General features: G+C 49.7%; 20 protein-coding genes across 20 annotated transcripts; 9 read left to right on the forward strand and 11 right to left on the reverse strand.

The window, feature by feature from the left end:
• Positions 1-2111: 2111 nt before the first annotated feature.
• On the reverse strand, positions 2112-2824 carry EI90DRAFT_3291134 (uncharacterized protein; the record flags this gene model as incomplete). The annotated part of the gene is made up of 3 exons (XM_039067260.1): positions 2779-2824; positions 2687-2721; positions 2112-2630 (listed from the first exon to the last, which is right to left on the reverse strand). A coding segment is annotated over exon 3 (213 nt), but the record flags the coding sequence as incomplete, so codon positions are not given.
• EI90DRAFT_3127423 (Methylthioribulose-1-phosphate dehydratase) lies at positions 2547-3641 on the reverse strand (the record flags this gene model as incomplete). The annotated part of the gene is made up of 6 exons (XM_039064011.1): positions 2547-2630; positions 2687-2842; positions 2898-3017; positions 3069-3406; positions 3479-3545; positions 3597-3641. The coding sequence occupies 6 exons, from the start codon at positions 3639-3641 to the stop codon at positions 2547-2549; spliced, it is 810 nt and encodes a 269-aa protein (XP_038913242.1).
• A 229-nt stretch (positions 3642-3870) lies between these two features.
• Positions 3871-5406, forward strand: EI90DRAFT_3146392 (uncharacterized protein; the record flags this gene model as incomplete). Its single annotated transcript, XM_039065405.1, has 9 exons — positions 3871-3957; positions 4025-4120; positions 4178-4604; positions 4657-4694; positions 4742-4840; positions 4901-4957; positions 5008-5110; positions 5168-5227; positions 5282-5406. The coding sequence occupies 9 exons, from the start codon at positions 3871-3873 to the stop codon at positions 5404-5406; spliced, it is 1092 nt and encodes a 363-aa protein (XP_038913243.1).
• Positions 5407-6159: 753 nt separating this feature from the next.
• On the reverse strand, positions 6160-7461 carry EI90DRAFT_1853485 (uncharacterized protein). Its single transcript, XM_039052267.1, has 6 exons — positions 7313-7461; positions 7123-7247; positions 7052-7062; positions 6820-6932; positions 6683-6745; positions 6160-6615 (listed from the first exon to the last, which is right to left on the reverse strand). Exons 2-6 carry the CDS (start codon positions 7180-7182, stop codon positions 6338-6340), a joined length of 525 nt encoding a protein of 174 aa, XP_038913244.1. The 5' UTR covers positions 7183-7247; positions 7313-7461; the 3' UTR covers positions 6160-6337.
• A 3564-nt stretch (positions 7462-11025) lies between these two features.
• Positions 11026-12335, reverse strand: EI90DRAFT_1853332 (GPR1/FUN34/yaaH family-domain-containing protein). The gene is made up of 6 exons (XM_039052266.1): positions 11870-12335; positions 11731-11819; positions 11594-11675; positions 11453-11532; positions 11276-11399; positions 11026-11215 (listed from the first exon to the last, which is right to left on the reverse strand). The coding sequence occupies exons 1-6, from the start codon at positions 12141-12143 to the stop codon at positions 11067-11069; spliced, it is 798 nt and encodes a 265-aa protein (XP_038913245.1). The 5' UTR covers positions 12144-12335; the 3' UTR covers positions 11026-11066.
• A 1039-nt stretch (positions 12336-13374) lies between these two features.
• EI90DRAFT_2975353 (uncharacterized protein) lies at positions 13375-14896 on the reverse strand (the record flags this gene model as incomplete). Its single annotated transcript, XM_039055855.1, has 6 exons — positions 13375-13792; positions 13858-14058; positions 14118-14276; positions 14331-14486; positions 14509-14590; positions 14647-14896. 6 exons carry the CDS (start codon positions 14894-14896, stop codon positions 13582-13584), a joined length of 1059 nt encoding a protein of 352 aa, XP_038913246.1. The 3' UTR covers positions 13375-13581.
• A 14145-nt stretch (positions 14897-29041) lies between these two features.
• On the reverse strand, positions 29042-30590 carry EI90DRAFT_3127429 (uncharacterized protein; the record flags this gene model as incomplete). Its single annotated transcript, XM_039064012.1, has 4 exons — positions 29042-29513; positions 29570-29895; positions 29949-30053; positions 30117-30590. 4 exons carry the CDS (start codon positions 30588-30590, stop codon positions 29042-29044), a joined length of 1377 nt encoding a protein of 458 aa, XP_038913247.1.
• A 611-nt stretch (positions 30591-31201) lies between these two features.
• On the reverse strand, positions 31202-32731 carry EI90DRAFT_3127430 (uncharacterized protein; the record flags this gene model as incomplete). The annotated part of the gene is made up of 4 exons (XM_039064013.1): positions 31202-32037; positions 32097-32328; positions 32382-32605; positions 32662-32731. The coding sequence occupies 4 exons, from the start codon at positions 32729-32731 to the stop codon at positions 31202-31204; spliced, it is 1362 nt and encodes a 453-aa protein (XP_038913248.1).
• Positions 32732-32856: 125 nt separating this feature from the next.
• Positions 32857-34156, forward strand: EI90DRAFT_3146395 (eukaryotic rRNA processing protein EBP2-domain-containing protein; the record flags this gene model as incomplete). Its single annotated transcript, XM_039065406.1, has 4 exons — positions 32857-33193; positions 33224-33374; positions 33425-33714; positions 33774-34156. 4 exons carry the CDS (start codon positions 32857-32859, stop codon positions 34154-34156), a joined length of 1161 nt encoding a protein of 386 aa, XP_038913249.1.
• Positions 34157-34896: 740 nt separating this feature from the next.
• On the reverse strand, positions 34897-35191 carry EI90DRAFT_2929066 (zinc knuckle-domain-containing protein; the record flags this gene model as incomplete). The annotated part of the gene is made up of 2 exons (XM_039054978.1): positions 34897-35048; positions 35107-35191. 2 exons carry the CDS (start codon positions 35189-35191, stop codon positions 34897-34899), a joined length of 237 nt encoding a protein of 78 aa, XP_038913250.1.
• A 114-nt stretch (positions 35192-35305) lies between these two features.
• On the forward strand, positions 35306-35626 carry EI90DRAFT_2891704 (uncharacterized protein; the record flags this gene model as incomplete). The annotated part of the gene is made up of 2 exons (XM_039053992.1): positions 35306-35343; positions 35410-35626. Coding segments are annotated over 2 exons (255 nt in total), but the record flags the coding sequence as incomplete, so codon positions are not given.
• EI90DRAFT_3068761 (uncharacterized protein) lies at positions 35503-35952 on the reverse strand. The gene has a single exon (XM_039061112.1). The coding sequence runs from the start codon at positions 35936-35938 to the stop codon at positions 35699-35701; it is 240 nt and encodes a 79-aa protein (XP_038913252.1). The 5' UTR covers positions 35939-35952; the 3' UTR covers positions 35503-35698.
• Positions 35953-37360: 1408 nt separating this feature from the next.
• Positions 37361-39118, forward strand: EI90DRAFT_1855240 (uncharacterized protein). Its single transcript, XM_039052268.1, has 4 exons — positions 37361-37431; positions 37518-38646; positions 38700-38791; positions 38858-39118. The coding sequence occupies exons 2-4, from the start codon at positions 37530-37532 to the stop codon at positions 39005-39007; spliced, it is 1359 nt and encodes a 452-aa protein (XP_038913253.1). The 5' UTR covers positions 37361-37431; positions 37518-37529; the 3' UTR covers positions 39008-39118.
• Positions 39119-39342: 224 nt separating this feature from the next.
• On the forward strand, positions 39343-40475 carry EI90DRAFT_2929253 (calponin homology domain-containing protein; the record flags this gene model as incomplete). The annotated part of the gene is made up of 6 exons (XM_039054982.1): positions 39343-39463; positions 39569-39675; positions 39741-39778; positions 39887-40074; positions 40167-40285; positions 40344-40475. The coding sequence occupies 6 exons, from the start codon at positions 39343-39345 to the stop codon at positions 40473-40475; spliced, it is 705 nt and encodes a 234-aa protein (XP_038913254.1).
• Positions 40476-42479: 2004 nt separating this feature from the next.
• Positions 42480-43632, forward strand: EI90DRAFT_3068766 (uncharacterized protein). Its single transcript, XM_039061113.1, has 3 exons — positions 42480-42783; positions 42840-43469; positions 43556-43632. Exons 1-3 carry the CDS (start codon positions 42521-42523, stop codon positions 43560-43562), a joined length of 900 nt encoding a protein of 299 aa, XP_038913255.1. The 5' UTR covers positions 42480-42520; the 3' UTR covers positions 43563-43632.
• A 1027-nt stretch (positions 43633-44659) lies between these two features.
• EI90DRAFT_3068767 (uncharacterized protein) lies at positions 44660-45000 on the forward strand. The gene has a single exon (XM_039061114.1). It carries the CDS (start codon positions 44693-44695, stop codon positions 44918-44920), a length of 228 nt encoding a protein of 75 aa, XP_038913256.1. The 5' UTR covers positions 44660-44692; the 3' UTR covers positions 44921-45000.
• Positions 45001-46130: 1130 nt separating this feature from the next.
• Positions 46131-47187, reverse strand: EI90DRAFT_3127436 (uncharacterized protein; the record flags this gene model as incomplete). Its single annotated transcript, XM_039064014.1, has 3 exons — positions 46131-46769; positions 46824-46976; positions 47026-47187. The coding sequence occupies 3 exons, from the start codon at positions 47185-47187 to the stop codon at positions 46131-46133; spliced, it is 954 nt and encodes a 317-aa protein (XP_038913257.1).
• Positions 47188-49120: 1933 nt separating this feature from the next.
• Positions 49121-50467, forward strand: EI90DRAFT_2929093 (NUDIX hydrolase domain-like protein; the record flags this gene model as incomplete). Its single annotated transcript, XM_039054979.1, has 6 exons — positions 49121-49618; positions 49668-49738; positions 49791-49949; positions 50007-50121; positions 50173-50239; positions 50286-50467. The coding sequence occupies 6 exons, from the start codon at positions 49121-49123 to the stop codon at positions 50465-50467; spliced, it is 1092 nt and encodes a 363-aa protein (XP_038913258.1).
• On the reverse strand, positions 50309-52183 carry EI90DRAFT_3156366 (uncharacterized protein). The gene is made up of 8 exons (XM_039066048.1): positions 51820-52183; positions 51615-51766; positions 51480-51564; positions 51256-51423; positions 51188-51196; positions 51108-51122; positions 50853-51051; positions 50309-50767 (listed from the first exon to the last, which is right to left on the reverse strand). Exons 1-8 carry the CDS (start codon positions 52012-52014, stop codon positions 50574-50576), a joined length of 1017 nt encoding a protein of 338 aa, XP_038913259.1. The 5' UTR covers positions 52015-52183; the 3' UTR covers positions 50309-50573.
• On the forward strand, positions 52117-53016 carry EI90DRAFT_1855570 (uncharacterized protein). Its single transcript, XM_039052269.1, has one exon. It carries the CDS (start codon positions 52460-52462, stop codon positions 52982-52984), a length of 525 nt encoding a protein of 174 aa, XP_038913260.1. The 5' UTR covers positions 52117-52459; the 3' UTR covers positions 52985-53016.
• The last annotated feature ends 12704 nt before the right edge of the window (positions 53017-65720 follow it).

Here is a 65720-nt window from a genome sequence, read left to right on the forward strand (position 1 = left end):
GTTTACTTCGCTGACGCCCTCAGTTCTCATTGCGTTCACATCTGCAAGACTGAGGTCAGTATACCTTTTATCATGTTCACTCGTTTACTTGTTCTAAATCTTCACCTAGTATTATTCTATTCTAGGTAGATATCCAATTACAGTTCTCATTGCGTTCACATCCGCGAGACTGAGTATTATTCTATTCTAGTCCGCGTTATAATCAAACTAATTTCAAGATTTTCGAGAAAAATTGTCAGTGCACGTGTCAGTGCATGTTACCTTGCTTGCAAGGTCTCTTGCATGTCCACAATTCGTGGGAATTCTGCAAATATATTGGTGGGAATTCTGCAAATGTATTGACCGCTTTTCTGCACGTGTCCTTTCCTCCAATGGATCTTTCTGGCTCATTTGTCCCACAAACTCTGTAGCGCAAATTTAGGCCCCAAAGGTGCTGTGCACAAGATCCTCTGTAACCTAGGGTCACCATGACAATATGACATATAATTCGGACCACTTTCACTATAGTACCGCTCAGGCAGTAAGGCAAGCCACCTGGCCCCTCTGCAAACAATTGATTGTTATCTTGAGCGCTTGTAGCTAAAACTGTTACAACTATGTTAACTCAGACTTCAGACACCCAGTTGGCTCCTGTAAGTATGAGTTTGGCTCACTGTGCATTCATCTTCACTCATTATTCCAATCTCAGTTCAAAACTCACATGCATCTCTCCAGACACGATTGTACGCTCTAGAAACCTTTCCTACATGCAATCCACACGTGTGCGACTCTCAGATGCGTGCCTGTGCTGATTAAGCCGTTCTCACTCGAAATTCACACGCCCACGCGCACCTAGAAACGCGCGCTTGTACCCACTCCGCTTTCTTCTCTGTGTTCACGGCTCCCCAGGCTCAGACCCACGACTTTTGGGCCTTCCACACACATCTTCCACGTCCCCCACCTGCTTTTTTTGGCAACACACATGATATTTGCGCCTGCGCACGCTGAGAAACTCATGCCAGCACATCCTAGTCCAGCCACATGCGATATTCACGTGCTGATGGCACTCTACCTGTGTATTTGCCCTCCGACACTCTCTCTCGCGCACGGCTGTGGAAACTCGCCATGTACTGGCTTGATGGTAGGGATATGATTCTGCCTCGGGGTGGTGAGGAATACTGGGAGACACCTGAACGCGATGAGGTGATAGAGAAGGCTCACAATGCGATAGGAGTCCTTGCTGACAATCTCAAGGCTTCTGTTGTTTTGGGTGATCGCACGCGGTGGTGGATTTCTGCATGTGAATATATCGATGCTGTCATTGGGATCGTGCGTTGCGAGGCTTTGTGGAGTTATAGGGACGAGGGTGTCGGGTATAACACATGTAAGGATGTGTTTGAGTGGCTGGACACCATTTAGGCTGAGTGGACTTCTATTCCTATGGTCCGCTTGTATGAGCTCACACGCGAGCACTATCTGAAGTCCCTTCCAACGGATCTCATTGTCCCTCTAGCCTTTGCCACATTTTGCCCATCCCTTTCCCCTCTTCCCCTTGATCTTGTGGCCGACTCTGCACAAGCCAACAACGAGCCAGAATCGGATAAGAAAAACAAAGGTGGGAAAAGTACTTAGTGTGCTCTTGCCACCACAGGCGGCATCCACCAATCATACGCCAGTGTAAAGTGGGCATGAGACAACATGACACCAGTTGGTTTGATGGGGTATAGGAAGTGCAAAGTGCATTCGTTTAATCGGATAAAGCTAGGGGAATGAAGAGCATTGGCAAAGCTAACTGGTGGCAGGTAATGGTGAATGTAGCGTGCTCATGGCAGACAAAAAGAAAAGGGAAAAGAACACCCGTGTGCAGAAAGATATTACCAGTTTGAGGGAAAGATCGATGATGTTGGCAGAAAACATTCCTGTTCCGCTAACTTCACATGCAAAAGCCTTATCATAAGCAAGGTCAGGGCTGCACAGCAGCCATTTCTAGTGACTTTTGTCCGCTCCACTATGGGGCGTTACTAGGATTGCTGGTAATTGGTCATGTGGACAGTATGCTTGGTACGTCCCACATGCCATCCGACTGACTTTTTCCATTTTCATAGTGTCATTTCTCAGAACTCGATGTTGTGTAAGCGCTTCATCATGTATTTTGCCTTACCCAAATGAGGGGCTTGCCTCACACCCAGGGATGATGCTGGCTGGTCAGTGTGGACCGCTAGGTAACTATTTGTCACCCAGGCGATCCTCGGTGGGTGGCTCGCCATGGATTGCGTAGCTGACAATCGATCTTTAGGTCTGATTTCGTTACATTCACCGAGTATGGGTATGTTCTCATGTTTCATATCGGAGCTGATATTTGTGATGTACTGGAATACAGGGGATCAACCGACTGGATCGATCCTGCGTGCGTGAGCTCATGGTGGCTACAGTTCTATTGGGAAGTTTGGGGCAACGCATCCCTAGATTGGCGGACGCCCTAGACCCACATCCTGCTGGTATGTCAACAGCTGGCATACAATACACGGTTCATTTATACATTTCGTTTAAATTCTACATGCTAGGTGCTATGCCCCGTCTTGCTCTCCAAGAAGGGTGGGAAGTCCAACCAACTTCATCTTGACAGAAATCTCGAACAAGTAATCCAAACACTGCAAAAAGTTCTTCAGAAATTTTCAGTCTAGCTCGCTAATCCATGCATGGATACCTCAGTCTGTGTTTTCGCCTTCTCCCAATCGGCACCTGGATATACCAGACTTTGAGTTCCAATGTTGAAAGGAAGCCGAGTTCCCAGCTCACCCCAAACGTACACTCCGTGGCGACGGACCAACACGCCCGCAGCGTCAGGGTACTTTTTCATAGCCTGCATCGCGACACTTGAGATGATACTGCCGCATACCTTGGATTCACGACATCACCTGAGCCATACTGTCCTTTAAGTCTTCCTCGAAAGGTGTGTTTTCGATGATGGGAATAACCAGCGTGTCCAAATACGATAGAGCCTTCCCCATACCCCCGATCCTAATTCCTTTGATCATCTTTTCCATATCAAACATCGGTCATCGAAGATTATGACAATGTTAGCTCACTTCCTGATGGGAAATTTCGAACGTTTCTCCGGGCCAAAGTAGAGTGGCCATGACAGCGTGCTGAGAGTGCGTGTGAACGCAAGAACCAGCCCCCCTGAGATCGAAGGCATTCCAGAACAGAGGGGTACATGCAGACTCCTTTAGTTCCTTACGGGGTCGGCGAAGAAATACACGATCTGTATGCGGAGACGGTGTTTGAGGGGCGGGATATGGGAGTACGAAGATATCCGTGGGGACGATTCTCTCCTTCTGAACGCCGCTGGGTGCAATGTACCTAAGGCCGCCACCAGTAAAGGATATTTTGTCGTCCGTCTGAACGAAAGGCTTACGCTTTATCTCTGGTTAGAGAATGAATAGAATTAATGAGTCACAAGAGATTATCACTTGCCCGGCGCGAATGCAGATGCCACCGCCAGTGCCTGTGACCCATCCCAAGTGGTAGAATGATTGACAGAGCTCCGGAATGAGATTTGCGGGCTGTTAGACGATGAGCTTGTTAGCGTGAACACGTGTTGCAAGAAAACATACATGGAGAGGGTCAGACGAGATGACCAGTGAGTCTGCGTCGTCCATAGTTTGAAGGACAACGCATCGATTGCCGATTTCCTTCTTTGCTCACGTGGGAATGCTGGGAAGTCACCGTCACTATGTACAAAAGTGGATGCACCGTGGTTTCTTCCATTCTGTTTTACGATTCCCTTCTAAAAAGCATCCTAATCTAGTCTTACTTCCTGGGCGATTCATGTCATCAGGCTCTTATAGGCTTTCTCAGAGTTTCAGAGAAATAATTCAATCACGCGGTATGGAAACGAGTAAAGGTTCTCCAGAAGTCTTGGCCGCATTGGAAACCATCTCGTCGTTTGAACTCTCCACTCCTGAAGAGTTAAAGGTTTGTGCGGTATTGTATCGCAGATCGTGCATCGTGAACTTCTCATCCATCTGCTTGTCGATATCAGGAGTTGGATACGACACTTTCATCTAAAACCTATTTTGTTGGGAACGAATCTTCAGCGGCGGACGTCGCTCTCTATGTTGCTCTTCACCCTGTCATCGTAAGCACCCCTATACCTCTTCATCAGGTCGAAATTTATTTGACACATCACTCAAAGTTAGCTCTCCTGCCCAACGAGATCTACGCGTACCCTTCGATCCTCCGATACGTTGACCATATTCAGCAGATTCCGTCCATTCATAGAGCATCCATTTTCCCCTTACTAAAGTTCGATCTTGAAAATGCGCCTAAACCTACTCGTGTTGTCGAACCGCGAAAGGAGAAGAAGAAGGGGAAGGAACCCCAACCTATTACAGCAAGTGTTCCTCCCGCACCAACGCCACCGGCGGCGGAGGGTACTACATCTGCTTCTCCTCAACCCGTCTCTGCAGGGAAAAAAGAGAAAAAGAAGACTGCACCCGGAGGAGCTCAGAATCCTCCCGCAGGTAAGAAAGAGAAAGTGCCCCCTCAGCCTGCTGCCGGAAGCGATGCAGGAGAGCCAGTGCCTTCGATGATCGACTTGAGAGTAGGAAAAATTGTACAAGGTTCGTTTTACTGTCAGGCCGTGCCCTCCATGCTCATGTTTATCACCTGCAGTCGAAAGACATCCTGATGCCGATGGGTTATACGTCGAAGTAAGTACCTAATTCATACAGTCCTAAATTTACCAATGTTTGCGCAGCAAATTGATATCGGAGAAGAGGCACCGAGAACCGTAGTCTCCGGGCTTGTTCATTACATCCCAATCGAGCAAATGCGAGATCGGACCATCATCGTCGTGGTATAGACCCTTGGTTAATTCCTCCCAAGATTCATCGTGGGCTTACCCTTCGCTCCCTAGGCTAATCTCAAGCCTGCAAACATGCGAGGAATCAAAAGCTTCGCGATGGTACTATGTGTAGGTTTTGTTCTTCGAAGAGTGATTGTCGGTACTGAACATTACTTCAGGCTTCTTCGAAGGGAGGAAAAGAGGGAGGCATTGAATTTGTGGAGCCACCACCTGGGTCGAAGCCCGGTGAGCGAGTGTACTTTGAAGGAGAGAAATACGAAGGTAAAAGGATCGAGCCTTTGTCACGATGTGGTTGCACCAACTGATTGCATTGTCTAGATGCCCTTCCAGTGTCACAGATGAATCCCAAGAAAAAGATATTTGAGACAATTCAGCCTGGTACGATCAGTTTTCCTTCCTGAACCGAGCAGCTCTACTGATGTCCAATGGTAGGCTTCGTAACGCTAGAAGATCGGACAGCAGCATGGATCGATCCAGTGACAAAGTCTGTTCATAAAATACGAACCAAAGGGGGATACTGTGCGCCGAAGACGCTAATTGGAGCGAGTCTGTCATAAATGCCATATATAGAACTCAGATTGTCAATCTGTACATGATGAAAGGGAGAGAACACGCCAAATCTTAAACTCTTCAAGGTAGATTTATGAGGAAGGAGGTCGGCTCGGGCACCATAACCAAAGGGTCACTCACAGCTCATCCCCTACTACTTTCGTCGCATCCGAAGAAGCAGACCCAGTACTCGACGCCGTATGGGAGGGGCCACCATGTTGGAAGGACTGTTGCAACGCATTTACATCTTCCCTAAGATTCGTCAAGCCTTCCCAGAAATCCCCATGGGAATCCGGCAAGACACTCCCGTCCGTAATATCGCTCTCCTTTACACATGCTCCGTCAGGTTCGGCGCCCAGGAGTGATCCAAATCCTGTGGCCCCGTCTAGGGCAGAGACCACCTTTTGTCCGATCATGACAACCACACTAAGAATGGCCAGAAGCGACCCAATAGAGGAAACTACAACTTTGGCGATAATTGCCGCGTGTCCATGAAGAATCACATCAAGGATAGGGTTGATGGATGCTAAGAGCGCTGATAGCGCGACCAAAGATTGCATAGTTGCACCCGCTTCGCGGAGGAAGTCTTTCACATGACGTTGAGCCACACCCAGAGGGGACTTGGAATCTTCGAGACTGCATAAACGGTGAGGTTGGGGGGGGAAAGAAAAAAGATAGGCGAAGGTGATTTAATGTGCAACATCGAGGCGTGAGCTTGTGCTTACGGAAGTAGACGGAGACGTTCAGGATTCAGATCGGAAGGGGACGAAATTCGCTCGACTATCCATTTACGGTGCAAAATCAGTGGACATCCATCTGGATTGGAGGTAAGAGTATCTTCAAATGATCCCGACGCGACAAGAGGGTCTGTCAAGGGAAGGACGAGACGTGAAAAAGATAATGTCAATGGGATGTTTGCAAAAAAAGTGGGACGTAACACTAACTTGCGGTCGAAGCACCCTTCCCCGCACGCAAGAACAGATTCCAGGTTGAATTCAACAGTAATGGTTGTCCCTTGGCGCCATGTTGCGCAAGAGCGTCTCGGATTTCGTATCCAGTATTTGAAATTCGGAATTCAACGCGGAGATTATGAAACCGTTGTCGAAGGAAAACAGTCTCAGGGGTCGCTCCATCTGGCTTCTTTGGACCTTGGGTTTGATCATGATGATTGAACGGAACGGAGAAATGGGATTCAGGGGTCGATGTCGCCCACGACGCTGATGAAATGCGACGATGAGCTTCACGAGCCAAAGAATATAAAACGCAGTTTTCTCGGAGACTCACCATCCTGGGCAAAGCAACTCAAAAACTTGGACGCTTTGCGCACTATTTCATCCTCTCGGTCTTCTGTGAGTGGAGCTGCCGAGGGGGGCGCACCCATTAGTTTTTGTGGCCAAGAAAGCGGGAGTGTCGGCACTCACTCAATGAATCACTAATCAAGTCGCTGATGATTGATAATGCCTCCATCGACGACGTGGAAGGCCTAATGATGCCTCTGGATCTGGCAACATGCAAGAGATCATCGTGCGAAATCCTGGTCGTTTTACCCTCAATGAATAGAAGAGTACGTCCGTTCTCTCTGGTTAGAGGAGGGTTAGCCGCCAGGGGTTCGGAAATAAAGGCTGCATCACTCACTTTGAATAAACCGCATACTTCGCCCCTTGCTTCTCGTGCCGTTGGTGAAAGGGTTAACGGGGAACTTCGGGTTAGGGTTGAAGACCCACCGACGCCAGGAGTTTGTAGCCACCGTCAGAAACTTTCCTAGTGAGATTAATCTTGTCCATGGCAGAAGGAGGGAGAGTGTAGAACCCCCCTATCTCGCAAAACCTTCTCCTTCAGGTCGGACTTGCTTCTCCGTGGACCCTGATATGTCAGCTCTGGACGGCGTTTGGCGAAACCACCGCTTAAACGCACACAATCAAATTGATCCTGACCAATCACTGCCTCTGAATTCTCAGGCGAGACCAATTGTAGGGGTGCTAACGGACCGTAGTGTGGAGCTAGATGGATCTCATGTCGTGCCATCCGTTTACCTCTCCCGGAAAAACTCCATGCGCTCAGTTCAAAGTCCGGAACTGTGGCACATTGTTCAACATGCACGAAGCGTTCACACAGCAACTCTCCTTCAGCTGTGACCCCCGATCCCCAGGTCCCTCGGGCAAAATTTGTGGGGTTCTGCAGAGAATTCCGGTTTGGGGGCATCTGAAAATGCAGTTTTTTCCCAGCTTTTACCTCCGCTTTTCCTACAGCAGAGTTCCAGGGTCCTGCTATAATACAGCTACAGTACGACTCCCCTGTTGATTGTCCATGGTAGGCGGGAGATAAAGAGTAACGATCTGGGTGTAAGGATGCAGGGAAGTGGCAAGGTTATAACATGGTTGCGGAGTAAAGAACGAAGGGGAAAATGGTGAGGATGAATCCCTAAAATATTTGCGGGCACCGCCAATCCCAAAGCTGATACTATACGGGCTAAGAGTGAGGGAAATGGACGAGTGGTGAACGGAAGTGACCCAAACACTGCTCCCTGGGGCAGTCCCGTGGTGATGTCGAAGAAAATAAAGGCGCAAAATCTGGCCTCGAGCCAAAGGAGGCTCATAATCCAACAAGTGGCCTGAGATATGAAGATCATCAAGCGCAAGTTGGACAATGATGAGATTCTGCGACCAAACACCCCAACCGACACCGGGAAGATGGAACCAACCCCGTATACATGGCATGCGAGTAGGAAGCTGACCCGAATAAGCATGCAACTGAACAATTACTGAATAACCGGCACCAGTCCTCCTATAGGACGAGAGGATGCGATGATTCGATTCCCATCCATCGCGCAGTCCTATCTCAGTATCTGCGAAGAAGGCGGAGAGAAAAGCAACAATGTCACTCTGAACCACACGGCGCCCAAACAACAATTTCCCATCAGAGGAGCTGGTGGGTCGAAGCGCGCTAAGGTATTCATGATGAAGGAAACATCTGATGACTCTTCACATTCGAGTATTTGGCCCTTGGGGAAGGATGCCATCCTACCGCCAGCGATGTGACCGAGCTGGTCAACACCAAAATTGAACTCGTTCCGTGCGCAGGAATATTTGCCTAAACCACGGGTAAATTGAATTTCGGGAATATCCGTCCCACTTGCGGTGAGTCACCTATAACAAGGTCATCGATCATTGCCAAGCCCACCACTGTCACAACCATTCGATCACCACCTCTGACGAAACCACTCTTGGGCTCGTTGCCGCGTAACGCGACAGGAAGTTGGGTTGGGACTATCTAGCATTACGAAATCATAGAAGCTGGAGTCAAAGACAGCCTCCGCCTGAAATGAAACAATGTAGGGTGACCAGCCTCCCTGTAAGTATGAAACAATGAACTCCTTGGCTGCAACTCGGGTGCGACGAACCCTCAGAAGCACTCTTGTCTGGATGCACAAGTACTTCGAACGGTGGTGAAACTCTCACACCTCCGCATTACGTCTTGTAGTTTTTATTCAGTCTTGATGGCAACATCTCATCGTGTCAGATTCATGCCAAATCTGTGTAACATGTGTAGTTATCAAGTGCATCGTTTCTCGTGCCTTGATACATGCTTTCACACCCATCATTGGCACGCCACACCCTCCCGATCTTGATTGGTCTCGGCACCAGTCAAGATCACCCAACAAGACCTCCGGCAGGATGTGTATGGAACCCCCCTGGATCTGGGATTTTTTCCTCTGTCTCCCATCTTCCCATCTCCAATGGTGTCCGATCACATCGAGATCGCCGGATTTGCCTTGAGATTCACACCACTTCTTGCCGGGCCGTGCACGGGGGTTTCGCCCGACTTGAGTGCAAGGTAGCCCATTGTGTGGCTAAACATCAGCAAAGACCCTCAGCAGGCTCTTTAGGGTTGCTAGCACCCTACAAAGAATTGAATTAAAATCGAATGTGATTCGCGTTTCGGAGATCTACCCTATCTACCCTGCTTCCAACACCTCGGATGAGGACCAAGTTATATATGCAGTAAGTGAGATAGTGCATCTTGGCCCTCACCACCGATCTCTGCCCACACTCCGCTCTAACACCACTTTGTGTGCCGGGAACGAGCCTGGACCCGCACCCTTGCGTGAAAAGGGACCCGGTCGTCAGGATGCTACCCAACATGTGTATGGTACTTCTGGATCCAGTTACTGCGATTGTTTAGCAATGTATCCTGACTGCAGTGCTGTTCTTCGGGGCTCTGATGGGCATGCGAAGTTTGTCCGAAGGGGGCATCAAGATCAAAAAGAAATTAGTCATTTACAGGAACCTGACCGAGAAGTCCTGGATGGTGTCCCACGAGCAGTCTAGTTCTCCATTACGCAATGCGCTGTAACAACACACCTCAGCGACGTCAGTCCATCCAAGCTCCAAACCCTAGTACTAGCACAGTTTTCGAGGCCTCCCTCAAGGGACTTCTGACTGCGATGTGTTTCCGAGAACCACTCGTGAACTCGACTCAGCATTCCCCAACATGGCAAAGTCATCTAACGTTGGCCCATCAGCAAGTTTTTCGGTGAAGGACTTAGAAGGAGCGGTGGTGAGGCCACGAGAACGTGTGGAGCTAGATGTCAGTGGTCCACGCAATGTCCATGACGCAACCACTGAAGGCAATGGCATGATCGACATTAGCAAACTCGCTCCCAACCTCTATATTGCATGGACGCTGAAGAAACAGGGAATTGCCACGTTGGAGGCCGAATATGTTGCCATCAGCCACGCTGTCCGCCACATTGGCATAACAATGACAATCGTGGCGTGATCCCCAATTCCATGACCGTACATTGATATTAGTCATCATTTTATTCGCGACCACGTTGAACATGGAAATGTTTCTATTTTACAGATTCGTTCTGGAGATAAATTAGCTGATATTCTTACCAAGCCTCTTCCAAACCCCATGTTCTCTAAGTCTGTTTCTTCTTTGACGGAGGGTGTCATGGCTTGAGGGGAGGGGGAAGCCATGACGACGCGCTGGTACGGCGCGTATCTATGTTCATATCCCCCACAGATATCATACTTTTTCGGCCCATGTGCTATTTGTCCCATCGCCACCCCACGCTACAGCGTTCTACGTGTGGCAGCGCGTACCTTATGCTCTGCATTTTCCCTTATAACTTTTGTCAGATATTTTTAGCTACTTATACCGCCGCGCGGTTACAATGTCATTACCATCTTAATTTCTCCCTTCGTTCGAATGTCCCGGCCCGCTAGGAGTGCTACATTACAACAAATTGGCCATGGGCTTGTCGACTAGTACCATTACAACCCCTCAACGTTATTGTAACCGCTCGCTGTACCAAAGAACGACGATAGCAATGAGGGGCGTCGCCACATGCTGCTCCGAGCTTCCAATTCCTCTCTCAGTGAAGTGCGAGTCAATCACAATGTACAGACCATTCAATAACAAACGAACCGTCTCAGAATACGAATCAAAAGCAGATATGCCAATACTAGACTGTGAAGCTTCCCGCAAGTTGAAAGAAGGAAAGAATACCATAAACGGATCATCAACAGGTGATGCCCATTTATGTAAGCACCACAGGGTCGAACAAAGAACAAGAGGATAATATAGGCAGGACTCCAGCCTCTATGACAAACAAACAATATATGAGGACGTAGAGTAATGTAGGTTCACGAACGCGCGTAGTTTAATCCTTGCGAGAGAGGTCGATTGGATTAACACGAACCCAGGTGAAGGTAGAGTCTCTCGTCCAGAAGCCGCTAAGAGCTGCCCACCAAGCGCATGCCGCTGCACCAATACCGAATGCACTGCCCGCAATACGCGCACCATTACTCGCTAGTAAATTCGTTAATAACATTCCAACAATTGCAAGGGAGTGGGCCTAGGCCCACTTACCGTTCATAGAGTGAATAGCGAAGAAGCAGAATGCGACTGAGGCGCATACAAGGGTTGAGATGATGGCAGCATTGGTTCTAAGGGCTCCCACAAGGAAGACAAGTGAAACCATCATCCAAGCGAACTAACCGGGACAAGATTAGCGGATAATCATCGTTGGGCAAGAGGCTGGATCACGAGATAAATTGCAACAGCTTGATCGAACTGGTCATCGATTTTTCCATCAGGCCCAACGTATGCGTCAATAACTCCAAGAGCTGAGCGGCAGCAGGGACGCATCTGTCAGTATATGGGGAAGATCCAAATGTCCTCGCTTACCCGGCAAGAAGATCCCAGCGTAAGTCAGGTTGAAACTCCCATAAGCGGAAAAGACGGTGGCACCAAATGTACTCCCCGTAAACTAAGAGCCGCCAAAGGATGGTTAAAGGCTGAAGTCGAGAATACGATGTGCGTACCATCTCCCATAGACCAACACCGAGTTGCATAATTCCACCAAAGAAAATGAGGACTGGAACGACCATATTTGGGACATGGACTCCGCGCACTATCGCGATATGGGAGTGATGTTCAAGATTGAAACGACAATGCACCTACCATTCAGTGTGAAGGCGCTGGCCATGAAGAACCCAGTCCCGAAAGACAGCAGGCCAAGTGGGGCCGGATTTCCGTGCTTTCGGTGTGCTGGAGGAAGGGGAGTCTGCGAATAGTCAATCCAGTGCCCACCAGGAGTCAAGACACGTTGCAGGTCCTCAGCGGTCGGCTCGTTGTGATGATGAACATGAACGTGCTGATGTTGAGCTTCAGGCCGCTTGCCACGATCAACAGTTGTATCATCACTGCTGCTGATTCGGCTGACCTGATATGACATGGTGGCCCTTCTCAGTGGGTAAGGGATGAGTGATTCGGCGGCCGAGGGGACGAGGACTGGTGCAAAATAATGGGGAGTAAACGTGGGTCTAAATAGTCCTGCATTCCGCAGATCTAAGCAATTAAGTCCGTGGCTGCAGGCTAAAGCAAAGGCTGGCCGGATCCCACTGTGCAAAGATGAGAGATTTCACACCATAGTGTTGCGCCAAGAAAAATGAGATCTAAATGGCTCTACGGGATGCACGCGCTATGTGCTTCAAGCACGAGAGATTACACCAATGGGTGTCTAAGGGGGTCCGATGTATCATTAGAGATACGAAGCGACAAATAAGCGAGCCTCTCTAAAAGTAACCCAGGGGAGGCCATCACAAGGAACGGCCGCATCTCAATATTGCGCGCGACCCGAGGAGGTGGAACAAGATATGAAGGGAGCGTTCCCGCGAATCATTGAATGAGCGTGGTTCTCGAGGCGATCTGCTAGGCAGGACCCAGCCTCTATATTATGTAGACAGAGCGATCTGCAACTATAATGACTGCTTGGGAGTTCAAGCTTCCCACGGTGTGTGGGAAAGTTGGAATTGTGACCGACCCTCTTGGGATTCGTCGCATTGTCCAATAAGACACACTTATAGACCCGTGCAGGCGTCTCTTCACCTATGAGAAACAAGGTGTGTGTCCTGTACATGTGTTCTGCGTGAACCTCACACGGGCCTATTTCTTATGCGTTTTGTTGCGCGTTCCTGCTGTGTTCCTGGAACGTCTGTAATTTCCGTCATCCGGCGTTCTCATACTTCAGCTATGTAGTCACCCCCGCAACCATTAATTCATTTAGACTCCTGTCTTTCAAACAGTGTGGGTTTAAATTCATCTCATAATTGCCAAGTAGTTACTTTTTGTGCCCCTCAAATATTTTCTCAGACGTGGTGTGGCCTTCTAGATTATTAACGCTGATCAGTTCGCGACCGGTACTCGTTGCTTGGCAATCAAATAGAAGGGGATTGACCCTGTTCTACTCTCGTCCGGTGAAACAACACTGAATCCGATTTCCGCACTTAGTGTTCATGCAGGCTCGAGGTGCACTTGAGCGAAGATATCGAGATAGTGACCACGCGAATTCTCTCGTTTTTCCAGTGATAATTCCCGGCTGGTTGCACTGAAATCTCTGCCAAGTGCGACTCTTGGCCGCCTTGTGGCCTTTTCGTTTTGCCGGATGCGGGCACTCAAATTTCTCCCCGGTGTCAAACCCACGAAACAACTCTTTATTGGAGTGAAGTAACACATGAGCCTCCAAAGACACCCATCGATTCATGCGACCGAAGGACCCCCGATCATGTGCATCACTACTGGACTAGAGCATAATTAACTGTCCAGCACGGATGAACTATGTGTTCTCTCTGTCGTCCCTTGCATTCCAATTCCAATGCTGGGTCGGAGCTCATTTAGTTATATCTCCCCTTCCTGTCCCCCACAAAGTTGTTGGTTACTTTACTAAGTAAGAAGTCGCCATAGATGACCGGCTCATATATCTTGCCACTGATATTGGTGACACTTGATTCTTTCGAGTTTGCGGCGTCTAGTGCGCGGGAAGCGGCGGGGAGGGACCGGACGAGCGCGTCGAAATTAGGTTCGAAAAAGAACGGGATTGACACTCTGTGTAGAGTGACTAGAAGATTACCCCAAGAGACAGGGTGGAAATTAAGAAGCAGAGCTCATACCTGAAACCCCTTCCCCGGTGTATAACCCTGTGAAGCGTACTCCTGTACAGGCCGTTCGTCCAAATTTCCCACATCTCACCTATATTAACGATGACACAGCCCGGAATCGGGTCTGCATATATCCATCGGCCTTGTGCCTCATCCTTGGTTGGACCACGCCATACCTGGAGAGCGGAGGGTGTGTCATCGGTATACAAGAATCTTTAAGGCTCGGAGGTTAGTGTCGGGCTCGGAATGAAAAGGACAGCCTCATAACGCACGTTAAACACCCGTAGTCCTTGTGAGCCCCACAAGAATACCCATCATGATCATTCGGAAGAGGAGGGTATCCAATGAGTCGCATCACCCAGAAGCTATCATCCATTTGGCTTCTAAGATCCTGCCATTCATCCTTGTCCATTCCAAGTCCTGTGGCCATCCTGAGCGACTTCGCTATAAGCAAGTCTGTAATTTGACCATCAAACCAGGCCTACGCTTCCATGACAATAAGGCCTAATTGCTTCATCTTATCCACCCATCTTTCATATTCGGTTCGGAAGCCAGAGATCTCCGGCCATTGATTAGTGCCCCACAACGGACGTGATGGATCGGGATTGTCGACGGGAGCATAAAAGTCAATACCTTCATGGCTGTTTCGCAGTCTTAATGTACGTGAAATGCTCTGGTGAAGTTCCGAGCTTTACTTGCCCATCGGGCTTTCCCTGTGTAATGTTCTCCCCTAATCTCTGATATCCTATCAAAATATCCTAGATCTAGTTTAGGGAGCGGCGTGACGGGGTCGTTTCGCACCTCTGGCATGGTCCTGCTTATGGATGGAAATCTCATCCTTGACTGCTTGCGGAAGCTTGAAAAACTCTCTGGCCAATCGTTCGAGCTCATTTGTCTCTTCTGCAGAAGCAAAGTCGGAGATATCAAGGTAGAAGAACCCATAATCTACACAGGCATTGTGCAGTTGCTTTGATACTTGGAGACGCTCCTCCAGATCGGATGTCGAGGTGTCCGTGATCCACGGCGTAATGGATATGACAGGGAGTGACATCGCTACTAGAAGGCCTATGTATATGTAATTTAATTAGCCGATCAAGGACTGGTGACGGCCTCGGAACAAACTGTCCCACGATGTGGAGTGGGCCCTCCTCTTTTGTATATACGCTTGGAGTGCATCTCGCGCATCCCCTCGGGGTGTAGGACTCAGCGATCGGATGAAATCACACTTGAAGCATTATATTTTTAAATTTAATGGAGGGACGAGATTAAATATGACTTGTGCAGTGTGCGCCGGCAGTTTTTCTCCTGGGTATCCGCCATGCCCGGGCCCTTGCTAGGTCAAGCCCTCATCTGTACGCAATATTCATTGCGTTATGCCTTTTACTGATCATCCGCGATGTTCAGTCTTTCTTAGTTGTCTGGTATGCTCTTGTTCTTTGTTTTTCTTATTTCTGCTGCTCGATCGGGTACGTCACTTAATCGGTTTCTCTTTACACGCGTCCGCTGTACGCTTCGGCCTCCGTGCCTTCTCTTCTGCGTCCACGGTACGCCTTGGCTTCTAAGCCACTTCCACTTGCGTCCGCTGCACGCTTTTGCTCGCGTCTGACTCTATCATATATTTTCCCTTATCAGTCTTGGTTATAGGGAATGTGGTTGGCGTCGAATATTCGGTCTTGCATTGTTTAAGGTAGCCTTGTTATCCTTTGCGAGTTGGAACCCGGATGTTTACGGCGGCTTTTCATTTTCGGTTTGTGCCTTGTTTTTGTAACCTCACTTTCTCCTTGTTGGCACTAGTTCTCTTCATCGTTACCCACCACCTGCCCCATCGCCGCCTGCTTTGTATTTACCGGCTCGCTTCAAATCAAAGAGGCTTCGACATCCTGTCGGAGCCGTCGCCATGCTATCCTTCACGGGCTTCCTCAGAACTCTTGTTCGAGTCTGGGGTGAGATAATTGAACTTATGTATCTCCGCTAATGCTGCATAGGCATTTACAATTCAGAACTCTTATTCGAGTCTGAGCTAACTGTGCATAGCCCTATTTTTTCTCACAACCAGTGCCCCACCTATCTATATGGATGATGTCGAAGTGCTCTAGGTGCAAACGCACTCTTGTGTGTGGGCGAGGTAGTTCCAAAAAAATTCTGTCTCCGATCATCCCTCAGTGGCGAGGTTGTCGTACAAAAGAAATTGACATGAGAAAAATGATCTACTTCACCAAACCCCCCGCCACGCATCATATACATATATCCTTCGTCACCACTCATTCCCCAATGTAAATAGAGTTGATATTCTAATAGTGGTGACACGCCTCCACCTTGCTTGTTTATCCTTCCCTCATTGACTCTTCCATCCATGATTTTGACCACATGTCAAGTCTACGATTGATTTCCACAAGTCCCAAATCTGGCCTTCGACAGGCATGGAGACGCTACCGAGTTTTGGATGCGCACCTGCTACGATGGCTCGCTGCGTGCCACTCGAATCACCGGCGCTAATGACCGAAGCTCTGTCCAACACCGAACTGCGAGCAAATCGACCAAGTGTTCCCGCTTTGGACACATTTGTTTCACTTCGAGGGGGATCTTGGGGTTAGCCCGAGGTACCCAGATTCTGCACAGAAGAGGGTACAAGTCCATCCAAATCAATGAATGCAACCATCCCCTCCTTTCCGCCAATGCAAACAATGCTCCCATGATTTGAAATAGGAGCGCTTGGCTCAAAGTAGTCGGGAAGCCAACAGATGTGGAGAAGGACATCTCCCCGCCTAATGCAAAGAGCGTTATGGTCAAGGAAAACAGGGAGAGGGGTAGACGGCAGAGGAAAGAGTGATGGGTTGGATACGCCTTCTAAATCTGGGAAGAGGTCTTGGATATCAAGTGTTGAGCTCTCAGAGGAGAATGAAACTCGACGAGAGTGAAGACGCCGATCTAGCCGTCGCTGTCTGATGCACCTTGCGGATCTGACGTCCCAAACACACACAGTGCCGTCCTGTGAGGTCGACGCCAAATGACGGCCGTCCGGCGAGAATTCGGTGGATGAGATGGAACCGCTATGGCCTTTTCGTCCTTGAAGAGGCACTCCTATCGCAGAATCCCAAACCCGCAAGGTGCCATCATGTGAAGCCGAAACTAGATATCGGCCGTCCGATGAGAAATCCACAGATGAAACTGCACCACTATGCCCCCTCAGTTCTCGAAGAGGCATTCCTGTCAACGCGTTCCAAATACGGATAGTACCATCGTTCGAAGCCGAGGCCAGATGATGGTGATCTGGTGAAAACTTCACAGATGACACGTAACCAGAATGTCCATCTAATGTTTGAAGAAGCTTCCCTGTTGTCACATCCCAGATACGCGCATTGCGATCATCGGAAGCCAGACGAAGACCATCTGGTGAAAATGCAACGGAGTACACGGGAGCAGTATGGCCCCTCAGCTCGCGGACACTGGCTCCTGTCGCGGTATCCCATACACGCACAGTGCGATCATTCGAGGCTGAAGCCAGGTGACGACCATCGTTTGAAAACGCAACAAACCTGATCCAATTCGAATGTCCCCTCAATCTTCGAAGAGGTTCACCCGTCACCACATTCCAGATACGTATGGTGCAATCGTCGGAGGCCGAGGCCAGAAGACGACCATCAGGAGAAAATGCCACAGACCTGACCGAATCAGTATGTCCCTTCAACTGTCGGAAGAGTGCTCCTGTCGCTGCATCCCAGATACGCACAGTTCGATCATCTGAGGCCGAGGCGAGATAACGCCTATCCCGCGAAAACGAAACTGACCTGACTTGACCAGCATGTCCCTCCAGTCCCTGAAGTAGCGCTCCCGTCACCGCATCCCAGATACGCACTATCCCGTCCAACGAGGCCGAGGCTAAGCGACGGTCGTCTGGTGAAAACACAACGGAATTAGTTCCGTTTGTGTGAATTTTGAGTGAATGCAGTGGCCACCATCTCTCGCTGCTATCGATATCACCAGTGACAATCCGGCATTTTACTGTCGCAGTGGCCGAGAATTCTGTGTGCAATGAGCTACCCAACGGAATGAACCGATGGCCACTGCTAAGGATAGAGAGGGATGAGGCGGCCAGCGCCCGCTTAGACTGCGTGGCCAAATGACATAAATCTTGGATTATGCGGATTAGCGTACCAGCCCCTTGCTTGTCAGGTTTCTTCTGCTCAAACACATTGAAGTGAGTCAGAGATCGTCAATCAGGTTATTAGCGTACCAGCCAGCGCTCTAATTCCCTCAGTCCTTGGCAAGCCCGGTCAATTTCGCCCATAATGCCCATCATCGCAACCCAATGAAGGAGCACTGGCGCAGACTGGGACAAGGCCTCCATAATCTCAGTACCCCGGTCTTGTGACTCGCAAACGAGCGTAGTCCAGTGACGACACACAAATTTGAGCTGCGTGGTCATCAGATTTCCGAATGCGTTTCGGAGATCCGGAATGGCACTATTCATTTGGAACCGCCATACTTCTGGCAGATGATCCAGTTCTGCACACTGCCCCAACAACTTCAGTGCCAAAAGTACGGTTTCGTGTCTTCGACAGGACTCGGGTGCACGGTCAGTCGGACTGTATGTGGGTGGAGAGCCGTGATCCACAGGAAAATATTTTTCAAGCTGGTGGAGAGATTGGTTAGTTGACAGTTGCGATAACGTGAGAAACTCACGGGCGATTCCAAAAGGCTGGTGATACTTTTCACCAGCTCGATCATGTCATCTGCAGAAATCTGCGAGGATCCCTGAAGACGCTCCCATGCCTGAAGCCATTGAAGTAACGTACTGCAATAACAGTGAGTGGGGCCATCCACAACAACGATGGGCTGGGTCACGTACTTGGAGAAGCTCAAGAACACCCGTGCTCCTGGAACACCTGAACATCCATGCAGATGTTCGTGAAGTGCCAGGTGCAACACAGTAAGGAATTTCCGCATCGGTGAAGAGATTCGAAATGCGTCGAGCGCGGAAAAGCTGCCATAACCGGACTCCTAGCTCAAAGTGAGTCAGATATTGTTTAGCGTAAAGAGGACCATCCTCACATGGTGGTCCCCCACGACTTTCAGGATGAATTTGATAGCTTGCGTCAGCATTGGATCAGCAATCAATGCGGTAAGCCTCAATATTTTCTCCAACAGGAGATTAATTTCGTCCTTAATGGTAGAAAACACCCGGACCCTGATACGGTTTCGACACTGAGAACCAATATTTGGATAGTTCAAAGATCCCTTCTGGTATTCTGCCCCAAACTTGCGCGTTAGCATCTCCTGAACTACGGAAACGAAGAACCAACAGTTCTCCTGGATGATGTCCCCGGATCAGCTGATGAGGTAGAAACTGAACACTGACGGTTACCTTCGTCAACTTGTATCCGGGAGATTCTGCTTCGACATCACTCAGGAGACCTGCGACTTCCGATAGAGGAACTGGGGTCGGAAAGACCATAATAGCCTCTACTCCAGATTTCTTGTCTGTGTAGTCCAGGAGGTGCTCAAGGAGGCCAGAGATAGCAGCCTATCAGGTACCACGTATTAGCGGGGTTATGAATACTATCAACCTCACCACCGCATACCGTATCCTTCGCAATTGATGTTCCAAAATCCAGCATTCCAAATCTCCACAATGGGACACCTGTCCGATCAGGACGGCGATCCAAGCGAAGGTAGAAATCTCTATCTGACCGAGAAACGTGAAAGATGAGAAATCGATGGGGCACGCCGTAGAGATCCCCGTAACGTTTGACCGACTTGACCTTAGCGGCAACAGCACGACTACTGTTGTGCAGACTTTCACAAAACGTTCTCATGGAAAACTCTCTATATAGGCGGAAGTCTAGGAATTCTGAATAGAATGCGCCTGCAGACGTGAGGCTCGCGATCCTACTCCTCCAGGATGAACCAGTGGACGAGGAAGTGGTGGACGAGGTATCGGAGGAAGCGTTGGCTGGTGAGCTGCGACGCGACAGCGCTCGGACGGATTGGTTGACAGACGGAAGGGGGGGCCTAAGTGAAGGCTCAGTACCCTCATCCAGCTGTTAGCATTGGAATCAATTAAGGCCCAAAGCGTCATACAATCTATTCTTACTCTATAAAGGAACTCGTCGACCGAGTCAGGTTCTGTAAGGCTCGGTCGTGAGTGGATATTGAGAGACCATTCAGCAATTGTCAGGCTGTCGGACACTAAAGAAGAGAATGTTCTGTGTCGAGAATATCGAGCTTCCAGGAGTGCATAATCTCACCATTGATGCCGTCAACTAGATCTCTGCTAGGGTTCCCGGGAGCATCGGTACCATCGAAGTTCCCGTTGTTCAAGTCCGTGGCATAATAAGGAGTGATGGGGACTTGAGCTGAGCTGTGTTCTGAAACAATTAACACAGGAAGGGCCATATATATCTCGAGCTGACGGGTCCAAGACCAATGATTGAAACTAGACGCCGACCTTGTCAATGTTCGTATCAGTATTTCCCTCTCACCTGAGCGCAGAGCCAGAAGAGAACAGAGCATCAACTCACCGCAGGAGGTCCGAGGTTCCGGTTACTAGGCAGAATAACAGCCTCTATAAGTTCCAATCTGCTGTGGTTCTCCCGAACAAAGTTCCTCTAGTACTTATTGTCGTTGAGATCCTCGCGATAAATGTGAAGGCAAGGTGAAGCACTTGAGGGACGCGAGAGACGTAGAGAGAAACCACAAAAGGGCCAAAACCTGACCAGCCATACCAAAAAGCGTATTGCATATCGGTCAGGGAAAGATAAGTCAGGTGCAACCGATCGCTGAAGGCAGTGCAATTTGCAGTGTCATTTCACAAGCTTCTAGAGAGCGATTGACGCATTTATCCAGGGGAATTTCTTTGAGATACTTCTTGAGGAATAAGGGATGGGAACCGATATGCGCTCTGTTGTTGACCTGTGCGCTGAGGCAATCAGTACTGGGCACTCGTAGAGACTCGGAAGTCTGTTTTGGGCAGTTTTTCATATATGTCGACGATCGTGGGTTATGTAAATCCCACGCGCCACGTTTGAGTCGATCAGCAAGTATATATGCCTGGACTCAAAGGGAAACTTCAACCTGTTCACCCCTTTTTCAACGTGGACAGGGATAACCACAGCGTTAAGGTCTCATGATGAAATATAGGGACCGAGAAGATGAATACTGCTCAAGACGCCTGGATTTGAGTGGCTTCGTTAAAGGTTTGGCCGCTGCGTTTGTTTTCCCGTTTGAGAAGTTCAAGCTCAACTCACGGGCGACTCCGACTTGGGCACCATCGATCGCTAATCCCACCCTCCCATCCCATTGGACCATCACGATTAAACCAGAAGCCTGGCCAACGATTCCATATCCTCAGTTCCGATTTGAAATGTGGTGTTCGAGATCCGCCCCAACTACGAGAATCCCTCTGAAATTTCTGTTGTTTATATCTCACCCCCTTTTCCTTATCAGGCCCCTTGTCGCATTGCGATCGTTAGACCCCCCATCAGGGTACTTCCCACCGTGAATGGACCTTGAGGGAATTTCAACCTGACTGAATTTCAGCCTTGGGCATCATCCATTTCTGCAGGCATGTATGTATATGCCCCAACGGTAGACATTCTAGTTTCATATCTGCCTATGTTAGTTTCGAGTTCCGGGGATCCTATATAGATCGCTTACGCGCAAAGCGCGAGGCACTTTAGAGCACAGCATCGACAGCTTTTATTGAGTTTGTACGATTCGGGTTTTGACGAAGCTAGGCGACCGACGGTTTTGTGATGTATTTCGATGGATATGGTGTTCGAACTTATGCGTACTGTAGTTTATTTAATGCGACAGGACGAAGCTTGATTGTCTGACAAATTACCAGTCAATATAATATTATGAAGTCATAGAGGCTGGAGACCAGTCAGAGTCACTTCACAATTACGTAACATCCCGACGCCGAAAACTATGTGTGAATCCCTCACGTGGTTCCACCGCTTCTTTTGTATGTATTGTTATCATTAATATTGTTTCGTTCTGTCGCAAAAGAAAAGGTCTGTTTGGATAAGCAGCTATCCCGGTTGACGATTTAAGAAAATGTCTAGCGTCCACCATCACTTTTGGACGTTGCCTGGGTGCGCAGATTTTTGTCTTTTATTCCTAAGTGCCTCCTCCCACAATCTTTTACCCTCTGTCCTCCTGTTTAGTCCATTCAGCTGCTTGTCCCTCCCGCGAGTTTATTCCCTCGATCAAGACCCCAGCATAGCCAGATGCCGTGCTTCGCACATCCCATGACGACAATAGCGTAGGATTCCTCATCCTGGACACACATCTGTTCTGACAGGCAAACGACTGTCTCGAATCACGCATACAGTTGGCTGCCGCTGTGTTGTTTTCCCTAACAATTGGCCAGAAAAGTGGTGCACCTCTCCCCTGTCCTACTGGTTTGATTGAAGGGAACCCCGACATTAACCATCCCCATGGCTTCGTCCGGATAACTGTGCTGCCGAGTCAGCCCTAGGATCATCGACATTCGTCCGAACAACATTCGTCAGACCATTGTGTACTTGGTAATCAGATATTCTCTCGCAGATATATTACTGGACTGTTGGATTGCACTGAGTCCAACATTCGAAGCCATCGCGCACTGTGTCTACCTGAATGCTCGAGGGAACCACTCATCAAACAGCGCTGTGACGACGTCAGTTATCCAGCTGTGTGGTCTCAATGCAATCGTTGATATCGACCTGCCAGCTAACATGTGTCAGAGGAGCTTTACTTTGCTTGTCCGCGAATCATATTCAGCTCGAAAGCGGCCATTCATGATAATCCCTTGTTATTCTATTCACGTCTTGACTGTGCATTTCAAAACATCCCCCCTTTTCTATATTTCTTGAAATAAGTGACTATACAGTACGTGCTGTGCAGGTGGCAAGGCGAGCATTCTAGTTGTAAATTGCAAGCTGGTAATCAAGCTATCATCTATGTGTAAACGGTTGCCATTCATTTCGCGCTGCCAAATGTACAGGTTTCTTTGCGGGCATGTTGGCTCTGAAGAGACTAGACCCCAAGTACTTCCATCCTCCTTGAGATCTGGACAATGCGGGAGGACGGGACTCAGTGAGGCAGGTGAACGAACCTCAGCAACATATAGCAAAATCAGGCTTCAGCCCACGGATTCGAGACCGCTGTTTCCGCACCCTCATGCTAAATCCACCGAGTAACGACCTCACTTGAATTCTAAGCCAGTGGTGAAGATCTTATATCTGGGGTTGGCGGAAGGACGAGTGAAGTTAGAGTAGAGTTCCAAAATTGTGCAAGTTGCCGAGGCCTCTTGATCAACCATTGCACACGTCCTTCACCCATTGACATGATCTTCCCATCGTCTTACCTGATTCTCCCATGCCGGCTTGCATATGTGCTTATCAAGCACGGTGGCACGAAAGCCTTACTGGGGTCTGTCCGATAAAGTTGGATCCAAGTCCCGCGCCTCACGATGCCTGCGTCAGAGTGATCGATAGCCTTGCTGACCACTCGACGCACAGGGTTTTTTACATACGGGCTCGCGGATGCACTTAGGGACATCGTCCAACACTTTCGTGCAGCACGGTGCAGACGATGGGTCTCCATTCGACTATGGTTGCTGAGGAGAAAGATCTACCCTGCCACACCCATACAAGCACCCACGTCGGCGCCAGGGTTGACAGCTGTTAAGACTACATTATAGGTGAGACTACACATCTACTGAGTGACATTGGGATGTTTTCTCGTGATGAAACGACCACACAGTGAACCGATTATATCGTGGACTACTATTTTTATTTCACTCTGGTTGACGGTTTGACGTATGTAAGAAGGCCCACAGCGGCAAAAGACACTTTATTACTGGCTATCTAGACGCTCAAACCAAAACCCATCGGGAATGATAAGAACACCAGCCTTTGCCTGAGTGCAAGCAGTCTGTTCTGGATATCCTGCGGAAGAACGGACAATGTACCCAAGTGGAGGCTGGCGCTCTCTTCAAAGCGATGAACACTAGGCTGAAGCGTTCGCTTATATCTGACTCCGAACGCTGGGGCAGTCATCGACCCGCTACAGGTTCCCTTCTGCGAGTGGGTGTCCTCACTATGCAAGAGGCTTTCGGCATGACAAAGTATTCGTGAAACTTGAATGTCCTTAGCTTCGGGCTGAGCAACACCACACAGCGGCAGAGAGATGTTCTACCAGTGGACTGTATTGTTCAGCCCGAGCTGCTTTCGGAAAAGAAGCGTCATAGCCGTTGGGAGTGAGACAATGGTGGCCAGCGATGGTACATGCTGCACTACATCAGTCTGTGGCGAGGCGCAGTGGAATGTGGTAGAGCCGCCTGGCGCCAACCGAGTGATGAGTCAGGCCCTATAGCCCAGATGATGGTGTTGAAAGAACTACGCCTTGTGGTTGCTTGGAAGCCTGAGGAATGGGATGGTGGCTGTCGTACGCACTGGGGGGGCTTCAGTTGATGTGTTTGGGGGAAAACGGAAGTCGTATTTATCGGCCTTGCGCATTGCTTGCGTGGACGCTAAAACGCTGCATATTCCCGGCAATACGGATAGCAATTCAGTCTGTCGCTTCGATGGTTCGGCCGTGAGGCATCACTTGTTTATTATTACAAATTACAACAAAAGTTCGCTTCCATAAATTGGATTCATTATCGCAAATTTGGTTTCGACCGCACTAAAGTTGGCTGGCAGGATCCCCCACGACCTTTCCACACTGTCTGGCTTGCCTGGACACTTTGTGACCCCCAATGCTGGAATATTTTTACTGTGGCGGATGCCTACGAAACATCAAGAGGCGGCGCTCATACGGGCCGCGTTCTCCCTCTTCTGGGCTCTTTGGCCCAATAATGCGGTCCGATCCTAGGAACCCCCGTTCTCAGAATTTACCGGAAGAAAATATTCCGCGAAACTTACCCTGTTCTGTCCGTGGGTGCCAGTCTTTTATGCTCTGTGGCGGGTGGATGATAGCAGCGAATTATAACGGCACCAACCAAGCACCTCTGCCAATATTTAGGGCATAATCCAATCTATATTGGTTCCTTTACTCATTAGATCCCGGTCATCACACAGCTTTTCGAGAGGACATGTTTCAGGTGCAGACAAGGGTCCAACCCATCAATCGCGTTCGCCTCGCTTGTCGATGCAGTCCCCTCCTTCCTATCTAGCGGACATCGCAGGGGCGTCATTTCCAATGTTTTCGCGGTTGAATGGCGCGAATTGGTTGAAGAACCATCGAGAAACTTGGGAATTTCTCATTTCTCAGGGGTGGCAACGAAGTTACCGTTGATATTCCACAGATCATCACTCCAAGGGATGGGTCCGATATGGCAAGACTTATTCTCTAGGTTTGCGCAACTAATGCGATTGGACCAGTCGAGGGAGCACCTCGGGAGCTTCGGCGCGCATGGAGGAATGGCTTTGGAAGAGACCGTCACCCCCATTTTCCCTTCCCCTACATTTTTCCAATGTGATGCACGGCACGAGGACCGAGAGCACCCTTGGGAACGTTTTAATGCAGGCGTCTCATCTCTTTCTGTCAATGCCGGCCAATTCTAACCCTTCCGCCACGACTTCTTCATCGTCACCGTTGGCGGGTGCCAGTGTGAACACAGCTCTTTTATCTCTCTTGTCCCCCGGCCCACGAATTCATACCAAGCCAACCATTCGGAGCTTTTCCGTCCTTTCGCTTTCCACCCGCTGGCGCGCTCGCGTCGGACAGTGCAGTTGTGGATCCACTTTCTAACATCGTCGACGCTTCCCACATCTACTCCTTTCTGACCGGACTTTCTCCCGCTACTCTCAACTCTGGGCAAGGGACTGTAGAAGTAGCCGTACTGACCGGCGCGTTCGTCCTCGCATTTCGCATCGCATTTTCGGATTTCATTCGTCCTCACTGTTGTGCTCAGCATGTCGGGTCAATATTTCGTCAGCCTTCGAAGATTAGGTGGCAACTATCTTTCGCTGGGCGTTCCTCTCGAGGCGTTTCTCTCAGCATGTCTCGCAAGAACGGTGTTCTCTTTTGTTTCAAGATTCGAAAATTCCGATGCGGCTAGACTTTGCCTGCGAAACCTTTCAGGCGGAGCTAGAAAAGATCTCCTATCAAATAGGCAACCTGAATATGGTCAGTCCTGACTCTCTGCGCAGAATCCAAGACCCTCGACACTTTCAAGCATGTTGTCAGGCTATGCGCTACTCACCAAGCCGTTTGGAAGGATCAAGCCAAGTATCTCGCGGGTTCCAATTGGTCTCTTAGGCATGCAGACTACTCGTTTGTCACCGATGCCGTGCAAATCCCTAGTAGCCGTAGTACCCTTCTTTTGATAACATTCTCCCAGGTTTCCGAAGCTTGGAATCGTGTTGCCTGTGCTTCAGAACACCTAAATGCGCGGAGAGCTCTCCATACTCCATACTTTGCTACGTTGAGCTAGCTAGTCTTTCCCAATAATACCCTATTCCACTAAAGACATCTAATATAGCCAGCGGTAAAGTTGGCCCTTCGATTGGAAGCCCTGTAGGGCCTTGTACGAGTCTTCGTCATTTTTTGTTCGGCATACTGATGTCCTTGCGCTTAGGCAGTTGTATCTAAGTGTTCCCAGCGGGCCATGTTCGTAGGCTTGATCAGGCATCGATGCTTACACTTGACTCTATTTCGTAATATCGTCAGTTGGGGTGGTTTGTGATGTGTGTTCTCCGTGGATCGTGTAAATTCCCTGGCCCTTGATCCGCATTCCTGACGCCCTGCGCGTTCTAGAGAAAAGGCCATGATTAAAGGTTTTGGTGCCGTTATAGACTGAACCGCAATCTGGTCCATCGACTACCTGCCATAAACCATTTGGCACCTAGTCCATCAGTGGTTGCAGGCTACGTGCTTTTATCCTCAGTTCCTCCCCTCTCATCTACTCAGGTCCCCATAAAACCTTTTCATCCAGAGTTTACGAACCAGGAGAACCCATCTGCGTTCTGCACGGGACAACGGCGAGGCATCAAAGCGTCTTAGGTGCCAGGATCGGCATACTATTGGGCCACGTCCTCTGTCGAGCATGCTGAGCATGTCGAATTGGCTCATTGAGAAACTTTACATCATCTTCAGTGTGCCCGGGGCTCTTATTGGTGGCGCTAACAATGTTGTTGTGCGAGCCTTGCCTTGGTTTATATTGGGTTTAGCATTGCAATTTTGTATTCGACGCACGTTCTCAGTCTGCATATTAGCTTCTCCACTGTCGCCATGACACAATCGAAAATAAGAGCCAGTCCTTGGCTGGGGCCCAGCGAGTTCCTTCTGAAGAACCGCACCCACCGTCGAAAGGCAACTGCAACACTGTTACATATACAATGCCAATGCCCCCTGATATCAATCCCTCTTTCAATGATGACGCCCTCAGCATGTTCCTGTTATTGGCAGATCCGATCCAGCATTGGAGAATCGTGTACTTGGGTAAGGACACAGCACGCGGCGGTTGGGCCTTTTTTCTTAGCGATGGAGCTCTTCGTTCGTATCGACTCATCTGGAACGAATTCTGGAGCTTAGATATGACGGAGGGTGAACAATGATGACGTGGTTCCATTTAGGGCATGTGTCCGTTGGGACAGCGGAGTTGGCCGAATTCATTTGCTGTACAACACCAGACTAACCCTGAAGATGTTGCACAGCGATGTGAATGGTACTTCGGGTCCCTAGTCACACTTCCGCGTGACAGAGGCTGCGGGGTAATAACTTAAACAAGACAGACCATCATACAGCCTTCACCTCAGTGTGTTGCAGACATGCCTGCTCGCTTCACAGCCCAAGAGGGACATGGTCCCTGAATAATGGCTAAATCCCGTTTTTCACTCATACAACCTGCTGTGCACATTCCTACGCGCTGAAGTCCCGCGCAGCTTCCTCAGAGATAAAAACAATTAGCTATAAATGAGTTGACCCTCTTTTCTGAGGTGTGGTCTCGGGCCTTAGCTTGTCCCGCCAATTCGACGATTGTCCCTTTCTCTGCGTCTCGGGCAGTAGGACTCGCTGCAAAGTGCGAGTTTGTTAATCGTCCATCCAGTTTCACAAGCCGGACACCTTTCTACCAAAGGACAACGACATGTGTCAATAGCACTAGCAGTGCTGCCTTTCCAGCATCAACATCATCTTCGATCCCGTGAGCCGCTGCGCCCCTCATGTGCGCGCAATACGACCAATTGTTCATCACAGAACTTCCCATGATCATTGGGCAAATATTCACTGGATTGTCTGCATTTTGTTTCTCGTTTTTACTTGATTGTCCCGAGAGCCCCCACCAAGCGTCTCGTTTCCGTCCCTGACTGTCTCATTGCCGCCTCCACCTTCCGCCTCTGACGGCGGACATCTCACTAGGGCCTGCGTCACCCACACCAATATGGGAAAATCCCTACGCCACCCCCCTCAAGACGGATGCAAGGGTCTGGAGTTGCGCCATATGTTATGAAGAGATGGACAGTACACGCCCGCCAACAGTGGGTGCACCATGCGGACACTTTCTTCGCTGCATATGCCGAGAGCTCGTTCTACGCCACGCCTTAGAAAATGGTGAAACATCGACCTGTCATATGTGCTGTTTATCATATGAACGGACGCAATAACGGACGCTCAGAACAGAAGCCAACCATCACAAATACCTCGCCCATCGCGGCAAGCGCCCCCCATTCCCACGCTTTGTGACCTTTGGCGTACATCCAGAGATGCAACTGTGGCTATGGAGTTTGCGTGATTCATTCAACGTTCTCCTTTCGGTGGGGCTTTGGTGTGAAAGCAGACGACTCATCTTTCCATCGCTCACCTGTCGCATATGGAATATTACAGCGGATTGCAATTGCTTGTGATTTAGTGATTCGTCGGGGGCAGGAGAACAAAGAGAATGGTAATGGCACGATATTGCGAATGGTCACTCTTTCTGTCCAAAGTACGGATATTACTATATTGCAATCGGCGTAATGTAATGAGACTGTTGAAAATGACGCATAACGAACCCAATTGTCACTAACATGCCTGAATTGATCAGTTTTGGGTGCGATACGGATTATGATCTTATGTCCAGGGGAGCAGGATGTGCGTGTAAGTGCTGCCGGAAGCACTCTTTCACCCGACACAAAGTGATTCCTACTCAGCGTGTAATATACAAGCATATTTATGGCTACAATACGACTGAACGTATCCAAGAAGCAAAAATCGATGGTATCTGCTACTCGGCAGCTTTGCCTGTCTCATCCCGAATACCATTTTCGGCGAAGTGCAAGATGCCGGAAATCTGCAATAATTTCACGATCTCCTCCGCCTCGACCACGGTCATCTTCGAGAGCAGCTTGTTAACCTTTTCCAAACTGTTCGATTGCAACGCTTTCTTAAGCTTTTCGTCAAACCCTTGGTAAATCTCCCAACGTGTTTGTAGAGACCTTCGGACCTCCTCAACGTCAAGGTCTTCTGCTCCTGGGCCTTCCAGAATCAAGGTCTCCGGAGGAGGTCCATCTGGAATGTTGAAGGAGATGACAGTGTCGGGTTTCTCAACAACGAGCTGTATTGTTTCGATTCCGCCAACTTTCTCCTGTCGAGCCTTCTCTTGCAGGTTAATCTTCGCGCGCTTCACGACGAGATCATATGTTCCCTGGGCATCATTTAGGAATAGATCTATCGCTTTTTGCTGACCAGACATCATCCTACGATGTAACAGATAAGCAAATGTGCTTCACGACGGTTGGACGAGCCAACGTACCGTTTGAAGAACATCCCAACGCCGTCCCGACCAAGCTTCTCACAGTACTGGATCAAAAGACTCTGGTGAACGCACTGCTTTGCGTACACGGATTTCCCCTCCATCTGGGCATTGAAAGCCTGTAGAAGTAGAGCATCTGTAGCACCCTCGACGAAGATCGTCCGATCCTTTTGGATGAAGGCGTATGATGCTGCGAAATCACCGTAAGGAATTTTTGAAAATTCGAGGAGAGCTGGTGAGATGTCAGGGATTTCGGTGTCATCATCGCTGTCGGAATCGTTTTCTTCATCTTTCTTCTTTGGTGCAGGGGGTTCTGTCGTCTTAGCCTAAATAAAAAATGAGATGGGAGTACCGATTTTTGGGATGAGAGAGAACACACTGATGGACTGTTCAAGGTCTGAATGGTTGTTGTCGTTTTCTTTTCGGGTGCCTTTTTTGACGGGAGGACCTCAACTGGCTCTGGGGCCTTCGGGGGTGGCATATACTGCGGAAATGCAAAAATGTTTTCTATCAGGTGTGTCCATAGTCAAGCAGAATTATACACTACCTTGGAATTGAAACCATCGTGGATATCATCCGATGTAATCTTCTTCGTTTGTTCCTTCTTTTCTTCCTCTAACTGTTCAGTGGCTTCCTTGTTTCTCTTGGTAAGCTTCTCGATATGCGAGTCAAGCTGTGCAACTAGCACCGGTCCAAGCTTGTCGGTATCGGTGGCCGAGATCCCCTTCTCCTTCACTTCCTTATGCACGGTAAGAAGTAAACTCTCAATCATAGCATCGTAGGTGAGTTGGTTTGGCGCATCGGTGGGTTTGTCTGGAGAAGGTTGAGTCTTTAATCGCTCGACGAGCTGCGAGTAATACGCCGGGCCGCCCTCTGCTAAGTCGTTCGAAATTTGCCTCAAACGGGGCAGAAGGACTGCATTAGACTTGATCTCTGCCTCGAATTGGGCGATGCGTTTCTTGCGCGCCTCACGCTTTTCGTGAATATCGCGCTGTTTCCATCTTTCATGGGTAGAATGCATGAGATTTCCATTCGTCAAGGCTTTGCTCAGGAATGAGGTACCTTACTAAGCTGGCATGGTCAACGTTCGGATGTCCCTCGATGTCCGAATCATCCGAGATCTTGGTTTGACCAACCACGTCATTGATCTCGATCGGATGACGGCGGTTAGTTTACGCACTCACCTCGAGTGCGTCCCATCTCCTGTAGTTGCTAGAGTAATTCGGCATGTCCACCTTTCAAGTACCAAAGCTTTAACGTAGACTTGGATTGGGGATGATGCTGTAGAAGTTACTGGATGATTTAACTGATTGGAAACTGAATAAATGCCAATTTGATTATGTAACGGAGTGATAGGCGCTTCCCCGACGACGCTCGAGTCAGCGCTTTTATTAAGGCCAGGAATGGCACCTTCACCAATCATGCTCTTGAAGGCACCACCTCTCTCACCAACGTTGATGATACAGCACTAAGAAGACACGTACATGATCCCCAGTGAGAAACAAACATAACAACTTCAGGCGCTAATTCGAGCGCAGAACTCCATTGACATGTTGGCACAAGATGGGAAAGCTTCATAAGCTGCCCACTGGGAACATATGAAACGAGAAAATCAAAGTCCGGTGCACCAAATTAACGCAGTCCTAAGAGTTCTCCGATGTCACTTTCACTATCAGCGTCACTCTCCGGTTCGCTCTCTAAACCAAGGCCATGGACAAGCTCCAATGCAGCCTTCGCTGCAGCCCTCCGTTTTTCTTGAGGGTCCTTTATGTGGGATATCTCTTCCTTCGTAGCTTGTAACTGAGCAAAGACCTGGGATAAATCAAAACGTATATCTTCATCATCCGAACCATCGAATCCAATGTCGCGCAGGTCAGAAGAGGAAGAATTGGTGCTTCCGCCAAAAATACGGTGTGTGGTGGATTCGATCTCCCTTTTGGTGGGGTCCCACGCTTTGGGATGATCGTCCACGAAATATCCCCCTTCCTTCGTGGCTCCAGATGACTTAGACAGCTCGGATGACCTTGGAACAGGGGTGGCGAATGGTGAAATATCTTTCGGGAGGTTGCGAGGTGTAGGATCGGAGAAGTATTCACCGAAATCATCAGTGAATGCTTTAGGGGTCTTCATTGCTGGAAGGGACTCTTCGAAATCCCCTTGGGGATCGGGGGTGGGAGCTTCTTCGAGCCATTCTTCCAGAGCTTCGATATGTTTCTCGTCGATAGTACCCCCGTGAATTCGTGAAGCAAATAAGGACAACACAACTTCGTCGGAGAGGTGCTCGGTAGACACATTGAGAGATGTGCTACCACCTATAGTCGATGGGTTCTCAGCTATTTCAAGGGAAGCGGTGAGGGTGGTGTTATTGGGTGCAGCACGAATGGATTTTGAAGGGTCATTGCGGACGAGAGATGGCCATTTGATAGAAGAGAGTGCGTCTATGAGGCGTGGGATGCCTAGTATTGACACTGAAAGTGATGATGGTGAGAAGTGTCATTCAACCCGACAATCGTCATTATGCCCTCACCTTCATCATCGGGCGATGCAGAAGTTGCGTGTGCTAGAACATATTCAAACCCATTGTCCGCAAAGAAATCATCAGTATCTGAATCATCGCTCCTGCCCTGAGGGGTTTCGGCGTTCGGCAATGAAACCCCTATTGTCTTTTCTTCCGATTCAAAGGCCAGAGCTAAATTTACTTCTGCGTTTTGGGCCTTCCATGCAGGTAATACCTGCAAGAAAGTCGCTCGAGCCGCTGGCTGTGGGTAGTCAATAGCCACACTTTACTCCAGTATGATGACAATCCACGCACATCGCCTTTCTTGAAGACGTAAATAACTGCAGGGCAATGTGTATCGTCGGTAATGGGTTTGGTCACCGAGTCTGATGGCAAAGCGACATCCAATGTGTTCTCCCCAATGGGAGGGGGGATGAAGAAGTGCACTGCCGCTGTGTAGTATTTGTTGGTGATTATCCATGGGATTGTCTTTCCGTTTGGCCCCTCTGAAACCTTTCCATGTTGGCCTCCGGTGATCACTGCGGACCCACAACATAGGTTCTAGCGACATCGACGATGAAGACGATTAACGCACATTCCACTGCCTTGAGCGCAAGCTCAGAATCACGATCCGCGACGACAACGATCTCGCAGGAGGTGTCCATGGGGTGAGAGACCTAGGAGTTGGGCCGGCTTTGGACCGGCGAAATCTAAATCGAGCAATCAGACTCGTGATCATATTTGAATACCGAGTGGCTGTTCAAGCCTGTCCGAAAAACGTCTCGACGACATGGCCAAGTCCAAGCTTGCCGCAACACAACCAGAACCAGAAAGGGAGAAAAAAGAGAAAAAGAAGCGGGGAGAAAAGAAACCAAAATCAACTCCACCTCCTGCTCCCGCTGCGGTCCCTTCTGACCGTGAGGAAGAAGGCGAGGAAGTCCAGGAGCCACAAGAAACAAACGAGGATCATAGCAGCGACGCAGTTGAAACGGTGGATGGGGAGGAGAACGAAGAGCAAGCGCCATATTGGAGCACTGACGAAGAAGAGAGCGAAAGTGGGAACGAAAGAGCTGTCGTTGAAAACATTTCAAAGGTCAAGACAGGCACAGTGCAGAGGGGCAAGGTAGGTTACTGGTAAGGCGTTACTCTCTGCTTAGTAATTACCATTTTTCAGGAAGCCCTACAACGCATACGAGAAACCATAAAGCTCGATCCCTCATTGCCCTGGACCGATCATCTAACCTTAACGTACCCTGAACCATTGGGCATCACGAACCCCGATGATGACCTACCGAGGGAGCTAGCCTTGTCAGTGCACTTATTGCTTGAAGCAGAAAGCATCTAACATCCTCTCTTAGTTACAAGCAAGCCCTCTATTGTGCCAACGAAGCAAAATCCTTGGCCAAAAAATATTCCCTCCCATTCTCCCGTCCATCCGATTATTTCGCTGAAATGGTCAAATCAGACTCGCACATGGAACGTATACGACAGGGGCTTCTGAACGAGTCTGCTGGAATTCAGAAGAGTGAAGAGGCGCGTAAGCAACGAGAGTTGAAGAAATTCGGGAAGCAAGTTCAGGTTGAGAAACTAAAGGAGCGCCAGAAGACGAAGAAGGATATGGAGGACAGATTGAAGTCTCTTAAACGGAGTGAGTTGACCTCCTAGCTTATGGTGTCCGGTTCCTGCTCATCACCTTTGCGTCATCAGAAAGAGGAAAACAAGGTCTTGGTGGTGGTGGTGACGATGGCGATGACGAATTCGATGTTGCGGTCGAAGATGCCGTGGAAGATAATCCCAAGGGAAATAAACGCGCTAAGACTGGTTCGGGTCGCAAGAAACCACGGATGTCCCGGGAGAAGCGAGATGCCAAATATGGCTTTGGCGGTAGTAAGAAATGGAGCAAGTCAAACACGAGAGAGAGCACGAATGATTTCGATTCTGGAGCGAGACGAAGAATTGGGACGAAAAAGGCAGGGAAGCCCGCCAAGCGGTACGCCGTCACGATACAGTCTCCTGCCGAAAATTCTCGGCTAACTTATCCCCTTAGGCTTGGGAAATCTCGTCGACATGCTACACGGTCACGGAAATAAATTCGCTTTATTGATTAAGTTGACAACTTGAAGCGAGGGCTGCCGTCTTACTGTCAAGCCGTTTCACCTTGTATCTCTCTGGAACGCTGTCTTTATGCATTATTCAATTCCAGCAACAGCGTGAACATTTGGACCCAGCTGAGGCGAGCATACAAGGGATCAGATTATCAATTACACAGGCACTAAGGCAGAAAACCAACGGCAAATAAGCCGAAGCTTAATGTCTGCCTCGGCGCACAGGGCTCGCGCTCCTCCTAGGTGGAGTGAAAGACCGCCTATCATCTCTATTCCGGTGTGCTCGCCGGTCATCGTAACGTCGTTCGCGAGAACGCGCACGGGCATGGAGATCAGACCGGGAACGTGACGAAGATCTGGATGATGAGCCAGATGATGACCAGGACCTGGAACGGGATCGAGGACGGGATCGTGACTCGCCACGAGAACGAGATGAACGCGAGTCAGAATCAGAGTAAGAACCCGAGCTTGAGCTGCGCGAATCAGAATCAGAATCGGAACTGTGGGATGAATGGGATGAAGATGAACGAGAAGATGAGCGGGAAGGGGATCTGAATCGATATGTGCATCAGTGGAATGAAGTTTCAAAAGCGAACAGTTGACCGACCGCTTAGACTTTTTGCTCTTCTCGCGCTCTTTCTCCTTTGCAGCTAGTATAGCATCAGCAGTCCCAGCGACGATTTTCTGTTGTCTTCGTAGATGGTCAACTTCAGAAGAGGGGAGTCTCAGAAAACCACACACTTCGGCTTGAACTCTTCCGGTAGTTCCACACTTGGTTCATCCCTAGGCTTCAATAACTCGGGCTTTTCGAGCACCGCCGTCCGAGAAGGTCGTGCGAGATACGGCTTTTGATTCTTGCACTCATAGATAAAGTGGCCTGATAACAGGAAAATGTAAGCGGCTAGCCACGACCATCGGACCGAGACAAAATTCACCTTTCCCAAGGCACTTCTGACACACTGTTGAAGATGTTGCCCTCGGGTTATTCGTAGATCCACGCCCGCCGAAACGGGAAGCCATATAGGGCAAACTTCAACCACCAAGCAGAGAAGAATTCTGGAAACTACCGCATGTGATCCCTTCCCACGCCTCTCATCGCTAGCAGCTAAGCTAAAATCCATGGTGCCCCGACTGTCGGGTTTGCAGAAGCAAGTCCTTTCATTGTACAGAAGGTAGGAAGTGGGGAGGAGATGACGAGGCCATCTGTCTCATCTTATTATATTTGCGGACAACTGTAGGGCTCTAAGAATGACGCGTTCAAAACCTCCCGAAGCGCAACTTAAGTTTCGCCTCTTCGTGAATTATCACTTCCATAAGAATGCTTCATCTATATTGGCTCGAGATGTCGGCACTGTGGAGTATCTACTTCGGCAGGGGACAAAGCAGATTGAAATGTACGAAAACAAGTCAATACGAGATTGCTGGGTGACAAATGAGATGTTGGATTGGGCGCGAACAAGAAAATGCGGCGTCAGGGAGGAGATATAATGTAGAATTAATGATCATGCAGTAATGTACACGTTTTGATTATGTTGAGAAAGTTGGGCTTTCACCCTGGGGTGTAGATGTGGTGGATGCTGGTGTAGTAGGTGTAGTGGTTGAAAGAGGGGTTGTAGCGGGTGGGGTAGGACTACTGGTTGTGGCGGTATGACCACTCATTTCAGATGATGCTTGGGATACATTGCTCCCTTGCCCCTTTGACACGAGTTCAACAGCGCCAAGGTAGGCTAGTCTCCTTTCGTTCAGCACTTGTTTTATGCGCGCCATGGATTTCCGACACTGCAGTGGGGAATGAGTTGATGTGATGCATGAGGTTAGTTGCACTAGCCTTAATATCCTTGTCAATGGTGGACGTGTGTTGTTTCGGATCCAGGCCAATTCGCCGTGCCGTCTGGACTTGAGTGGCCAGCAAATTACGCTCGCGCGCTAGGAGATACCAAAGGGTATGTAGGTCGTTGAAACTCTTCAGGCGGAGCTCGTCGGCGGACCAGGAACGACCTATGCAATATGTCAAACCAAAGTGAGGCGATGGAGCACGAGGTAATCATACTGCTTTCATCTTGCTCTCCAGGTGCCTCTAAGATAGTCCAGCCCCTCTCTTTCTTTTTTAACCCCACTCGCCGGAAGAAGGCGTACAACGGATGTTCATCGCTTAGCTTCTCAGTTTTCATCTTAGGTCTCAGGCGACCTTTTTTGGGGTCAGAAAGTGGCGCGAGCGAGTCGACCTCCGGTTCTCGCTTTGGCGTGGCTTCTGCAGCTCTGCATCCTTCATCCCTAGTAAACGTCGCAGGAAGCCCAGTCTTCTTTTGGGTGGTTGAGGTGCATTATCCGATGGGGTCGATGTGGAAGTGGACGACAGAGCCTTTGAAGGGCCATCAACGGTTGTCGCAAGTGATCGATAGATAACATATTGGGTACGTAGCAAAGATGGGGGTCTGGAGATCCGCATCTTGAGGAGCGTGAGAAATAAAAACATTTATGAGTGGCCTCGGTCACAACAGACAGAAACAGGTGCAGCTGCTGTTGTTTGCTCCATCCTGGGCATCTCGGGATTTGTCCTTGTTGGGTGATATTGCAAGGAACAAAGCCATAATTGGGGGGATTCCCATGCAGACGTAGCCTGGAAATCATCTGATGCAACTTGCAGCATGCTTTGAGATCATCCGTTCTTGGGCAAATCGCAGGTGACCGGAAGAAGAGGCAAATGCAATGGTTCAGAATTTAAAAATTAAGGAGCCGTATCAATTTCAAGTTGCATGAAGGCATTCCGATTCCTAGAGCTAAATGTTGTGGAATAGTCGGGCGCTCTGGCACCCAGCGTTTGAACTGTTCATGAAGTTTCTTGATTTGTGCACAGCGGACTGCTCATTTGAGTCGCGCGGAATATATTCTCGCGCACAGACATTTCCAGGATTGCCCGATGCTTCCGTTTTTGGAGTCCATGTTGATGGACGCAGTCGAGGATGGTGCCCTTAAAATTAAAAGCCACAAGCGCAATTTTCTTTCCTCCCCTCAGTTCACATACTTGGAACTGAAGTGAGATCCCCTTCATCTTTTGGAACGTAGTCTTAGACGTTCCGACATTGTATGTACTTTCCTAGCGCTAATACACCGCTAGGTAATTATTAAGTTCACATACTTGGAACTGAGCGCTCATACGATCATATTCTAATATGAACACCAGCAGTGATGCTCTGGGTTATCAGGTAGATTTTTAACAATGACGCCCGGCGCTGTTGGGACTATCACGTGTGGATTTTGTAAGGTGACGCTCTCGAGCTTGATTCGATCTTTTCATGGCATTATGTATCGATGGCGTGGAGGCTGATGAACCTGTCTCTATTAGCCCCCTATTGAAATGCCTCCTAAACGTGCCATTGGGTTGGCGAAAGCGAAAAAAGCGAAACTAGCTGAGGATGATCGTGAAGCGAAGCGACGGCGGACAGACAATGGCGAGGTGATTGAAGACCAGGCTGATACTGCTCAAGTAACTGATGGCGACTGGGGAGATTTGAAGGAGCTCTATGCGCGTGTTAAGAATGCGGCGGATGAAGGTGATGTGCTCTTCAGAAGTTCTCGTTACATTGCTCAAATGTATTGTCCAACAGAGGGACCAACGAAAGCACTTCCTTGGCTTCGGGGTGTTCTCCATGATTGTGATCGGATTATCAGAAACGTTCCTGACCCTAGCCAACTCATCGTCAATGGAGCTCCAGATCCAGGATCCGATCCTTATGCCGTGCATTCGTCATTTTACTCTCTCTATGCCAACGCAATATTGGATATTGGGGCCATCGTTGGTAAGGAACCAGATTTAGTTGTGGAGGGAGAGCCGGATTCGCTCGAAGATTATATTGGTGCTGCATTTGACATATTGGAGAAAAATGCTGCGAAGTACGAAACTGCTGACAAGCATGATTGGGCGCACAATTATGCTTGGATGACTGGATTACTTCTCCTTGCGGACATCAAGGGAGGAGACTCATTAGAATCCTCACCGACTCAGAGTGCGTCTTCAAAGACGCGAAATATAATGGACTGGTCTCCTGCTCAGCTTGTGGAAAAGGCTCAGAAGCATTTCGAAACTTGTTCATCTTTACACCCCAGCCCCGACTCGCCCGAACCTCCTCAGGAAGAAAACAAAGGCGAGGAAGTCCAAACTGCCTTGGAGTATCCAGCTCTCCCTGCATTCTTGTCCCACTATGCACATCTTGTACTTGGTGTCTTAGAAAGCATTGAGTTGCCAGAAGAGCAAACTAAAAAGGCGGAGGAAATTGGCCTGATACTCGGTTCTGCAGCGGAGAAGCTGAGGGCGCAGCCGAACTTTAAAGGTCATCTTCTCGTCGAAAGTGACGTCAAGAAAGGCCTGGCACTTGTGGGAAGAATCAAGGCTGAAGCGTCAACTTCATCCTTAGTGGATGACGAGGATCTCGGCCATCCGTTAGTAGTCAAGGCTAGAATAGATTTAAGGGAATGTGAGCTGCAATATACAGGGTCCTGTCGAAGATCATGCTGACGCTCCTTCTAGGTGTAAACTTACTTCAGGAGGCGAGAGCATTAATTAGCGACACTCCAAAAACCTACCTCGTCGAGACGAAAACCGAAGAAATTAATGGAATTGTAAGTTCCGCGCCCCACCTTTGAATCTCCTATCGTTACTCAGGACGACTTTCCATATGCTCACAGCTGAAAGATCTCTGGTTTTATATCTATTTCATTACGGAAGATGAAGCTGAGCGAGAAGCGATTGAACAGAAGGCTAGTGAAGCGGGCTTCACACTTGGCAGCGACGATGATGGTGACGAAGAGGAAAAGGACGACCAAGCTAGCGGCTAGGCGGGGATTAGCGCGCCCCACTGACGAATATTTTCCATGACCAGGTGAACAAATCGACAATATTAATTGGCGTACTTGGGGCATTTGCATGAATGGAGCGGCATTTCTCAGCACTTCACACTAGCGTAGTCTGCAATCATCGTTGACGGCGCTGAGTCTTTTACCACATAACTCTGAGAAGCACCTAGGCTACATGAGAAACAGATGCTTATTCGGCAATTATGCCCTGCTGTAAATTGTCTCAAAAGCTTCTAGGACTTCAAACAAACACGGAATTTTGCATCCGGAGGCAGCTAAGCCGAATTCATTTGGATATATCCACAAATCGAGCAGCCATGGGCGAATCGAGAACTGAACTCTTAGCGTGGCTCAACGAGCTTCTGCAGACCTCTTACGTGAAAATAGAACAATGTGGGACGGGAGGCGCGTACTGTCAGATTATAGATTCAATCTATGGTGCGTTGGAGCGCTCTGCTAATCATGTCGCGCTCGCATGCTAATAAACCATCCTTCGATGTCATGTCATGCCGTGTATGCTGTGTTTGGCTCGTTCACCGTTAGGCGACGTGCCAATGTCTCGTGTCAAGATGAATGCGAAGCACGAATATGAGTTTTTAGCTAATTACAAAATTCTGCAAAATGTTTTCAAGGCGCATAAGATAGATAAGGTAGGTGGCGCTTGTTTGGGGGGCGATGACGCGCTTTGGTGATGTAGGTTCGTCATGATATCCAGCCAATACCGGTGGAGCGACTCGTTAAATGCAAGATGCAGTGAGTTTGACGTTTCGATCGGGTCCCTATTGTGGCATCGTTGCGCTCATTACGATCTTCGTATCGGGCGTCTTCTGCGACTCAAATGGCACTAAACCATATGTTAAGGGATAACCTTGAGTTCCTTCAGTGGTTGAAAAAGTATTGGGATCAAAATTATGGTGGCCAGCCTTACGATGCGATCGCTCGACGAAAAGGCGTTACCCTGGATACACCTGCTACTATTGCCCCTGTGTCACGACCTCCGGTAGTTGGCGCGGCAACGAATCGAGCGGCTACAAGGACACCTTCGGGAGGTGAGCGCCTCAGTGCTTTTTTTGTACTGAGTTTCTCCATGACCCACACACCTTGCCTCATCCTGTCAACACCGTGCCATTTGCGGCGATAGTCCGCGCCGGGTCTTCAGCTGCATCAAACGAGTTCGTTCTCAATTTGCAGAATCAGCTGCGTGAGGCGAATGTCCAAATGGAAGGGCTGGAGAAGGAAAGGGATTTTTACTTCGCGAAGGTGAATGGTTCAATGCCTCAATTCAGTGATGATCTTATAACACTCCTTGTCCGATAAGTTACGGGATATCGAGATCTTGTGTCAGAACCAGCTAGAAGTACTTGAAGCCCAAAGTCAGGATGATCCAACTTTAAGGGAAATCCAAAAAATCTTATACAGTGTAAGTGAATTGATATACTCCTTCTCTTGAGAGGCTGATCGATCATTGTTCCTGCGGTGTGCTTCACGATGGGATCCGGATGTTGCATGGCAGACCGAGGTGAGATCGACTGGATTAGGGCATTTCGCTTGATCGATATTGATCGATATTTGTTGTCTGCTGCTTTTGCTAGGAGGGTTTCGAAGTGCCGGACCAGGCCCAGCCAGGTGCGGAGGAGGAAGAGACATTCTGAGAGGACTCATCATCAGCAGGCAATTGTCTTTGTTTGTTGGACATGCTGCGTGCCGGCAGCACGTTCGGGTTGTTTCTGCGCATTCATTTATCATCCGTCCCGCTTTTTGGAACCCGGCTTCACATGTCACTTAACACTTTTTTTCGGTCGTTCTCTCGATAATTCTCAGCTATACTACGTTTTTTCATCTCTCATCCCCTAAACCGCTGTGAATAGTAATCACTACTACTGTGTTTTTTGAACCCCGAAATTGGATGTTGTTGAGATCACAGGGTGATGAAAAGATTCAGGTTCGAAGTGCAGGTTTGCGATGACTCCGAATTCGGATAATGCCGAATGAGTTAATTTTTGGAAGGCCCTGGTTGTTTCTTTTCCTTACCTTCCCTCCGTCCGCAACAGAGGGGGATCATTTCCATTTTCTTCCTTTTCCTCACCGCGTTCCTCTGCGTAGGTAGCCCCCTTCGCAATCTGTCATCGGATCCTGCTGGGCTGTCCCAAAAGATCTGTGCACTGATTTGCAAGTCAGGTGTAACCTGGACACAGACAACACTTCGCCTTTGACCCCCCTTTCCTCCCTCCGACTCTTGTGCAGCTATCTCCTCGTTCGCAGTCCTTAATTGGACCCGGCGTACTTGGCTAGCAATCTCCAACCCTGCGTTCTTGAAGATCGCATATCCCCGCTCGGCCTCCTAGATTTTTCTTCAATTTTCACGACTTCGATACGACTCCACTTCGGCCCCTTTGATCACTCAATCCACAGCGATCAACGGCCATTCGGCAAGCAGTCCGAGTCTGTTTGTCGCCCCGACTCGCAAGAGTCTCCTTTATCACAACGCAAGTTGCTTGAAATGCCTGTCCCAACGGCCTTGGCCCCGTCTGCAGCCATCAACGTAACCTCTCTCAAGAAAAGCCAGCAGCTACGCCCGCAGCCTCAGTCTTACCTGCAGCGTCGTGAAGCTGCGCACCCCAAGGGCATCGTCCACCCTCTTGCGTCTACATTTGACGACATTGATCGCCTCGTTCTGCCTCAACACGCGGCTATCATGCCACCATTCAACAGTGGTCATCATCGTCCTTTCACCGTTGCCGAGGACAACGTGCCCTTTGACGTCCTTTATGGAGCCAGTCTAGCTCCCCAAGAGAGGTACGGTGCTTCTCATCCCTACGTGCTGCATTCGGGCGCCGCCGTCGCCTCTGGTTTCCATATCACCCCTCCCAATAAGCGCCGGAACACTCCGAGTTGGCCTCCTTCGCCTCATGGTTATCCTCCTACCCCTTCTTTCGGCGAGGACAACTGCAGCGTGGACGAGCATGACTCGTACGTGCGCAGGGAGTACAGGGTAGTCAATGACCGATTCCGCGAGACTTCCGCTAATATGGCGCCTTGGCCTCCCGTTCCCGGTAACTTGCCTCCTTACCCCCAGTACGAGGATCTGCCGGTTCACAAACACCAGCATGTTTATGGCTCATTTGCACCTGCTGCGTCTGAGGTTCCTATGCCCGACATCGTGCCCGAGCAACTCGTTGTCCCTCGGCCTGCTCCGGTGACCCGGGGATTAGAGGCTCTGACACCGCCGAACGATGACCCTCCAACAAACTTTATCCCATCACCATCTGAGCTGCTCAAAGCCGCCAACGAACAAGCAAGGGCTAACGCGGGCGTCAATCTCGCGGATTGGATGAGTGACAGTGTTTGGGACGTCTGCTCCTTTCTAGTCTCAAATGAGTAGGTCTATTTTCGTTATGTCTCCTACCGGAGGTACAAGTGCTCATATGTTTTCTAAGTGCACCTCCATCACCAGGTCGAGTGTTTCTCCGCCGGTCCCCTTCGTTCTCTGGTGGCATGGTGCCTCCTCCTTTTCGGCGGTTTGTCCAACAGACCATCTACCAAGTCTCTGCATCTGCCGCGTCGTTGATATTGGCTCTTTGGTATATCCATCGTCTTCCCATTCGTCGGACCGACTATGACAATTTGTCCGAAATGGAGCGTGCCTTCCGCGACGACCTTCTTTCCTCTCGGAATGAGATCCCTTGGCGGATTCTCGTTCTTGGTCTTACGTTAAGCAATAAGTGGTTGGAAGATAATACCTTCACAACGAAGACTTGGTGTGTTTTTAGTTCCTGATTCAGGTCCGAATCACTCTGATACTGGTTTGAATTAGGCACGAGGTCACTGGGCTAAGCATGGCATCCATGCGCTCACTTGAAATGAAAGCCCTTGCTATTTTTTCCTGGGTACTTGGGCCGCAGCCCGATGAATGGCTGGCATGGATAAGTCAACTCAGGCGACGGGAGCTGTCTACGATTCACACGATTGGTAGTGAGAGGGAATATCGCCTTGCGAATGGTGCCGTGAAGAAGCCCGTTCAAGTCTTAGACGAGCTCATTGCCGAGGTTAACGGTAATGATATCGAGTTTGACACCTTTCCTGCCGTTACGTCCTGTGAATCACCCCTCCTCGATGATCTGGATCCTAGTGTAGGATGTTTCGATGCATCCCAGCAAGAAATTCATCCTCGTTTAGAGATGCTTTGGCATACTCGTACTGTGTCATTTCCCGAGACTCGTGGCGAGTTTAGCGAGACCTTGAACCGTGATGCTGGGTCGTGCCGTCCTCACACCATTCATCGTGACCTTTTCCCTCGAATCCCTGGTATCTGGGATCCTACCGATACGGCTTTGGACTCGCCTCAACCACCTAGACCCCGTCCATCTTACGAGGCAGTTCAGCGACCTCCTGTTGCTCCTATTCCCCCCGCTCCCACCTGTCATCAGCAATATCAACACTCAGGGTTCGTCGATAATACCCCTTTCGCTTCCGCCGAACCCCTAATAGATTTCCATCCCCACCATCGCCGGTACAATACGCCTCACGAAGTTGGTAATAACTTGGCATTCGCAGAGGGAGGCGGGCGAGTTTCGAGGTGGTCCAGAAAGGGCAATGATGAAGTAGTGATGACATCTCGTGGAACCACTGCCACGCGCATACCGTTCCTCCCTTTCGAGTCTGACCGATCTTGGTACGACACCACCCGTCTACCTCGTAGTATTGCAGAAGGCCATCACGTCGGCGGACCTTGGAACGCCCTTACTGGTATGTTTCGAGCAGTGTGAGCTCAAATTACAGTTGCCGCGGTCCTTCTCGCCACCTCTTGTGTTGCTCGGACAATCCGAATACTTCCGTTGTCGTCCATCTTCTCGTTTATTTCGTCTCTCTCAGTTCGTATCAGCTATTTAGGATTGTTCACCATTCAGTTTCAATTATCGCATCTGATATCCTCTTCCCGTGGCACCAACGTTGACAGACCATTCGACACCGACTCTCAGGGTCAAGGCCACTTGACATTGTTGTACCGCAGCAGCGCTGCCGGTGCAAGTATTTCCGAAAAGGTCTTAGATCACGCTGCCTCAACACTGTATGAATTTTGGTCATTGGTGCTTCGATTCCCCGCATGCCTCTAGTCTCTCTTCTGTGTTTTCTCTTTCGCTCCAAGCACTAATTATTGCATCGGGCCGCCCTTCGGTTTTGTTCAAATATCGACCTCTGGCTTCCCTCATCGATTTCTTGTGGGGCTCATTCGAGATGGACATTATAATGTGGAGAGTTTTCACTCGCGCATCCCAAGGATTCATATGCTCCAACTTTGGGACCAGGTCGTTAATCGTCGGCCGAAATCCAGCGGGTTCCGAAGATTTATCACCGCGGTTCTCCATCTCGTCACACTGGTCGTTTGGCTTGCGCGTACATAAACAATTCCTTTTTCCGCTTGTTCTTCTGTGTTTTCCCCCCTTTTTTCATTTTTGCCTCTGCCCCATTTCCAGTCCTCCTGAGCGTCTGTGAACGCGGAACTCATAGACGATAACGACTCATCCATTATGGTTCCCCTTTTTCCCGTTGCTTTCCACCGCTTTCGTTCAGCGATCTCCAATCACACACATTTTAAAATATGTCATTTTTCCATTGTAACGAACCAGCCAGTTCTTTTTTCCCTGGTTTTTGTTCTCTCTTTGCTCTATGGCGATTTTGGCTTATCCCTCTCTTTCCTTACTCCGCTCCTTGGTCTCTAACGCCTTCTCGTCCGGTGTCGATTGTCACCTTATATCATCCATACCATCTACTTCCAACTCCCACACGTTCGCGCGGATCTCCCCATGCATTCTTTCCGCCTGTCCTCAGTTTGCATTGTTGGACGTGCACGGTCAACTGCGGTTATTGCCCTTGCAACGTTATCTCTTCATGTGAGGGAGTGTCCTGATAATTTTTACTCTGTTCCAGTGACTGGGCATGGCAACTCCAAGGAACACTTCCCTGACAATTCCATCCGATGGCCAACCATTATTATTCCCTCTCCCATCTGTCGTTCGCCGACATTTCCTACCACAAACGTGATTCGAGAAAATATACAAAAAATTAAATCAAACTTGTCCCTTGTTTTGCTTCTTCACCCACAAAACACCCGTCCCTATATTCCCATCCGCTACCATCGTCACCTCTTGTTCTTCGGTGGCAAATGTTGATCAGTTTGGATCGACATTTGCCTCATTTATGCACACTAAAAACCTTTTTTCCCCCTCTTTTCTGATTGTTCCACGAAATGGTTCAATGCCACCCTGTCACTGAGGCCTTGTTCCTTTGAGCCTTCCCTGGCTAGCTTGCGCCCGTACGATTGTTACAATTTTGCCTTTGCAAACCATTTCCCCTTATCCCGCCCCTAATTTTTCCCAAGTTACGTTCGTACTTGCGCATGATTTAATGATATCTTCCGTGGTTCATCAAGATGTTTCGTGTGCTCGCAATCGTTCAAGTCTGCCTACAACGTAAGCGCCCTTGTCCTCCAGTGTAATGTTGTTGCTATATTGGTGTTAGCCGATTTGATGTATTGTCGCGCCAAAAAGGGAAATATGTAAATGAGCGCCCATGAACGGTTTGTTGGGCGCTTCGAGTACGAGCCGCTCGCGTAAAAGCTGGGAATGAAACAGCTTGGCAAGGTGAATCGTAAGTTGGGCCGCACGCGTTCATCGGTGCAACTGGGAAACTTAAGCTCGATTACCTCAATCGACCACTTATTATATTGCGTTGCTATTTTTATATCTCCAACTAATTATGTAGCGTATCAGGGGAGCGGGAAGCTCATGATGATTCGTCAGTTCGAACTTCAGGCAGCTTGAATGCAGAATAACAGACACGCGAAATGCCAAGAAAGGCTATCCACAAAACCGATGCTGGCTTGGGCGCGAGACAAAGGCTGTTGGTACAGTTTGTCGGGAGGGATACAGTAGCTAGCAGAGGTGAAAAAAAAATCGTTGAGCACATGGATCCTTCATAAATAACAGAGCCTGCATTTCTTATGAATCTCCAGAAATATGGTAGACTGGTGCCTCGCCTTGCGACCCATCATAACGGCTAGAACTGATGAGGATACAGTATGGCCATGAGGATGCAAACTCACTCTTCAGTCCATGATGGTCACTGGTGGGACCCCCTCCTCGCGTTTTTTCAGATAGAAACGAACAAATTGGTGGGTATTCCCAGCGAGAATGACTACTGCGACAAGCTGTCCAAAATTCCACACATTCTCGCCGGGTTGTACGTGATTGAAGTGGACGGTGAGTTCCAGCGAGATGACACCATATGCGGTACCGATCAGACGCCCGAGGGCGCCACAGAAATGCAGAACCTTGTCAGCATTGGCCACGGCCTGGGGAGTTGGCTGTAGTCTTGGATTTTGTGATGAATGTTGATCAATATATGGTGTTGTGGGAGTGTCAAACGTCGGATGTGGGTTAGTCCCCGAAAAGTATGGAAGCTCGAAGGACGGATCCCGCTCATGCGCCGCTTGCCGGGTCAACGAGCCCTTGAGCAAACGAAAAATGGACTTGATGATCCAAGGCGTTGCATACAGCGCTGCCAGATTTGACACGCCTATTACCGCGATCCCTAATGCCCTGAACCAAAGGGCGGTGACTCGAACTTTCCAGGCGAGCATGAGATAGATTACGCTGTCATTACACTCTGGGTCGGGCCCGAATCTTGGAGCGTTCACCATAAGATATACCGCCCAGGCAGAATGGACAGTCTGAAGAATCCATATCTAGAATGTACAACATGTTGACCTGTAGAGATGTGATATCCATAATAAACGTACCGTCACCCAGTAGAAAGCCAGTTGCTTTGGGGGAGCGCGGTAGTATAGAGGGTGCACGAATAATATTATCCCGAAATAACCATTAATATGGGATATAATAAGGGCATGAAAGAGATCCAGTTTTTTCGATACGGTTTGCACAATTGCGACAATCTAATCACTGGTCAAGGCGCGGTTGTTAGCGTGGGTGTGCAGAACCCACCAGCAAGGCTAGCGCGTTCACACCGGCGCCCTGAGCCAAAGCATCGCACAGCTCCGTATAACCCCTCCCAAATCGCAGCAAGGAGATAATAGTGCTGGTAGCATAGAAAGAGACTCGTATACCGATCCCAGACACGTTGGGATTAGGCTCGATGCTACACATTCTCAGGGAAGTGGATGAAAGACAGGTGTGCAGGTATCAGCGTTTTGTATGGGCTCGGGATTTAGAAAATATGCCGCGAGGGCACTGGCTTGCCTCGATGTCCTATATGCGGACTTGGGTTTGGCGGGTTGAGCACCCGAATAGCCCAGTATTTCGGGAGGCCAAGTTTTCAAATTTTGAGGAACAGGTTCGTAGTTAATTAATACAAAAAGGGGATACCGCTTCGGTGCGGTTGTTATCTCAATTTGCATTCCGGAGTGGAAATGCTTCGAGCCCAGTTTCGTCCGCCGATTTCGAGTCCGTGAGCGCAATATCTCAGCACATATGTCCCGAGACACTAGAGTTACGGTTTTTGCATCTTTCAAGGCGATTCTGCATAGCTAAGCTGGTCTGGAACATCATGGATGCTGACGAAACTGCGACGGAATGCGGTAACATTTTAGCGATTTAAAGCGGTAATCCGAACTACTTGATGAATAATGAAAGGATGGGACTGTTCACCTCGTCGAGGCCAGAGCAACTGCGCTTATTTCACCCGTCCTAACCCTCCCCTCCCCCAACGTGGAAGTGCTGCTTTAATGAATAGACACCCTTCGTGGTGCACAATTCAATACTGCGGAGAATTAATAGGAAGGAGTCGTTACATATAGGACCTTCCTCACGATAGGTGATGATCAGGCACGGCGTGCCACGAGTGCGTCACAAAGTGGAGCTCCACTGCCACAGCCCAGTGACCCTGTGCTACGGCAAGCCATTGATGCGCGCTGACATCATTGAGTGCGGATCCTGACGATTTTCACACTTATATGTCCCTTGCCTTTTGTACGACCGCGAACCTAAGGCTCATGGTTATTAGATACTGCTTGCCTGGGTCGTGACCCAACACCGACAATGGGCCTGCCGTGGTCTCCTGGGGTAAGTAGTGTGGGTACCTGATGCAAATTCACCCATAAATTATGAAATCCCAGACTCACTGGTCTTAGCTCTAGCGTTGTGTGTGTCGGCATTTGTGTCCTGAACCCAAATGGGTCGCAGTCGATACTGGGTACTTCCGTGATATGTAATTGCCCCTCACATTCAGTTCCTTCACTTGCCTTCGAACGCCTCAAGCACATACGTTGACTGTCCTGCCAGCTTCAAGTCCATGGATAGGCAAACCTCATTACAAATAACTTATTTTGGAGGCTTTTCTAAATAAAGCAATTCCCCGTCACGGTGAACCAGATGGGCTCAATGGTAGCGCCCCTCCAGCCCAACTGGCAAGGGATTTATTCTTTGGGAATAAATCGCGTCGACTACGTGGAAATATCATGACTCATTTGTGTTCCATCCCTCGTGGTATTCCCTTAAACCATTTTTACGCCGCTCTAATGACCCTTGACCCATGTTATGGGAGATCTTCTCCACCGGCCTGGCACACGGATTGAAGGGGCTTCCTGGACTTTCTTGTCCTCTCGGTCTTCTTTGACATACGCGAAATTAGGTAGCAACAAGGTGAAAATTTGCTCTACGTTCAATGATGAAGATGTCCTGGTGGCTGGTGCGGTGGTGTTGACGGTTTGGATCACAAAACATTTCCCTCTTGCAGCCGCCGAGTGCCGCATAGCATCGAGCGCCATGCATCGACTATGACTGCTTAGGTGTTACTAACGGGAGGAATCTTGCATAGGTAGTAGTCAGACCATACAGTTTTAATTATTGATTTGAACTGCCGCTCGCAATCCCGACTCTGGCTCGATGGTCTGGAGTGGGGGAGGCGGATCGTCATTGATATATGGTCAAACTTGTTGTGCCCGTTCGGTGTCCAGTCGTTCCGAGCGCGAGGTCGGGGACTGCCGCTCGCAGCGCTGAACTACACCATACGAAGTCCTCAGGCTTTGCGCTGACGCGCCATACTCGCCGATTGTCGAATTCACCAGTGAGGGAGCCAGCAATGTTTTCATTCTTGCCACTTGTTGAGCGTTGCGACAATTTCCGCCGTGTGGATGAGGGCAGTGAAGTCGACAATCCCATCCCGTTCTATGTTACTCCGCCACAAGGGGTCGAGGTCAGGATTGGGTGGATTCGATCCCCAGTGGTTGACGTATTGCAGCAGAAAACAGGCAACCCCGTATTTGATGTGACAGGTACTGAAGCTTTGATAGTTAATTTTGATATCGTCGAATCCTCTGAATGTTTGCATGTACCAGGACGGGAAGTTCGTTTTGTCCGTAATCTTGACTCACCGCGTAAGCGTAGCGACGCGCTTGATGTGCTATGCAGAGAATGGCGCAACAGCGGACTCTTCAGCGATGTCATCGGCGGGTCACTCTGGAGGGATGAGCTTTATCCAATCTACTATGACCCATTTAAAAGGACGGGTTCGGATAATACAGATATCGCATTTCTTCTCGAGCGTGCTTGTTGCACTATTTTCGGGCTCGTAACATATGTGAGCAAGGTGTTCTCTTCGAAACACCTAGCTAATGATCAAATTGTAGGGCTGCCACATGACGATGTACTTGGAGGGAGAGCAGAAAATATGGGTCCCAATAAGAGCAAAAACTAAAACGTCAGCAATCACTTGTGAAGCTGCTACGTCGCTATTGACAGGATGTAATTAGTTGGCCGGGTTGCCCAGATAACACCGTTGCCGGTGGAATACCGTATGGACTGACTCCAACAGACGCATTGGTGAAAGAGTGCATGGAGGAGGCTTCGCTCGAAGAAAGTTTCGTCCGCAAATACCTCCGGGCTACCGGAGCAATATCCTATTTCTTCCAGTGAGTGACCGACAAAACATCGTTAGTGTGCCACATACAGGTGCGGGCTCCTATCAGATCGTCGAAGGGATGGCTCAAACCAAAGACGCAATACGTCTACGATTTGGTTGTGCCAGTAGGGGTGGATGCCCCAGAACTTAAACCTTTAGATGGTGAAGTAGAACGGTTTGAGGTCAGTTCAGCTCTACCCAACACACACCTTCTTGCTCCATGCCTTTATTAGCTTCTTTCGGTGGACGATGTGCTCGACAAACTTAGGAAGGGTCTGTTCCCGCCAACCTGTGCTTTAGGTATGTGTATTACTCACGAAGATCAATAAAGTGACCCGGTTCGCAGTCTTCATAGACTTCTTTATCCGTCATGGTCACATCACTCCTGAGTCGGAACCAAACTTTGTCGAGATTCTTACAAGGATGCATGGCCGATTTGGTTTTGACAATTATGTCTGTGCTCAACATCCACAACTTTGTTTTCATCCGTTTGGTGATACCTATTTCCACAAAGCAGTCTCCGAATGAGGTCTAAATTGTAGCTAGTAGACCGATCTTGTGGCGTGGTACAAGCAATTCGAACTGCCGTCTTGTGAAATCTTTTCCATCACAAGAAGATGAGCTACATGACTGCTTAAGGGAACGATTCTGGGAATCGCCTCTGCAACTCGGCATATGTATCCACGGAGGTCTCTTTGAAATCTCGATAATTGATCCCCAGGATTTTCTTCGACTTTGCGTTGTCCATGATGGCCGCATGTGGAACTGAAGTGTCCTCCCGCGGCTCACGGGGAGGGACTTTATATCTGGCTTCAATCAATGCATCGACTGGTGAACAGAGTAACGTTTTCGCGGAGTGGTGAGAAATTCCAACATCAAATCTTCCATACGAGGAAGGAGGACAAGAACTTACTCGATTGCTGGTAGAAGAAAGGTGCGCTGGATATAATAATGCGCTCTCCACCTGCCTCTGGTACCTCTAGGGCCAGGACATGCGCAAGAGCGACATCTCGGACGTCCACGAAATTGTTAGAAAAGAAGTCCAGAGTGCCATTGAAGATACAGTGACGGAACAACGCGATAGTTGCATTCAAGGCAGACACATCCTTGACCTTTGAATCGAATTAACCAAGAGTAAACGTCCCAGGTTTTCTCTATATTTGCTCACCTCATGTATGATCGGCTACAAGTGAATACAGCTGTAGATCAGCGCCAGAGAACGGGCGGTTATGCACTACACCGACGCACCCCAAAGACCTGATGCAGCAAAACCCAGGTCAACTCCAGCCAATGATCTTTAGAAACGAAAAGCGCACCACACTAGGCAAGATAGTAGTCAGATCAAAGTGCAAGCCCTTATTTTCGTTAATGAACTTCCAAGCAGCTTGTTCAGCCTTGGTCTTGCTTGTTGCATACTTCTGCTCTCCTGGTGCATTCGTTCCCTCCCGCTCGATGATTCCCTCAGACTTCGAGTTCCAGTCGTCCTGTTGAAGCAAAAGCCTCAATATCGCTAGGGGGAATCATTGTTCGTCATGCTTACCTCCGTGAAGGTGTATGATGGGACATCTTTCGATTCCAGTATGGATGCTATGGAAGATGTAATTACTATTCGCTTGATGTTGTGCCTGGTCTCCATTTGATTAGGAGTGCCCTTTGAAGATGACTTGCTCCATACCCAAATTGTTGAGCGCTTCGAAGAATCCCAAGAGTCCCCTCCACGGCTGGCCCAATGACGGATTGAGGATCGCCAGAGACATCCATGGGTGTGGCAGCGTGGATGATGGCATCAGGGTTCGTGGATTTCACAGCTTCGTCGAATGCATTCTCCTGTAACACCATTTTTCACTATTCGAGCCCTAAATGAGTGATAACCAACGCACTTCGAGATTTTTGGCGACAACAAATTCAAATTTATCTCCAAACTGCTTCTTCAGATAGTCTCCCTTCGGCGCTGACCTCACCGTTCCGATGACGTTGTAACCTCGATCGATGAGAACTCGGACGATCCAGGCGGCAATAAAGCCATTTGAACCAGTTACTAGAACCTTGGCTGGCGATGTGAGAGAAGGCATCATTCCAGACAAAGAGCACAAAAGATAGAAGTAGCTGCAGGAGGAGAGTCGATTGCGACCACAATCATCCAATGTTATAATGATATCGAATTGCGATCAGGACGACTTACATACGTAAGCCTTCTGATATCAATAATCTATCAATATGTTCATCTTCGCACCCTGGCCCAGGGAAGACCATATCCGCTGCTCAAGATGGGTGCACACTTCCCCGAACCGTAACGGGGCTCATTGATGCGACAATCTCTTGCTGATATCATTTCTATCTTACCAGTCTTATTTCACTTGATGGGTAACTGAATTGCTTGGTTGCTGCATTTCAAGCTGTGGTTTCTCTTGATATTTCTAGTGATATTTCTAGTCACAGAAATAGTAGTCGTGTACTTTCTGTTGGAGATCAGCGCATAGTTTCTCCTTTCGGAAATGTCCGAAAGCGAGCTGCACCAGGATGCTTGCGTCGTTTGGAATGTTGGCAGGGCCATCAGGATCAAGGTCGTCGCCAAGAGGGATGACAGGAGGGCCAGCTGGGGCAACTGGAACAAATGACGGCGCCCTTGACGAAGGTGGCGGAGGAAAAGGTGCGAAGGGTTCGGGGACTGCGGTGGCATCGACGTGGCCTTCCACTTCAGCTAGAGATCTGATGAACCGGAAACGGAGCCCGATTCCCAACCAGCTGCATCAGCAGCTGCCTTTTCCTCGTCTGACAATAATTCGCTTTCATCGACTATGTCGTCATCATTTTCGCTGGCTAGGTCGCCTCCACCGTTGGCGGGTTCGGGCATCCCTGTTGGAGGAACCGTGTGGACGAGTTTTCGTACAGCCACATTCCCACATCCGAGCGAGGGAACTCGCCCGGACAGCCACATTCCCGCAGTGGCGTGACTACTTGGTCACAACACCTTTTTCTTACTTATTTTGGTCACTTCGGACTAATCCGCGAAGGCCACAAACTACATTCAATCTTTTGAATTAGTTTCCCTTTTCCTCAGTTCTCGCACATATTGCTTGAGACTGAGGTTAGTTACAGTTCTCTCACTTCTATATGTTGTAACTTACTGCATTTTTGAGGGAATCTGTCAATTTCCAAGTGAATGGGGTATCAATATGTTTGTCAGAAATCAGCTCAAAAATGATCAAATTTTGGGGATTTTTTATTTTCGATACAGTTAGGATTGTATTGTAATATAGTATGTTAGCGCTGCACTGCCATTCTAAGCTGCCATGTTTGAGCACTTTTAGGACTGAAAATCATTATTCTAACAATCATCTAAGCCAAATGGCTAACTCAGCTGGGGGCTCAGATAGAACAGATGAAGTCATTGGATGTGGTTGTTGTATATGCTTGCTCCTGAATATTCTTTCGACACTGAGAGCAGGGATATAGAGTACCTTAGAAAGGGACATTAGGATTGAAAAACAGATCTGGAGCATGTTACATACTTAGTGCCTCAGACAAAGAAGTCCCAATGACATGCTCGGGTACCAGGTGGTGCCTGTCAGGGCACACCGCTCTGCTCCATGCCGCACCCTCCCATTGCTCCTCTTTCCTTCTCCTCCCTCTTTCCCTTTCTCCTTTGTCTCTCTTCTTTCCTTTCTTTCTTTATATGGACGACCTCTCCCCTTACCCATGTGGCACAGATGTGTCCGACGCTGAGTACTCCATGTGAGTACTGCATGTCAGGGACGTGTCCGGGGTAGAGGAGGCCCGGGTGAGATGTCCGACACTAGAAGTCTCGCAGGGTGTGGAGTGGGCATGCATACTGGTGGGCCCGGCTCAGGAGACAGTCCCTGGCCACTCAGACTGAAGTGGAAAAGGATGAGAAGAAGGCTACTTCTTCGGTTCCCACTTCAGGTATGTTTATATACATGCGGCTTGGGTCACATGATGGGTGCCATGTCATCCTCGCATACAGCCGTAGTCACCCGGGTGTCCCCATGGGGGATCCCAAGGGCGTCCGCTGTGAACACGTGAGCTGGACATAGCGGGGGTCGCCTGGGGCACCCAGGCTGGGTGTGTTGTGAGCACGCTGCAGGTGGGTCAATGGTACATTGATACAAGGAAAGGTCATCTGTGTAGAATAAAGATAAAATAAAGAGAAAGTGAAATAAATGAAGAGGAAGTGAAATGGAGAAAGAAAGAAAGAGGAAGGAGGGAGGAGGTAGGAGAAGGCTGGGTGGTGGGGTACCGGGTGAAGTGGGGCCGGGTGGGGCTGGGTCAGGGGGGTGTGCCCTGACACTGCACCACCAGATATGCTGCACATCCTCATTTGTACTTCTCCCCTCTGACACTCGGGATCGCCTGCAGAGCCATCCACGATAACCCAGCTCCACCCAGGCTGATGTGGCACCCCCCACATCAGCAAACCACCGAAGTTGATAGAAATGATAGGAATCATTTTTATCGTGATATCATTCTAGAAGGCCCCCTGATTACAAGAGGCCATATCGAGTCAATTCCAACTTAAAATTCAGGGGTGATTGCAGTGATATTTCAGATTTCACGATCTCTATGTACTGTGCATAAATACATAATACAAAATGTAAACAAAGTTGAAGGTGTTGGAATATCAACAATCGGTTCTGACGACGGAGTGGTGAGGACGGTGTTGATTGTTGGTGGCGGAAGTGAAGTTTTGGGGCACGTCTTTTGCACCCCATTTTTCTTCTTTATGCGACGGGCTCGCCACTGGTGTAGTTCGTGTATAAGAAGGGAGTTTTTTGGACTCCCTCTCCCTCAGATCTCTAACACGAGTCTGAGGTGAGATAGATTTTATTATTCTTTGCAAAACTGTCTAACTGTTGGCGCAGACACTTACGTGCCATAGGTACATACAAATTCTAGATCTCTAACATGAGTCTGAGACACTTATGCACCATAGCCTTATATTTAAAAGAAGGGGCAAGGCCCAGTTCATCAAAGGATTCCGGATGTGTGTCGGACATGGGGGGCTTGGGGAATGGTTGGATTCAGGAGTTGTGGGATGGGTGATTCTGCGAGTTATCAGGTCCCTTAGGTGATGAGGGATTAGTGCGTGAACATGTACTAATGGGTAGCACTCACCAGACATGGCTGAGCAGCTCGTACAACCTGTAATTATGCATAGAGTGCTATGAGTAACTTGGAAAATATGTACTATGAAAGAAATATAAGGGACCTACCTGGAGAACTAGAAGTGATGCATAAGAGCCACATCACCGTCACCAAGTGAAAAAAATGTTAAGTCCATGAAGCTATTCATTCGGAGCCAACCTGTGAAGTTGATCGGATGCAAATAGGCGTATTTCCTAACCTAGTTGAAGCCATGGTTTCACATATCATGCATGGGAAGGAAAGTACGTAATTGTACATTGAGATTGTTGTGATTGAGCTGCTTGAGTCTCAATTGATGCATAGATTACATTGGTATGACAAATAGAAGTGATTAAAGTGCTTCCTATCACTTTTCTCAACTTCGGGGGTTTGCTGATGCATGTGACCTGTTCCCACCTGTATATAAACTGAGCTGAAGCAGAACCGAAGAAGCAGCCTTCTTCTCACTACTGCTGTTATGGAAATGGAGAATCTTATGGTCCATGACAGGCAACCAGACCTTGAGGCCCCTTGCTATGGAAATGGGCCTAGACTCCTATAGACCAGGTACACAGGTAAGATATTTCTTACTTCTTCTCACTTCATTCTCTGCCAAACCCCATGCCAAGCTTTCCCACTGGGTTTTGGTGCTGGCTGGGGGATTTGTTGATTTCCAAGGGACTTCCCTTGGCCATTATAACATTTGTATTAGATAGATACAAGTCATATGACATGTATGGTAATTGCCAAGATGTTTTCTCTCATCAAATACATAACCCACAAACCTTGTACTGCGATTGTAACCATCACACCCTTGTGCCACCACTGTACATTCAACCTGTAACCCTGGAACCATGTCCACCTCCCTATTCATCCTTTCCATGACTAAACCGCAACGAGGAGGGCATTCCCATGCCCAACCTCCTGCTGCCCACTCCCACCAGTCCACCAGGTGGTTGAGCAGTCACTCCCATCCAACCAATAGTTCCCTATCAGGAACTGTAGCCTATCCCATCTCCTTAGGAGAGGGATATGGTCCAGGCAGCTCCAGGATGCCTGGCCACGCACCCATGGGTCCCACTTCCCACGGTCACCCACTACCGTGCACTGGTCCACCAGCCTGCTTACCCCAACAACTCCTGCTACCGGTATGCTCCCATGAGCGCCAAGTCACCGATAGCCACCAACTGGGTGACTCCCTCTGGGAGTCCCAGTATCTGTCAGGAATGGCTCTGAAGAGGTGGGGGTAGTGGCATGACGCTTGGCATTGACAGCCCAGGCAGTGGTGGGATGGTGAGACCGTATGGCAGGTAACCCTCTCTCGGGCTGATGTCCCTGTGCGGCTTTTTAGGCTGAAGCGGGAATGTATCGTTATTAAGGTGAAAAGCTAAACTAGGTTGAGACACTTGCCTGAAGCGGGAATGAGAAGAAGGCTGCTTCTTCAGTCCCACTTTGGCTAGGTTTATATACATGTGAAAATGGGTCACATGGAGGTGCCACGTCGACCTTGGACGAAGCCGGGTCATCGTGGGTGACTCCGCATTCTATCCCGGGTGTAAGAGAAGAGAAATACAAGTAAGGATGCGCAGCACATTCGGCATTGCAGTACCCATGTGGGGTGCTCGACATCGGATGTGTCCGTGCTACAAATATGGAAAAGGGAGAGGTCCTCTGTATAAGGATAGAAAGGAGAGAGAGAGAAGAGAAAGAAGAAAAGGAGGAAAGGAGAAAGAGAGGGCGGGGAGCGGTGTGGTGCGGCATGCCCTGACAGTATCCCACACTACCAGTATGCTCCATCGAGTGCCAAGTCACCGCTAGCCAACCACTCCTGGCACACCCACTACTAGCACGCTCCCAGGAGTGCCAAGTCCCCATTAGCAGACAGGTGGCTCCCTCAAGGAGCCCATGTTATACTCACTACTGGTACGCTCCCGGGAGTGCCAAGTTACCGTTGGCCAACCCTCAGGTTGTGCTTCCAGACACTCATCCCATTCCGCTCTCCCTCCAATGGCTATGCAGCCACCTCCATTAGTGAGCCAAACGGTTCAGGTTGGGTTCCCCAGAACCCATTCCTGTAACAACTGCTTCAGGCAAGTATCTTACTCCAGCTTAGTTTAGTTTAGTTTAGCCTTTCATCCTAATAACAATCACTACTGCTTCAGCCTAAGAAGCCAGACAGGGATGTGAGCCCGAGTGAGGGCCACTTGCTATACATTCCCGTTACTCCGCTGCTGCCCAGGCCGCTAGCGCTTGGGGCTATGCCACTACCCCCACCTCTCCTGCACTGTCCCTGACAGCAGAAGAAGGCTTCAACCTAGTCTCCCCTGCCTCCTCCAGCATGGTGACTGAGGAGCAGTACCAGGACCTGCTGACCAGGTTCCAGGAACTGCAAGCAATCCTCGAGAGCAGAATCCAAAACCCACCACCCGCACCTGCACCTGCGCCCGCACCCCAACCCAAACCCACAGCACCCAAAGTCACCACACCCACCGCCTTCGCTGGTGCGAGTGAGGACCTTGACCACTTCAAGGCGGAATGTGGGATCTATTTCCATGTCTGTGCAGCAGAGTTCCCCGACACTCTGTCCCAGATCCTCTTCGTCTTGTCGTACATGAAAGGAGGAGCTGTGGGAGCATGGGCAACACAGCGCATGATCACGCTGCTGATGGTGGAATTGCCTGCAATCACTATGGACGACTTTATGGCAGAGCTCAACACCATGTTCCAAGATCCGAACTGCAAAGCCACCACCTGACAGAAGCTCGCTGCCCTGTGGCAAGGTACTGACTCTGTGGGTGGGATTATCCAGGAGTTCGAGATCCATGGCCCCACCTTGTGGCTAGGTGACATGGGGCTGGTAGACCGCTTTGAACAAGTGATCAATGTGCGGCTCCATGAGAGCATCTATCGCCTGCGTCACATGCCAAGGACTTGGGCAGAATGGAAACGAGAAGCCACCCTCCTTGACAACCAGTGGCGGCGCTTCCAGGCGACACAACCCCACCTCCCCCTGTTTAAACCGCCCCTTCCCCCCACAAGACCACCACTGACAACCCCCCAGCCCTTTGCACGCCTGCCACCTGGACCCCTGCCGCAATCCACTGCTGCCCCCGTGACCCCCACAGCCACAGCCCTGTGCCCCCCAGCTCCGCTCCCTCAGCCAATGGACCTTGACCGTTCGAGGGCTGACCCGCGACGAGGGCTATGCCACAACTGCAATGCACTGGGGCACTTTGCATGAGACTGCCCCCTCCCAAAAGTTCGCCAAATACGCCACATGCACCCAGAGGACCTTTGAGCACTTGCAGAAGGGCTGAGAAGCCAGCTGATGGGGACACCCAAAAGAGATGAAGGGGGAGAGGAAGCAGACCCCCCAGAGGATTTTCGGGAAGGTGACCAGTGAGGGATGTGTCCCGGCTGCCTACAAGCAACAGTACCCAGTGTAAATACCGAGATACGTGCAAGTCCGTGCTGTTGTCCAAATTCCACTGGGTAATTGCTAAGAAACAGAGGAAAACTGCATCCTCAACCAAGAAAGGCATGAAAGCTGCTGGCCCACCCCTTGAGGTGGCCGTCTCCCCACCTGCCATCTACGTGCTTGCCAAACAGTCCCCCCACTCCCTCAACATGAAAGTAAAAGTGACCACGTTACTGTCCCTCACCGCGGTCGCCATGTCAGCGCTGTTAGACTCCGGCACAACTGGGAACTTCATAAGCCCAGACTTCATCCAGAAGCATGGGCTCGAGACGACCCTGCTCCCCCAGCCCATCTCAGTGCGCAATGTAGATGGAATGCCAAACGAGAATGAGGCCATCACTGAAGAGCTGGAAGCCCTGTTGACGTTTGGCCAACACACAGAGCGGGCCCACTTTGCCGTGGCAAACCTAGGGCAGCAGTCCCTGATCATCGGGCACTCGTGGCTGCTACACCATAACCCAGAGGTTGACTGGGCACAGCAGAAGGTCATCATGTCCCGTTGCCCCTCCTCCTGCCAGTCGCTGCAAGCAACCGCTGAGCAGACCCCCGAAGTGGAGCCTGGGGACAGGATCTACACTGCCATAATCCCACCAGAGTGGGGGCATGACCTAAGGGTGACAACCATGCCGTCCCAATGCCTAGCAGAGGAAGCCCAAGATGTGGAGGCGAAACCGCTGATGTTGGAAGAGCTGGTGCCCGAGCACTACAGAGACTTCCGGGATGTATTCTTGAAGGAAGCCTTTGACGTGCTGCCCCCCCAGAAGCCTTGGGACCATGCTATTGATCTAACCCCAGATGCCAAGCTCCCTAGAGGCAAAACCTTTCCCCTATCCTGACTGGAACAGAAAGAGCTGGACAAGTTCCTACGTGAAAACCTGCGGAATGGGTGCATATGCCTGTCAAAGTCACCGATGGGTGCCCCCATATTCTTCGTCAAGAAGAAGGATGGGTCCCTGCACCTGGTCCAGGACTACCGAAAGCTCAACGAAATAACAGTCAAGAACTCGTACCCCCTCCCGCTCATTTCTGATGTCCTCATGCACCTTCAAAACACAAAGTATTTCTTGGCGCTAGATCTGTGCTGGGGGTTCAACAACGTACAGATCAAAGATGGCAACGAGTGGAAAGCAGCGTTTGCAACCAACTGGGGCCTGTTCAAACCCACGGTGATGTTCTTCAGGCTATGCAACTCCCCAGCAACCTTCCAGACCATGATGAACGACATCCTCCAGGACTTCATTGACTGAGAGGTTGTTATCTGCTACATGGATGACATCCTGATCTTCACGTCCACCCTAGAGGAACATCGGAAGGTCGTTGTAATGGGTCTATCACCTAGACTCGAGACAGAGAGAAGGGGGAGGGTGGTAGCTGTGCATGGGTGTGGTTCGTTGGTGCTACTGAGTCTGCAAAAACCTCAAACAAACACTCACCTACATCTCTCTTGGACGTCAAGGCTGAGTATTATGATGTGAGGGGTCTTAGACATGAGCAACTAGCTCAGAGGGGGCGTTAGGGTCGTGGATGGCGTCTTTGCCACTTGGATGCAACTTCTGCTTGTCCCTTCACGGGTCTATTCAATACTAACTTGTTATGTACAAGCTGTTATCTATTTATATGAGTTGGAAATGGAATGAATGGAGTGGGGGAATGTAAATGGGCCGTTAGGCAACCGTAAATGATGAATATCCAATTGGGAACAAAGAAACAATAAAAGAAATATGAATGAATGGGGAAAATGTGACAACGGGTCCGAAATGGGAAATGTAAAAGTTAACTCCGCAACGCTTTGCCACAGCGCCCGCCTATCCTCCCGACAGCAACCTCCTCATCTCCAGCTTTCCAATGAGCCCCTATTCATCCCATTTGGGTAGTTCTTGAGATGTGGCCATTGACAGGTGCTGTCAAGACCACGTGAGACTCTACTCCGTGCTGAACCATCCAGGCATGGGATTGCCATTCTGGGAAATGCTCCGGGGGTGAAGAAGGGTGGTAGAGCATCACTATCGAGTGGAAAAACGGCTGGGTTGTGAGTGTGGGTATGGAGGTCTGGAGAGGGGGTGAAATTGGTGGCATGGTTGGGCATGGGAATTTTGCTTGGGGTTGTCGGGAATGATGGGGAAAATAAGGAAAAATATGGAGTGAGTGTATGGAGTGTTGGATAGTGATATAATGAGTATCGGGAGCGTCAGCGGATATGTACTGCATGTTGGTGACCAAATTCCGCAGAATCCGACTTTTTGCGGTACACGGAGTTGTCCCCACAACATCGTGCAGGAAGTGCTGGAAACGCTGCGAAGGAGGAAGCTCTTCCTCAAACTGGAAAAGTGCAAGTTTGAGCGGTGCCACATCGAATACCTCGGACTTGTCATCTCCGAGGGTAGTGTTGCCATGGACCCAGTGAAGGTCCAAGGGGTCCTTGACTGGCCAACGCTGACAAAGGTGAAGGAGGTACAATCCTTCCTGGGCTTCATAAACTTCTACCGTCGCTTCATCAAGGACTTCTCTGAGATGGCATGGCCACTCCACACCCTGACCTGCAAAGCAAAGGTCTGGACATGGGGGGGAGAATGAAGAGCGCACCTTTGGTGCCCTCAAGGTCGCTGTCACCTCTGCCCCCATCCTTGCTTTTCCCACTGACTCCGGCCACTACAAACTCGAATGCGACACCTCCAACTTTGCCACTGGCACCGTTCTGTCCCAGCTCCAAACCGATGGCAAGTTCCACCCTATTGCCTTCATGTCCAAGAGCTTCACCGAAGTAGAACACAACTACGAAATCTATGACAAAGAAATGCTCGCAATAGTCCCAGCGCTAGAAGAGTGGCACCATTTTGTAGAAGGGGCTGAGGAGAAGGTCAATATCTACATGGACCACTGCAACCTAGGCTACTTCTGCACCACACAGAGGCTGAATCACCACCAAGCATGGTGGTCACTGTTTCTGTCCCGCTTCCACTTCACCCTCATCCACCGACCAGGGAAACTCATGGGGAAACCGGATGCCCTCTCCCGCCGCGCCGACCACCTGAAGGGAAAGGATGACAACGACAGCCTGACCCTCCTACAGCCAGAATGGTTTGAAGCCCACGTGACCGAGGCCATCACAGTGGAGGGAGAGGTGGCCATCCTGGAAAGAATATGTGCGGCAAAAGACCGTGACAAGAAGGTAGTGAAAGCACTGAAGGAGCTGGGAGATGGAACCCTCAGGACGGATGAATGGAGCAGAGATGGAGAGTTAGTCCTCTACTGGGGAAAGGCATATGTCCCGAAGGACCTGCAACTCCGCCATGACCTGGTGTGGCTACACCATGATGTGCAGGCGATGGGACACCCGGGGCGATGGAAAACCCTGGAGCTCATCTCCCACGATTACTGGTGGCCCTGGATGGCGGAGTATGTAGGCCGTTACGTGGTGGGGTGTGACGCCTGCTGTTACAAAAATGGGGCCGGAGGCGCCCATTTTCGTCTGTTCTTGGCGCAGGAAAGTGGAAAGTGGAGGTGAGGTGGTTCATAGGTTTTACAGGTGGTTTCACAGATGTTGTAACATGAGGTTTAACAGATGTTAGCACAGCGGGTTTTTTGGTAATTGTTGATTGGTTAAACTATATTACTATATAAATCACATGATACAGAACCCATAAGAGTCTAAAATGGGAAATTCCCATTTCCATAACACCTGCAATTGAGTCAAGTCATTCCCCTTGTGGAAGGTGGGGAAGCTCATGCCAAACAAGATCCCCACCCGCTGCTGGCAGGTAATCTCTGTGGATATGATCGGAGAGCTCCCTGAGTCAAAGGGCTACAATGCCATCCTAGTGGTGGTGGACCACCTCTCTAAGCGCATCCATGCAATCCCTACAGTCACGGCGGTAGACTCGGCTGGGATCACCCGACTCTTCCTTGAACATGTCTGGAAGCATCATGGGCTCCCCAAGGAGATTCTCAGCGACAGAGGGAGTGCCTTTGTCTCTCAGTTCTCCAAAGAGCTAGTGGCCCTACTAGCGGTCAAGCTGACCCCTTTGGCACCTTACCACCTGCAGATGGATGGACAGATGGAGCGAGTGAACCAGGAGATAGAAGCCTACCTCCAAGTGTTTGTTAACCACTGCCAGGATGACTGGGCGGACTGGCTCCCGCTAGCGGAGTTCTCCCATAATAACTGCATCCATGCCTCAACCCGCCACACCCCCTTTGAGCTCGACACAGGCCAACACCCCAGGATGGGGACGGAACCCATGCGTGCATCAGAAGTCAAAGCCACAGATGCGTTCACCTCGAGACTGATGAAAATGCAGGAAGAGGTGAAGGCAGCGCTAGAGTGCCCACTACTATGACCGAAACCGAGAAGTAGCACCTGAGTACAAAGAAGGCGATCAAGTCTGGCTCAGCACCCAAAACTACACCACGGACCACCCTACCAAGAAGCTAGACCACAAATGGACTGGCCCTTTCAAAATCCTTAAGGTTGTATCCCCTGCTGCTGTCAAACTCCAGCTCACAGCACGACAAAGGGGAGTCCACCCAGTGGTATCGGTAACGAACATCCGGCCCTACCACCCAGATGGGATCGCCAAACGACCCGCTGACCCGCACCCAGGCCCCTAAATCGTAGACGAAGGAGAAGAGTACGAAGTCGAGAAGGTCCTCAACTCCCACTGGTGCCGCAGAAAACTCTGGTATCTGGTGAAGTTCACGGGCTGGCCAAACTCCGAAAACAAGTGGCTCCCTCACGACAACCTGGCCAATGCACACAACTGGATTGAGGAGTTCCACAGAGCACACCCAGGCACCCTGGGCAGAGAGCAAGAAAACCCCCTAGCCACTTCGAGGCGAAGCGGCTTAAGGAGGGGGTGATGTCAGGGCACACCGCTCTGCTCCGCGCTGCACCCTCCCATTGCTCCTCTTTCCTTCTCCTCCCTCTTTCCCTTTCTCCTTTGTCTCTCTTCTTTCCTTTCTTTCTTTATATGGATGACCTCTCTCCTTACCCATGTAGCATGGACGCATCCGACACTGAGTACTCCGTGTGAGTACTGTGCTGCCGGATATGCTGTGCATCCTCATTTGTACTTCTCCCCTCTGACACTCGGGATCGCCCGCAGAGCCATCCACGATAACCCCGGCTCCACCCAGGCTGACATGGCACCCCCCATGTGACCCATTCCTGCCTGTATATAAACCAAGCCGAAGCAGAACCAAAGAAGCAGCCTTCTTCTCACTACTGCTTCAGGCAAGTATCTTACTCCAGCTTAGTTTAGTTTAGTTTAGCCTTTCATCCTAATAACAATCACTACTGCTTCAGCCTAAGAAGCCAGACAGGGACGTGAGCCCAAGTGAGGGCCACTCACTATACATTCCCATTACTCCACTGCTGCCTGGGCCGCTAGCGCTGGGGGCTATGCCACTACCCCCGCCTCTCCTGCACCGTCCCTGACAGTGCCCCAGCCATGCAAGCGCAAAGAAGTGTTGCAGTCGCAACCAGTTTCAACAACAAAAACAAGCTGATCTGCTTGATAATGCTGACCCATATACTGCCTAAATGTGGTGCCTAGTTCCTCATTGGTGTCAGAGACCAGATTGAGATGAAGGAATGTCTCCGTGGCGGAGGGCTTCAGCCTCAGCAACTTATGCCAGGAGCGCTGTGCCAAGTAACACATCCGTGCCCTAACTTACTAACTGGCAACCAGAACTAAAAGGGGGTAAACTCTAGTCGATTTTATTACTGAGGTGTAACCTATGTACAAGTTGAGTATATATAGTTACAATGAGGGCGGGCCTGTAAATGGCAGGGCCAAGTGGAGTGGAGCTAATTGTCATATCCATACAATCCCGACCTCCGCTCCGGGCTCCTGGAACTCCGAACTCCGACTTCCGGAGCCCTACTTCCCTTCCATCACTTTCTCCTTGCCGACTCCCAAGAGGTTATCCCACCTCCGGCTCGGACACCACCTTCGGTCCGACTCCGGAACATTCCGGGTCCGACCCCAACCTCGACACCTTCCAGACGAGTATGCAAAACCTATGCTCCCGACTCCGGACCTCCGCTCCGGTATCCCGTTCACGTCTCGTCTCCGGAACCTCCGGTCTTAGTTCCGACCTCGGACTTTGACCCCACCTCCGCTTATACCCATTGTATTGGTTAGCTCATTCCATTTAATTACCTTTGCCAATATTCCGGAGTTTAACCTCCGAGTTCGGACTTTCCGGACTTACTCCGGACCTTGCAACTATTGCATTGTCCATTTCAATTCCGCTATTCTCCCTCATTCCTATTTGGGCTGCTGCTTCCTTTCTATTCAGTCAGCTAGTCATTCCCAACTCCCATCCTCCTTCCTTCCTTCTTGGGTCTTGGCCCTTCATTCCTCCTTTGGGAAACACCATTGAGTCAAACACTTGACCCTCGGTGTTGTTCCTCTTTCCATCTCCCTTTGTCTCCTTTTGTCCTACCCTTGTTCCTTTTGATTCCGGACCCCTCCTTATATACAATGTACCTAGTAACTTGTAACCTCAGTCCGAAATCGACATGAATTTCCCCCAAGAGACTTTCCCTCTGCTAGATCCGAAATTAGGGACCCCTAGGACAACCAGCAATGGCACAGCGCTCCGCCTGAGTCGCTGAGGCCGAGGTCCTTCCATGCTAAGTCTCCGATTCCATTCCAGAGTCGTCCGAGTCCGCCTATTCTAACACTAATGGAGTTAAACATTAGCCGATTGAATATTACCGACGAGTCAGGTTATGGGGTTAGCGGGATGGTAGGCGATAACCCAGAAACGGAAAGGAGGGATAGGCCCGAAAGGTGGACTTGCAGGGCAAGTGAGTGTATTGCCCAGCGGAGGTGGGAGTGCACTGTCATATCCGTACAATCCCGACCTCTGCTCCGGGCTCCCGGAACTCCGAACCTGACTTCCAGAGTCCTACTTCCCTTCTGCCACCTCCTCCTTGCCGACTTCCTAGAGGTTATCCCACCTCCGGCTCCAACACCACCTTCAGTCCGACTCTGGAACATTCCGGGTCCGACCTCAACCTCGACACCTCCCAGACAAGCACGCAACACCTATGCCCCTGACTCCGGACCTCCGCTCTGGAATCCCATTTCATGTCTCTGTCTCCGGAACCTCCGGTCTTAGCTCCGACCTCGGACTTTGACCCCACCTCCGCTT

Source organism: Cantharellus anzutake, assembly GCF_015039405.1.
Source record: "Cantharellus anzutake strain C23 chromosome Unknown EI90scaffold_43, whole genome shotgun sequence".
Taxonomy (NCBI): domain Eukaryota; kingdom Fungi; phylum Basidiomycota; class Agaricomycetes; order Cantharellales; family Hydnaceae; genus Cantharellus; species Cantharellus anzutake.

What these genes read in the sequence shown, in the direction of transcription:
- EI90DRAFT_3156366 (XM_039066048.1), bottom strand. Translation starts at nt 52,014, where the DNA reads ATGATGCCTTCTCTCACATCGCCAGCCAAGGTTCTAGTAACTGGTTCA. An exon ending in CATCATACACCTTCACGGAG is followed by an intron (nt 51,424 to 51,479) that starts GTAAGCATGACG and finishes TTGCTTCAACAG; the next exon opens with GACGACTGGAACTCGAAGTC. An exon ending in TTTCTTCTACCAGCAATCGA is followed by an intron (nt 50,768 to 50,852) that starts GTAAGTTCTTGT and finishes TCTGTTCACCAG; the next exon opens with TCGATGCATTGATTGAAGCC.
- EI90DRAFT_3068761 (XM_039061112.1), bottom strand. Translation starts at nt 35,938, where the DNA reads ATGGCGCGCATAAAACAAGTGCTGAACGAAAGGAGACTAGCCTACCTT.
- EI90DRAFT_1855240 (XM_039052268.1), top strand. Translation starts at nt 37,530, where the DNA reads ATGCCTCCTAAACGTGCCATTGGGTTGGCGAAAGCGAAAAAAGCGAAA. An exon ending in TAGAATAGATTTAAGGGAAT is followed by an intron (nt 38,647 to 38,699) that starts GTGAGCTGCAAT and finishes CGCTCCTTCTAG; the next exon opens with GTGTAAACTTACTTCAGGAG. An exon ending in CCGAAGAAATTAATGGAATT is followed by an intron (nt 38,792 to 38,857) that starts GTAAGTTCCGCG and finishes ATATGCTCACAG; the next exon opens with CTGAAAGATCTCTGGTTTTA.
- EI90DRAFT_1853332 (XM_039052266.1), bottom strand. Translation starts at nt 12,143, where the DNA reads ATGTCATATCAGGTCAGCCGAATCAGCAGCAGTGATGATACAACTGTT. An exon ending in CAGCGCCTTCACACTGAATG is followed by an intron (nt 11,820 to 11,869) that starts GTAGGTGCATTG and finishes ATATCGCGATAG; the next exon opens with TGCGCGGAGTCCATGTCCCA. An exon ending in CGCTATTCACTCTATGAACG is followed by an intron (nt 11,216 to 11,275) that starts GTAAGTGGGCCT and finishes CGAATTTACTAG; the next exon opens with CGAGTAATGGTGCGCGTATT.
- EI90DRAFT_1855570 (XM_039052269.1), top strand. Translation starts at nt 52,460, where the DNA reads ATGCTTGCGTCGTTTGGAATGTTGGCAGGGCCATCAGGATCAAGGTCG.
- EI90DRAFT_1853485 (XM_039052267.1), bottom strand. Translation starts at nt 7,182, where the DNA reads ATGGACAAGATTAATCTCACTAGGAAAGTTTCTGACGGTGGCTACAAA. An exon ending in CTTGATTAGTGATTCATTGA is followed by an intron (nt 6,746 to 6,819) that starts GTGAGTGCCGAC and finishes CTCCACTCACAG; the next exon opens with AAGACCGAGAGGATGAAATA. An exon ending in GAGTTGCTTTGCCCAGGATG is followed by an intron (nt 6,616 to 6,682) that starts GTGAGTCTCCGA and finishes GCATTTCATCAG; the next exon opens with CGTCGTGGGCGACATCGACC.
- EI90DRAFT_3068766 (XM_039061113.1), top strand. Translation starts at nt 42,521, where the DNA reads ATGGTGCCTCCTCCTTTTCGGCGGTTTGTCCAACAGACCATCTACCAA. An exon ending in ACCTTCACAACGAAGACTTG is followed by an intron (nt 42,784 to 42,839) that starts GTGTGTTTTTAG and finishes GGTTTGAATTAG; the next exon opens with GCACGAGGTCACTGGGCTAA.
- EI90DRAFT_3068767 (XM_039061114.1), top strand. Translation starts at nt 44,693, where the DNA reads ATGGCGATTTTGGCTTATCCCTCTCTTTCCTTACTCCGCTCCTTGGTC.